This window comes from Lathyrus oleraceus, chromosome 5 (assembly GCF_024323335.1).
Source record: "Lathyrus oleraceus cultivar Zhongwan6 chromosome 5, CAAS_Psat_ZW6_1.0, whole genome shotgun sequence".
Classification (NCBI taxonomy): Eukaryota; Viridiplantae; Streptophyta; class Magnoliopsida; order Fabales; family Fabaceae; genus Lathyrus; species Lathyrus oleraceus.
The window spans coordinates 48,995,647-49,067,735 of NC_066583.1; the positions used below are offsets into that span (position 1 = coordinate 48,995,647).

The following is a 72,089-nucleotide window of genomic DNA, read 5'->3' on the forward strand; positions in this document are numbered from 1 at the left end:
ACTTATTTTCTATTTTTCATGAATTTTCTCTTTTCTCCTTTATTTTAATTGGTTTAAAAATACTTTTCTACATTTTTAAATTCTGAAAAATTTATTACATGCTTCTTATTTTATTCCTAACCTTCCATAATATTCTTGGCCATTTATTTGGTGTTTTGAAGGACTTTATGGATTTTTCATTTTATTTCTATTTTTAAAATTCATTTAAAAATACTTTTGGTGCATTTTTATTTAATTTGATTGCATTTTATATTTGTGTGACCTTTGTGAACTTCTATTGACCTTGGATCATGATGGTTTAGATCATGAGTCTCATCAAACTCAATGGATCTTGGGTGTTGATGGGGTGAAAACCCTAATCCACCAAAATGGATGATTGATTTTGATGATGACTTGATCAAAATTTTGGTTCAATTTGGGTGTGGCTTCTCTTGTCTCATTCTTCTTCATCTTTTTCTTTTTCCCTTTGATCAATTGGATAACTTGTATTCATCTTGTTCATGATGTGCGGATTGGTGCTTGATGAACTTTCATCATTTTAAATCTACCTCCTAATTGATCATGGATCATTTAAGGTACTTTGGATTGATTCATAAGTTTTCCCTAAGTGTCATGAAGTATGGATTGAAGTAATGGACCATCCTCCTAGCCTTTGTGCTTGATCATTCCTTGTTTTCTTGTTGTGTGGCATGACTTTAGGAGAATGATTTGCATATTATTTCTCTAGCATGTATTAACATTAACATTATTATTGACTGGTCTCAGATAGTTGTGACTTCTACATAAGTCCAATTACGATTGCTTAACATAACGCTAAATTTGTCCAGAAAGCAAAGGCATTTTTATAAGTGAGATTGTAATACTCCTCATGGTTTGTGTGAAAATATTGCTCCCTTTTCATTAATGAGAGCTAATGGCATACTTGTTGATTTTATCCAAGTTGGAGTCATTCTCATAATGATGTATGGGTTCATGCTTTCATGTTTATGGGTGAATAGTTGAGTGTTCTCCAAAAAATGACTAAGTCAGCTTTCATTTTTTATTACTAACATCATTTACTAACATTTTATTGTATTAACTTTTACTTCAGTGTCATTTGCTTTATGCTATTTTATTTTATGCCATTTACTTTATACTTTATGTTTAGCATCCCATATCATTTTATTTGTGATTATGTCATTTGTTATTTGTCCATTTGGACTTTTCTTTCATATCCTTGTAAAAGAAACATTAACAAAGAAAAAACCTAAAAACATTTGGTTCCCTTTATCCATGGACTTGAGGTTACTATCCTTAGCATTGTTATGGAGTTATGGACTTATAGCTAGGACCTTGACCTTTGCTTTAGGAGATTGTGATTTGAGACCTTGGGATTCATCTGATACCTTTGATTTTGGACTTCTTTGTGAAGACTTGGCTTGTTTATTCTGGTTTCATCTAATACATGGATTATTATTTGCTTATTTGGCTTGCTTGAGACTTAATCCAAAGGAGGGAATTCTTGCTTGACTTGTGTCACAAAGCTTGCTATCTCTTGGTTAGATCTTTCCTCCATAGTTTTTACTTAATGCTCTAGGATAGTATCTTCTTCTCCTCCCTCTCTTTAATTTTCAAATCTTCTCCCTCTTTTCAAAAATCTTCTTATTTTCTAACTTGCACCATTTTCTTAGCAAACCTTGGCTTTTTGTCAAGTGATTTTAAAACCCTTTTTCCTAATAAATACTAATCCATTTTAAGCATATTTAGACCAATTTCAAAAGACTAAAAAATACATAACTCATTTAAATCATTTTTGTGTCCTTTGTGCACCTTTCCTTTTAAAACTTTTATCAAAGTTTAGACATGAGTCATTTCCATATTTGAGATATAATTATCATATCCCCATAGTATTTATGACAATCCTTTTCCATCTGTGAGAGCTAGTGACATATTTGTTGATCCTTATTCAAGTTGAAGCCCTTCTCATGATGATGCAAAGATCTCATACTTGTGGGTGACTAGTTGAGTATTCTCCTTAAAATGACAAAATGTCTTTCCATTAAAAATGAATCAAAATAAACATTTTGTTATTTTTACCACGAACTACGAGGTTTTGATCCCTCATTGCACTTTGTTGGTACGTAGGCATGAGGCTTCAAAAGTCTTGGCAAACACAAAAATAAAATAAAAAATATTTCTTTCCTCATCTCTCCAATCTTTTGCAAACAACACCTTTTTTTTTCAAACTAAAATGTATATATTTTCAAAGAGGTTCCCACGGAGTACCATGAATGTTTAGGGTGCTAATAATTTCCCTTTGCATAACCAACCCCCGGACCCTTATCTCTTTTATTAGTTTTGTTTTAAAACTTCTTCGGGTTTTGTTCGTACTTTTTCCCTTTTTTTTTGGAAATAATAAAAGCGCGGTGACGACTCTTGCTTTATGAGTTAAGTTAATCAATAGCTTAATCTCAAATTTTTTACCGCTACACTTGGTTCTTGAGAATTTGTAATATTGTTGGTTATAGTGAAAATATCTTGAAAGTATAAGGGGATTGTACTACTCTCAAGTTATGAGAGGAACCAAGATAACTATTGTGTGTCTTTGCTTTTACTTTCTTGTTTTTTTGATCTTATCATTCTACTGCTATCAACTTTGCAACTCTGAGGCAGATTCTGGTTCAGAATCTGATAAAGACTTTCAGAAGCAAAGATAGTGATTCTGATTCAGACTCTGAATTAAGTGTTTAAAATCTGATTAAGATCAATCAGAAACAGAAGAAGAAAAAACATATAGGAGAAAAGCCAACACAATTCAACTCCCTCCCTCTTGTGTTTTTCTCATCTTTAGAGTAACTATTTGAATCTGATGTGTGGCTAGTAAAAGTTGTTAGAGTTAATTATGAGCTTTGTTGTGCTATGAGTATGCCTTGTTGAATGTTGATGGTTGGTTGATGTTGTTTTAATATTGTTGATGAGTATTGTCAAGAAATTGTATGATTTAATTATTATGTTGAGTTATAATAAAAATTGTTGAGTTATGTTAACATGTGTGGTTCTGAGAGGAACCACTGTTGTGGCCTTATATTTGGGATGTTTATGTTGGGATGTTTGGTTCATAGATGAACCGTTGTTGTGGCCTGGTATTTGAGATGTTTTAGGTTCCGAGAGGAACCTGAGACGAGTATGGGAGTTGGAGGTTGATATGAGTATTATATTTGTATTGTTTGTCGCATTTATGTATCATGTATATCGGAGATAGGAGTACGGACTTTGGTCCAGTGAAGAGTCTCAAGTCTAGGATGGAACCTGTGACGAGTCTGATGGTGACGAACTTCAGTTCAGGATGAGTCTCAGGTTCATATGACGAGTTTGATGGTTCAAAGATGGAACCATATTCATAGAGGTGATGGAACCAGTGGTGAGTGGATTAATCAACAACATACCTCTGATATCCAAAAACCTTGGTACCACATGCATCGGAGTATAGGAGATGAGATACATTGCATATATAACCGCATTTGTGATTGATTATATGTGTGGATGATTTATGTGATTCACAAGTGATATTAGGGTGTTATAACGACCATCAATATTTGTTTGGCAATAAGGTTGTATGCACAGTAGGACCAATATCTAACTAAGAACAAGCGATCAGATCGATTCACATTAGCCAAATGACGCATATGTGCTTGAGCCTTAGTGAGAATGAACTGAAACACCCTGAGTAATTGGTCGTGTTGTGCTAGGGAGACTTCCAAAAATGCAATCTGAGTGAACCCGTAAAGATGATAAATTATAGAAGGAGGAGTACAACCATAAAACGTCTCATATAGAGTCATGTGAATCGTAAATTAGTATCGTAAATTAGTATGATGAATTGTACCAAAACTCATCTAATTTCATGTATTAGAATCAGCATTAGGTACTATCACAAGCAAAACAGTATAAATAAGTCTGGAATTGTGATTTACCAAAAGATGGAAGCCCTTATTAATTTTATCACATTACTATTTACCTTTATTTATCAATTTCTCATTTTGAAGGCTTAAAAAAATTTCCTCAATTTTTTTTGTTTTAATCTCTCACTTAACAAAAAGAAAATCTAGAATAGAATTAAAAAATGCAGTAGAACTTGATCGTGGTCCATGCCGAATTGGAAAAATACTTAATATATTTCATGAAAAATCAAAATACATGGTAACCCTTATTTGTCGAACTTTTTAAAAAAAATGTGGTATTCCTCATATTTGAAATATGTGATAAGCTCTCTAAAAATCTAGAATGCTAATCTTTGTTGTTTTTTTTAGTTTAAATATTGGAAGATTATGAAAATTAAAATGTGTGAGGTTTATGAAAATTTTACATAAGTGCCTATTACAAAAAATATATATATTTAATTAAGATTTATACATTGTTTATTTAAAATTTATAAAGTTATTCATTTAAAAAATTATTGTTTATACATGTAGTATTTTCTTTTAGAGAAGAAGTCTTATTATTGGCTTAGACTATTGGACAATAATATGGAATTATTATGGTTACTAATATCCGTTCTAATAACTATTGTAAAAAAAAAGGTAAGAGTGACAGGATAGTACTTCATTATGAAAGATGTCTAATTACTTAATCGTTTATTTCTCAAGTATTATATATTCCTTTATCTATATCATTAGTCTCATCCTTGTCTGAAATTGACCAGTCAAATTCTACTCATCGTGTTTAGTTATCTAATCCTTCTTGTTTTGCTTTCCCACGGTCTTATCAATGTTGTGCATGTCTCCTTTTTTTCCAATCCATGTGATTCATTTTCCTTCCCAGTTTCTTATCCTACTTTAGATTCTCCCACCATGATAGATGACTCTCATGTTGCACTCTTCTAACAAATTCATTTATATGATTGTATATGTTGATGATATACTCATTATAGATGATGACCATGATGGAGTTGTGAGACTTAAACAACATCTAGTGCACCACTTTTTAGTCAAATATCTAGGAAGATTGTAGTATTTTTTTGACATTGAGGTAGCTTGTTGTAAGACAAGAATTTATATTTCCTAAAGAAAGTATGCTTTGGATATCTTAGAAGAAACTTATATGCTAGATTGTAAGTTAGTTTACACTTTTATGGATCCAAATGTCAAACTTCTATCAAATCAAGGAGAGTCCTTTTCAGATCCTAGAAGGTGTATGAGGTTAGTTGAGAAGCTAAATTATTTGACCATGACGAGTTCAGATATCTTATTTGTTGTTAGTATAGTGAGCCAATTTTTTAATTCTCCATGTGATAGTCATTGGGATGTTGTGGTTTGAATCTTGGTTTACATTAAAGATGCTCCAAGAAAAGGTCTTGCTTACAAAGACAGGTAATTCGGATATTATTGCTTACACATATGTTGGTTAGGCTAGATGTCCCTCTAATAGGCGGTCAACATCTGGGTATGGTGTTCTTATTGGTGGAAGTTTAATTTCATGGAAAAGTAGGATGCAAAATGTTGTGGCCATATCCGTTGTTGAAATTGAATATAGAGATATGGAACTTACTATCCAATAGATCATATGGCTCAAATATATTCTTCAAGAGTGGTGTTTTTTTTAAAATATGCATTATGAGTCTCATTTACGATAATCAGGCAGCTTTACATATTGCCTTTAATCCAGTATCTGATAAGCAAATTAAACATATTGAGATTGATTGTCATTTTATTTTTTACTGTTTCGGGTGAGGTTGCCACTTCATTTATCAATTCTAATGATAAATTGGCTTACATTTTTCACAAAAGTTCTTTGAGGACCAAAAATAACTTACATATGTGACAGGTTCGATGCCAACAATATATATGCTCTAGCTTGAGAATGAGTGTTGAGATATGGTTTGGTTTGGTTGAAATATGATATGATTTGTACATAATTATTACGATTGATATGTATTCATTAGGATTGACTGTGTATTGATTTACCTCCCTTAATCAAGGAATTCTCATTGTATTATACTCAATATAAATAGGAAAATATTCTTTTTAGTCCCTTAATTTTACCTCGGGGTCCATGTTGGTCCCTTAAATTTTAAAAGAACCAATATAGTCCCTTATGTCTTCAAATGGTGTCATTTAAGTCCTTTCCGTCCAATTTTTAGAAACAACGTTGCACACATGGCATCCAACTTGGCACCTATTTTCAGACGTGTGGCGTCTGTTCATCATCAAGGTCGTCAAAATTTTATAGAAAAATTCCAAAATTTTACCTTAAGCTAGGAATTAAACAACAACACCTTAGTTAAAATACAATATTGTTTACCACCACACCACTTTTTCCTTAATGATTTAATTTACAAATGAGATATATATTTATATTTCTTATTTTCTAAAACGCTAAATTCATTCATAGTTGACCAACATCTCTAACTACAACTTATCACACTCAAGAGCATAAACACACTAATTATCCTCAAGCTAGCATGAATATGGAAACACATGTATGAAATTTTTGAGCAAATAATGTTAGGTTTGAATTTAGATTCATGTGTATGAAGAAAAAATTATAGGATAGTTTTCATATGGTGCCTAACCATATAATGGTAGTATCTACTTATCTAATGTTGAAGAAGAAAGAGGTTAAATGGCCTAGTGATGTAGTATACTTCTTAGGAACCAATGTGTCCATGGTTTGAATTCAGGTTAAAGTAATTTTTTTGTTGCATTTTGATTATTTTGGTGAAGAGCATATGCCACATCAGCGTCAGTTGTATGCCAAGTGGTCTTCTATTTTGACTTTGACTAATGGAACAAACGAAAAGGACTATTGTGACGTTGTTTGAACAATTAAATGATCAATTTGGAACTTTTTTAAATTGAGGAACCAAAATGGTACCCGAGATAAAGTTAAAGGACCAAAAAGGATATTCTGTCATATAAATAATGTTAAGATGAGAGATAAAGTCTCAAGTCATTTAGTATCGATTTTTTATTCTCAAGTGATATCTTGAAATTGTTGGTATGACATGGAAAAAAAAGGTGGTCTCTCATTGAATGTGAATGTAAAAATGTTTTATCCTGACAATATATGTCAATTGTGTAGGTTAGTCATAGTTCAATCCCGAAAAAGTAAATAGGAGTCCTATTTTTTCACGATTTAACCGTGCCAAATATTTTATGAAGCCCTATTCAACCACGGTTTAAATGTGGAAAATTTTGTACCATGTGTGGTATTTCACCTTGCACATGAATTTGTTAGAACAGCGATCGTTTACTATAAGGAAGGAAAGGTTGATGAAAGTATGAGATTAAAGACGAGAGAAAATAGTGAATTTTATTCCATTTGATTGAGTTATCATACAAATTGTACATTACATTATATATTTTCTCTCAAAATTAACTACTAACTTCTGTAGCTAGTAACCATTCACAAAGTTAGTTGTAACACCTAACAACCAACTTAACAAACTTCTAATTAATCTATGATTTAATTAACTGACAACAACGTGCTTCTTTAATTCATTACTTTATCATTCACTTGATTTTAAACAAAACTAATGCATTCCTTAGAGTAAAAAATTTGTCAGATTTAAATCCTTTCATAACACATCTACAACATGTAGAACAGAATATCAATGTGCAACCTATAATCTTCCTTGATTAACCTACTCCCACAAAAAATGGTATCTAGCCTTTATGTATTTACTCATGCCATACAAAAATGGGTTCTTTGCAAGATTAATGGCTAGATCATTATCAATTTATAGCTTAATTGACTTCCCAACCTCAATCTTCAGCTTCTTGAAAACTTATTTTATCCATAGTATTTTACATGCATCATAGGATCCAATTAAGTTTTGCAATTCACATGATGAAAGTGCTACAATAGGTTGTTTCCTTTAACACCAAGATATTGATGAATCAAGAAACTTAAAGTAGTAGTCAATGGTGTTTCTCCTATTAAATTTATCATCACACTAGTCAGCATTCGAATAACATATGATTTATGTATCAAAAATCTTTGCAGAAATTGGAAACAAAATTTCATAATTTACTGTATCGTTCAACTATCTCAAGATCCTTTTAGCTTCATTCATCTAATATCACCTTGGATCATCCATAAACCTACTCGACAATCCTACATCAAAACAGATATTGAGTTTGTTATTGCAAATATACCTTAGTGAAATCCACCTTCTCTTCATGGCCTTCTTCCTCTAACTTGAGATTAGATTCAATAGACCTTCTTATAGGGATACAATCATTCATCTTAAACCTTTTAATAATCTCACCATCATACTTTATTGGATTCAACATCAACCATCTTGAGGTTTTTAGAAACTCAATTCTTAAGAAATAGGACAAATATATCCAATTTAGTCATCTCAAATTCATACATCATGAGCTTCTTGAACCTTCTAATCTCACTCTTTTTGCTTCTTGTTACTAACATATCATTAATATATAAGCATATCAGAATTATACTTGATGTTATTTCATGCACATGCATATCACACCATACTCGGTTTTACATTTGTTAAAGTTCAAATGCGCTAGAAAGCTATATATTCTTTTCATGCTCTAGGTTCCTGCTTTAATCCATATAAAGATTTATTCAACCTATATATCATGCATTCCTTTCCTTTGAAAACAAACTTTGGTGGTTAGGTAACAAAAATGAGTTCTTCAATAAGCTCATACAAAAATGTTGACTCGACATCTAGGTGGAACATGGATCAACTTCTTGCATTTGTAATAGCTATTACAAGTTTAATTGTTTCAGTTTTAGTTAATGGAGCATAAACTTCTGAATAGTCAAGACTATCTTTTTAAAGAAATCCTCTAGCAACTAACTTTGCTTTGTGTTTTTCAATTGAACACCCATTTTACTTCAATAACTTTTTTATTATATGATAATTTAACTAGCTCTCATGTATTGTTTCTTTTCATGGAAGCCAGCTCTTCTTTCATATTTATTTTTTATGTTTCCTTTGTTAATACTTCATGATTATTGATAGGTTCAGAATTTGTAAACAATTCAATATGCACTAAGTCACCTTCTTTTGTCACCTCATTGTCATTTACCTGTTCTTAATCTAGTAGCCTCTTAGAATATTTTTTGTTCTCTGTGGTCTATCACCAACCTCAAAAATTCAATGTTTTTACTTCTTTATCTGATAAATCATCACTATCATCAATACTACTATTATAATGTTCCTTTATTACTTGCAAGCATTCTACTTATTTGGTGTTGATCATGGTCTAAAGGTCATGTTTTTCGCAAGCGATGACCTCGGGACATGCACATTTGCAAGATCGTATAGTTCAAAAGCATCATTCTTCATAATTATTGAGAACCCATTATATATGATTTGGATAACACTAAATAAATTGTGATTCATACCTGGTACAAACAACATACCCTCAATTATTGTTGATCTTCCATCATTCCTCTTGATCACCATGTTTCCAATGCCTTCATCTTGTAATGATCTACTATCGGTTAGCCCCATCTTACTTTTTATTGTGTTATCGAATTTGACCAATCAATTCTTATGACTTGTTATATGGTTTGAATAACTTGTATCTAGAAACTATGGTTCATCTTAATGTTGATCTTCAGAAACTGCAGCCATGAAAACTACATTTCAATCATCAGAGTTATCTTGTACCATTTTGGATTCATAATAATTGTCTTGAACCTTGTAATTTCCTTTGTTATACCAACAATTTGAGGCATAATTACCCCATTTCTCACAATTGTAGCATTGAATGTGTTTATTGTTCTTGCACTAGTGATTCTTTTTATTTGAATTTGATGTCTCCCCTCCTTTCTTGAAGGATTCAATTTTACCATCAAACTTATTCTTCTGTGAATTGGATCCTGCATCTTTCTTGGACTTCTCTTGATTCTTTTTTCCTTTGTATTTCTCCAAACCAACATTTTTCTTAAATGTTTGAGTTTTCAATTCTTGATCTAATTCTTGCACTCATTTTCTTTCAAGAATCCTTAGTTCATGTGCTTCTAATTATCCTCTAAGATCTTCCATCTTCAAAGTTTTTAACTTGCCATATTATTGAATAGCAACATTATCAAAATGAGGAGTGAGTATTCTCATTACCTTTTTCAATCACCATTTTCTTAGTCATCACTTCCCCACATCTCTTCATAGGGTACATTAGGCCTTGAACCGTTGATGCATAAGCTGCAGTAGTTTCATTTCGTCTATTTGTAGTATTTCATATTAGAAATTGCAACTTCACACTCTTCACATTTTCACCTCCTTCGTAGTCTTTGATCAAAGGATCGCATGTCTATCAGCATAAGAAGTTTTATTAAAATTTACAGCATTTATTGTTGTCTGAGTTGAATACATGACCTTGCAGTCATTTCTCTTTTGATCTTTGTGAAGATTCTTATGTGCTTTTGTTGCATTTGAGGGAGTTCTTAGACTCCATTGGTAACCACCTCAAGAGCAACTTGATAAATGATCGCTCGACTGTGTGAGTCGAGAATGGGATACAAACTGCAAGTGCACAGTTCTATCGCGTAGTTTTAAAAGATATCGATCCCACAGGGACTTATGAATCGATATACCGTTATCTAAAGTTACTACGTAAATCTAAGGTGAAAATGTTTGATTGTTTGGGGAAAAACTAAGAGCTAAACTAATATCTAGATTAAATATCAATAAAACGGATATCGGTATGTAGTTCGTCAAAACTAGGGAATCAAGTCTTTGTCGGTTTCTAGGTTTTTAAAATAAATCGTTTCAGTTAACTTTATTGGTTAAAGGTTTTATCTCAAACTCTCGCTCTGTTGAATAAACCATGGTTTTATATTAATGTTGCTGTCACTTATAATTAAGTCAAAAACCATATTTTGAAAGCAATAAAGTTGCAGAAACTCTTTTTAAGAAAATACTGACCGTTTTAAACACCCTTATCTCAAACTCTCGCTCTGTTGACTTAGGTTATATGATTAAATCCAAGTGCTTAACGCTCGTCCTCACATTCAATCTTTAAAAATACTTTTTGGAAAAGGTCAGAATTTAATTAACTCTAAAACTTGCTCTCGCCCTGATCTAGAATTAATGCCTAACTCACACTGTCCAGTCAAAACCTCAAACTCTCGCTCTGTTGGTTTTAACTTCTTTATGTCCTTTACTTTTTGTAAAAAATCTTGTTATTAAACCTGTAAGTTGAGACCGTAAAAAGATTGATTCTAATTTTAAGTTTAGATAGACCGACTCAGTCTCGACCCCTTATTCTGCTTACTTTACATACCGATACCTAGGCAAATTAGCCAGACATGCTAAATAAATAAGAATTTATATCATGCATAAACAGACTCATTCCAGGCAGGCAATATGAATAAACAATAGAATAAAATATTAAAAATTAAATAACGATTAAAGAACCTGAATGCGTAATACAATGGTCTTGAACACTCCACCACAAGCCGGTAGGATTTGTTCTTGGATTCTTCAATTAAACAGTAAATTAAATCAAGGAAATAAAACTGGAATATAACGTAAGGTTAAATCCGGTATAAAGTTGCACAGTAGTTTCCGGTGTAGAAACTACTACGCGAAAAATATCTAAAAGCTAAAAACGGGGAAGATAAATTGCAAGGGAAAAGAGAAAGTAAAACTTGCAAAAGAAATAAATAAAATGAACAATGCTGGAAAGGAAGAAAAATAAGTAAAGGCGTGAAAAGTAAATTTGGCAGAGCTTCCGCAAAACTGAGCGTGCAAAAACTGTGTGTATGGCAAAGAGAGGAGATGGCTATTTATAATAGCCTTGGTAACTGCCTTGCGTTTCCTACGAGTCTTCAGCATGGCTAAATACACGGCTTGGGAATAGGACACGAAGTCCTCAACGTTACTTCCATTCTTCTGAGAGCGTAACTTGCACCAAAAAGCTAGTGGACTGGTGTGACGCTCGTCACACCATGTGTGACGTCCGTCACAAGGCTACTTCGCGTGACGCTCGTCACAACCCTTGTGACGCCCGTCACAGGGGCAACGTGCGCTTTCTTTTGGGCTGGGCTTGGTCTTGGTTATTTGTTTCCTTTTTATTGCTTTTTACACCTCCTTTTCTTCCCTTTTTCACTTTTGCTTCAAAATGGGTACCTGATGTAAATAGAAAAGAAATACTGCATAATATCTGATAAAATGGGATAAATTAAAGTAAATGATAATATAATCTAATTAAATTAAGTCTTAAAATGTGATATAATTTCGTGTTATCAAACTCCCCCATACTTAAATCTTTGCTTGTCCTCAAGCAAAATTCAGTATAGTAAAAGTTTTAGCCAGATGAAATTTTAAAGCACACATCAATTCGTACTAGGTTGCCAATGGATTTTTGTTTAGGAGGACTTGAGTTTAATCTTGACATCAACAACTACCGTTACAACTTAGATAACCCTACCTTATGCCAATCAGTTCAAGTACCCTATGATAGCTATCCTGGTTCCTTTAGTCTTATTTTACCCGTTTTCATTCTAGCGAAATCACATTAAGCCCTTTATCTTTTCGCGCACATAGTGGAGTAACCGGTTAGTGATTATGATCCGCTTTTAGCTAGAAGTTCTGGTACATAAGTCGGATAACTTCATTATTCAGTCCATTGCAAATTGCGGGGGATCGAACCGTAGTCCGCCCTACCAAGTTCAGTACCAGATTCCTACTGAACCAACTCGTAATGGGTCTTTCGTATTGTGCTTTTGCATGATCTGCAACCTTTAGATTAAATGATCTGGTAAGGATCACCTAATTTAATTAGTGCATTTCTTGATATATTTATGTATCTTAGGTTACTTTGGGGATCATTCACTTATATTCATCGGCTCTCCACGTAGTTTGCTATTAAGATGGTGCTGACTTCTGTATAAACTACTTGGGGTTGCCATAGAACTAAAAGTTCAAGGAATCGGTATAATAGGTACTTATCCTGATCTAACATATTGAGGTTCTCAGAGCGTTGTTATGGTAATGATTTTGTTTTGATTTCACTCAAATTTTATAGAGTATGCGACCTTTATATTTATTGGGTGTGTTAAAATTTTTGTTATGACTCAGGAAATTGAGGGGAATAGATAATAGAAAATTTTCACACTTAGGAACTTAACTTAAAATAAATATATATTATAATAATATTTTTTTTTTTGAATAAAAAAGGGAAATAACAATGAAAGGGAAAATAGCATACTTGTAAAAAAAATGAGAATGGAAAGAATATTGTTCCCCCCCCCCCCCCCCCCCATACTTGAACTAAACATTGTCCTCAATGTTTTAAGGAAATGAGATACAAGATGGGAAGGAAAAAGAAAATAACAACTAAGGCTGCCTTCCGCCTCTGGTTCTGGGACCTGGTGATCTTTGACGTATGTCTAAGCTGTCGAATCTGCTAAACAACTCAGTAAACCGCTGGTCGGTTATGGCATTCCGAGCATCCTGTTGCTGTTGCATTTGACGCATCATCTGCATCATATCTGCATTCTGTGCTTGCATACCATCGATAGCATCCATAATGTCGTCGTTGGTCGCAGGTCGTCTTCGTCGACGACGTTGGGAGGATGGGCCGGCTGCCATACTGGAAGGGTTTAGCGGGACTGATTGTTGTGTTGGCGGATGATCACCTTGTTCCATTTCTTCAAACTCATCTGTTTGCTGGTTTGTTTGTGAAGGCTCGGTGGTTTCAGGAGCGCTAAGGTCGTAGAGGTGGCGGTCCGGGTTTGTGACATCGGTTAGGGTGGTATTGGGTAGCACAACACTTGGGACTGCTTGGTTGTTCACCATAAGATAATAGCCTCCGCCTACTCTGTTTTTAATCAGGCGGCTGGAGCGGCAATAGCTGATATCCATAGACAGGGGAGGTAAGGATTCTAAAGTTTGGAGTTTATCCCCTAGTTTCAGGCCAAGTGCTATGGAGGTTATTAATCCACCAATTATAAAGGGTTGCCGGCCTCTAGCACATAAGGTGCGGATATGATGAAAGAGAAAAGAGGCGGCGTTTACCTTAGTATCCGGTTCGAAAACGCACTGGAGGAAAAATAACTCCTTCGAGTTAACCTTACTGTTGTTGGGTCTTCCAAAAAGTGTGTTTTGCAGGATACGGAGAAAATAACGGATGGTGGGGTTATGGATGTGGGAGAGAAGGAGTTCTTCCCAGTTGTAGGTATCTATACCGGAAATTTTCTTAAAAAGGTCGAAAACTAGAACTGTGTTCCAGTTTGAGGTTGGAGGGATTCTGGCATGGAGCAGACCTTCTGTGGGAAATTGTAGCATGGCACTCAATTCGCGTTGGGTTAGAGAGTACTCGGTGTTAAACATACGGAAGGTTGCCGTACCGGTTAGAAATTCACCTTCACCGGCGGGAGTGGTGTAGTCGTAAGAACTTAGGAATTCTAAGGTTAGGGAAGGGTAGGTGGGTTGGTTATGAGTGCAAAGGAAGGTTAAATCGGCTTTACGGAGCATCCACTCGATACCTTGGAGTAAGCCTAATTGTTGCAAGCAAGTTAAATCGGGGTACCTGGTGGGAGCGACGCCTCGCTGCTGGAAGCGCTCGAATTGCTCTTGCTGATAGTTGTCATCTCCAGATCGGAAGATGATATTTCCGAAATTTTGATTTCCCGCCATTGTGATGAATTTTTGAAGGGATGATTTGGAAAGAAAAAGAAATGTATTTGATATGAGAGAATTGTTTTGTGGTGAATGAAGGAAGTTTTGGTAGGTATTTATAGGAGAAGGAATGGAAGATTGAAAGAAAAAGTGGTTGAAAAGTAATTAAGTGTGGTAAATAAAAAATGAATGGGGAATGTAAAAAAATTAAAGTGTAACGTTCGTCTCCAACGGCTCCTTAACGTTCACTTGTCTGAAGGGTGTTACGCTCGTCACAGGGATGTGACGCTCGTAACAGGCACTAAGCGTGCCGTTCGTCATGGAGTGTGTGACGCTCGTCACACATCCTTTTTGGCAAGGCTTCAGTGGCGCTTCACAGAATTACTTTGGTAGCGTATTTTAATGTTTCATTTTGCTTATGATCATTTTTTAGTATGCAATTTTAATGCATTGTGCATGCTTACTTGCTTTGTATAATAATAATGGGTAACAACAGTAGAGCGTAACAGGCATTGCATAATAAAATTAACTAAACAGCTTCAATAAAAAGGATCATAATGTATTACAGGAAGGGAAAATAATGAAATGAAATAGAAATAAACATGAATTTAAACAACATTAATGAAAAAAAAAAATCTAGCCTAAAACTAAATAACTTAGAAAGAAAAATAACTAAATTCCATCTATCTTCGGATCTCTGGCCGGAGGAGCAAAAGAGTTAACATTATGCCGTAACATACGTAACTGACTTGCCGTGCTGCTCATGTGTTCTAGGACTGCAAGTCTCAAGCTGTGGAAATCTTCCCTGAGGGCGTTTTGTTCTGACATCAAAGCTTCAATGACGGTTTTAATATCTGTTCCTGGCATATGATGTCGGAGATCAGGCATGGCTGATTCTTCGGTCAGGACAGGCTGAGGAGGAGGATCAATATCATAGTAGCCGGATGGAGTCTGAGGGTCAGATTCAGCAAGAGAGATATGGTCAACATAGTGCTCATAGTCATCATAAATCTCATAATCCTGGATGGATTCAGTGGATCCAGCAGGAGTTGGGGTTTCATTCAGGTTATAGAGCCAGTTCCTTTGGTTATGAACACTAGTTCTAGGATCGGGCATGGTGAATAGGCAGAGAACCTGGTTATCAATAATAAGCTCGAACTCATCCGACCCTATGTTTGCTATAAACATAGTGTTGAAGAGGAAAGGTATACTCAGAGTAGTAATGCCACAAAAAGGGTTCAGGTCAAGCATAGGCTGACGTAATCCAATAGCATTACCTATCATAGTTATCAGGCCACCTATTCTAATGGGTGCTCGCTCATCCTGGATAAGATGGTCCAAATTAGCTAACATAAAAGTAGCACCGTTTACTGGACGGTTCTGGGAAGCACAAAATATGATGAAGAGTTCATCACGTGAAACTGAAGTACTATTTGGCTTCTTCCCAAATAAAGTGTGGGTCAGGATCTTATGGAAATAGCGAAAAGCCGGGTTATGTATGTTTCCAGAGAGAAACTCATGTTCTTCGGGCTCATCATTTCCAGTCAGCTTACCCCAAAAGTGTTCAAGCTCTCTATATTCAAAAAGTTCTTCCTGGCTTACAGTGAATGTATCAAAGGAGGTAGGAAAACCCAAAAGGTTGGTGAAGTCTCTAATATTAAATTGGTACTCCATATTGAACATTCTGAACTGGATAAAACCTCTGGTAATTCCTTTTCCATGGCTAGGTAGATAGATTAATGAACTAAGGAATTCTAGTGTGAGTCTCCGGTAGGTGGTGAAATGTCTCAGGATAGGGGAGGTCTCCCATCCTATCTGATTCAGCAAAAACAGGACACTCTGTCTCAGTCCAAGGGCAGTCATAGCCCAATCATCAGCATATAAACTAGGTAGCATCTCTCTAGCGGCTAGTTCTTCAAACCTTCGTTTCTGAGCCATTCCTCTGAACTTGATACCCATACGGTCAAAATGTCCCATCTGGTTAGTGTTAACTAGAGAAAAGAAAACATGAGTTTAAGTCAGGATTTGGCCAAATGCCGAAAGAAGAAAAGAATTATTATTATTATATGGATATATTTTTTTTTCTTTTTGAATAAATCAATAATGAATACTAAATAGAAATTAAAATAATAATTAAGAGAAAAATAGAGAAATGATAATAATAATAGAATAATAAAATAACAGAGTAATTTGTGGGTTGTCTCCCACTAAGCGCTTTGTTTAAATGTCGCAAGCTCGACAAAGAAACTGTTAAATATAGTCTATGAGTCCTGGGGGCGTTTCGTCTAAGTGTAGAATTTGCGAATCTTCGTTGGTTTCCGCATAGTGATAATGTTTCAGACGTTGCCCGTTTACGGTGAACGGTTCTGTAGATTGTCCTTTTATTTCTACCGCTCCACTGGGAAAGATTTTAGTGATATGGAAAGGTCCTGACCATCTGGATCGTAGTTTTCCCGGGAATAATTTTAGTCTGGAGTTAAATAAAAGTACTGCGTCGCCTTGCTTGAAGATTTTCCTTGATATACGCTTGTCATGCCATTGTTTTGTTCTTTCTTTATAGATTTTGGCATTTTCATAGGCGTCTCTTCTGAGTTCCTCTAATTCGTTTATGTCAAGGATTCTTTTTTCACCGGCGGCTTTGTAATTCAGATTTAAATTTCTAATAGCCCAATAGGCTTTATGTTCTAATTCTACCGGGAGGTGACAGGATTTTCCATAAATGAGCTTAAATGGGGTCGTCCCTATGGGAGTTTTATAAGCAGTTCGGTATGCCCATAAAGCTTCTGGTAGTTTCAATGACCAATCTTTCCTTGAAGTGGCGACCGTTTTCTCTAGTATTTGCTTGATTTCTCTGTTAGATACTTCCACTTGTCCACTGGTTTGAGGGTGGTAAGGTGTTGCTATCCTATGTCTCACTCCATATTTAAGTAGTAGTTTTTCGAGTACCTTGGATATAAAGTGTGATCCACCATCACTGACTACTATCCTTGGGATGCCAAATCTCGGAAATATTATATTTTTAAAGAGTCTAGTTACTACTCGGGTGTCATTAGTTGGAGAAGCTATAGCTTCGATCCACTTTGATACGTAGTCAACCGCCACGAGTATGTATTTGTTACCGAAGGAGGATGGAAATGGTCCCATGAAGTCTATCCCCCACACGTCAAAAATCTCTACTTCCAAAATACCTTTTTGTGGCATCTCGTCACGTCTAGATATGTTTCCCGTGCGTTGACATCTGTCACACTCCTTAATAGCCGCATGTACGTCCTTCCATATAGTTGGCCAATAAAAGCCAGCTTGTAGGATTTTAGAGCAGGTCTTGGATGTACTTGTGTGTCCACCATAAGGCGCAGAGTGACAGTGTTGGATTATATTTTCTACCTCTTCTTCGGGTACACATCGACGGAAAATACCATCGGGGCCTCTTTTGAAAAGTAAGGGATCATCCCAGTAATAGTGTTTTATGTCGTGGAAGAATCTTTTCTTCTGCTGGTAAGATAAAGTAGGTGGAACTATTCCGGCAGCTAAATAATTTACTAGATCAGCGTACCATGGTATGACAGATATAGCTAAGGTGGTTTCTACTTGCATGTCGGAGTTGTTCTCTTCCAAAGTAGCTATGAGTTTGTCATACGAGAAATCATCATTAATGGATGTTCTTTCTGGTTCAAGGTTCTCAAGTCTAGAGAGGTGGTCTGCTACTACGTTTTCAGTTCCTTTCTTGTCCTTGATTTCTAAGTCGAATTCTTGTAGTAACAAGATCCATCTTAGGAGTCTAGGTTTAGCATCCTTTTTTGTTAGAAGGTACCTGATAGCAGCGTGATCAGTGTAAACTATTATTTTGGCTCCTACCAAGTAAGAACGAAATTTATCTAGCGCAAATACCACTGCTAGGAGTTCTTTCTCGGTTGTGGCATAATTCATCTGTGCTTCATCCAGGGTTCTGCTAGCGTAATATATAACATGAAGCTTTTTATCCTTTCTTTGTCCTAAAACAGCACCTACAGCATAATCACTGGCATCGCACATTATCTCGAATGGTTCATTCCAGTCTGGTGTCTGCATAATGGGTGCGGAGATCAATGCTTGTTTAAGAGTTTGAAATGCTTTTAAACAGTTATCGTCGAATATGAATTCAGCATCTTTCATCAACAGTCCGGTTAAGGGTTTAGTTATCTTAGAGAAGTCTTTGATGAATCGTCGGTAAAAACCGGCGTGTCCTAAAAAGCTTCGTACTTCTCTCACGGTTCTTGGGGGTTGAAGATTTTCGATTACCTCTATTTTGGCTTTGTCTACTTCAATTCCTCTGTTCGAGATGATGTGTCCTAAAACAATTCCTTCTTGTACCATAAAGTGGCACTTTTCCCAATTAAGTACTAAGTTTACTTTTACACATCGCTCAAGAACTCTTTCCAGGTTTTCAAGGCATTCTTCGAAACTTTGTCCGTATACAGAAAAGTCATCCATAAATACTTCCATGATGTTTTCGAGAAAGTCGGCGAAAATTGCCATCATGCATCTTTGAAAAGTTGCAGGGGCATTACACAGACCAAACGGCATTCGTCTATAAGCGAAGGTACCAAAAGGGCATGTGAATGTTGTCTTTTCTTGGTCATCAGGGTGAATTGGTATTTGAAAGAAGCCTGAATAACCGTCTAAATAACAGAAATGTGAATGTTTAGCTAATCGTTCTAACATTTGGTCAATGAATGGTAAAGGGAAATGATCTTTTCGGGTTGCTTTGTTTAGTTTCCTATAATCAATGCACATTCTCCATCCCGATTCGATTCGTTTAGTTACAGTTTCTCCTTTTTCGTTTTCAATAACGGTTATGCCTCCTTTCTTTGGTACAACGTGTACAGGACTGACCCATTTGCTATCAGATAAAGGATATATAATACCTGCTTCCAATAACTTGGTTATTTCTTTCTTTACTACCTCACTTAGGATCGGATTTAGTCTTCTCTGGTGTTCCCTAGAGGTTTTACCGTCTTCTTCTAACATGATGCGGTGCATACAAATAGAAGGGCTTATTCCTTTAAGATCGGTTATGTGGTATCCTAGTGCGGTTGAATATTTTCTTAAGATATGTAGGAGTTTTTCTGTTTCGAGTCTTCCTAGATCTGCATTGACTATCACAGGTCGTTCAAGTTCTAAGTCTAGGAATTCATATCTCAGATTTTTGGGAAGTGTTTTCAAATCAGGGGTTGGTTTGTTAAGACATTGCGTAGGGTCCGGTGTTATTGCTAAGCATTGTTTAGATTTGTCTTCTAAAAGATAGTCTGATGATTTGTCTTCTCCTGACTCTGCTTCTTTTATGCATTCATCGATGATATCCATGAAGTAACATGTATCTTCTATTGCAGGTGCTTTCAAGAATTGGGAAAGAATGAATTCAATTTTCTCTTCACCTACTTCGAAGGTGAGTCTTCCTCGTTTTACGTCTATGATTGCACCGGCAGTTGCTAAGAATGGTCTTCCTAGTATAATAGGTGTAGTATCATCTTCTCTAATGTCCATAATTGTGAAGTCAGTGGGAATGTAAAACTGACCTATGCGTACGGGAACGTTTTCAAGGATTCCTACAGGATATTTGATGGAACGATCTGCTAATTGCACAGACATTTTGGTCGGTCTTAATTCTCCCATTTCCAGTCTCTTGCATATGGATAAAGGCATAACGCTAATTCCGGCTCCTAAATCGCATAAGGCTTTGTCGATGACAAATTTTCCTATGTGACAGGGTATAGAGAAGCTACCCGGATCCTTGAGTTTAGGGGGCATGTTTTGGATTATAGCGCTACATTCGGCAGGGAGTGTAACGGTTTCGCTATCCTCAAGTTTCCTTTTATTAGAAAGAATTTCTTTTAAGAATTTAGCATATGAGGGCATCTGCGTAATAGCTTCGGTAAACGGAATTGTAACGTTTAATTGTTTAAGGAGATCGACAAATTTTCTAAATTGGCCTACATCTTTGGTTTTAACAAGCCTTTAAGGGTAAGGTATAGGTGGTTTGTAAGGTGGTGGAGGTACATAAGGTTCCTTCTTTTCTAGGGTATCCTTATTACTCTCTTCCTTTTCCTTAGGTTCACTTTCCTCAGTAGATTTCTTAGGGTTTTGGTTTTCTATCCTTGGATCAGACGGTCTTTCCACTTCCGTTCCACTTCTTAATATAATTGCATGAGCTTGGCTTCTCGGATTAGGTTGGGGCTGTCCAGGGAATGTACCAGTTGGTGCAGCAGTAGGTGCTTGTTGTTGAGCTACTTGAGATATTTGTGTTTCTAACATTTTGTTATGGGTAGCCAAGGCATCTACTTTGCTTGCTAGTTGTTTAAGTTGTTCGCCAGTGTGTATGTTCTGGTTTAAGAAATCTTTATTGGTTTGTTGTTGGGAAGCTATAAAGTTTTCCATCATGATTTCCAAGTTGGATTTTCTAGGGGTATTATTGTTAGGATTCGGTTTCTGATATCCCGGAGGTACAGATGGGGTTTGATTCGGAGACTGTCCAGGTGCGTATAAAGCATTATTACTCTTATATGAAAAGTTTGGATGGTTCTTCCAATTTGGGTTATAGGTATTCGAATAGGGGCTTCCTTGAGCATAGTTTACTTGCTCTGTTTGGATTCCAGTCAAGAGTTGACATTCCGCAGGAGTGTGGCCTTGGATTCCACAGACCTCGCAATTCTGAGTTATTGCAACCACGGCGGTTGGAGGTGATACGTTTAAACTTTCAATCTTCTGGACCAAAGCATCCACTTTTGCATTAACGTGATCAAGGTTACTTATCTCGTACATGCCAGTTTTCGGTTGAGGTTTTTCCACTGTTGTTCGTTCGGTTCCCCACTGATAGTGGTTTTGGGCCATGCTCTCGATAAGCTGGTAAGCATCAGCATAAGGTTTGTTCATTAGTGCACCACCTGCAGCGGCGTCTATTGTTAACCTTGTATTGTATAAGAGACCATTATAAAATGTGTGAATTACTAACCAGTCTTCCAAACCATGGTGTGGGCAAAGTCTCATCATGTCTTTGTATCTTTCCCATGCTTCGAAAAGAGACTCGTTGTCTTTCTGTTTAAATCCGTTTATCTGAGCTCTTAACATAGCTGTTTTGCTTGGCGGAATTTATCGGGCAAGAAAAACTTTCTTCAACTCGTTCCATGTGGTGACTGAGTTGGAAGGGAGAGATTGAAGCCATCTTCTAGCGCTATCTCTTAATGAGAAAGGAAAAAGACGAAGTCGAATTGCCTCTGAAGTGACACCATTAGCTTTAACAGTATCAGCGTATTGAACAAATACGGATAAATGAAGGTTTGGATCTTCGGTAAGATTTCCAGAGAATTGGTTCTGTTGCACAGCCTGCAACAACGAAGGTTTAAGTTCAAAGTTGTTTGCTTCGATTGCGGGCGGAGCAATACTTGAATGCGGTTCATCTTGCGATGGAGCGGCGTAATCTCTAAGAGCACGAGCTGGTTCTGCCATCTCGGTTAAAGAGGGGAAAATGTTTTTGATATCAGGAAGGTTTATAGGAGGGAGATTGTTTTCAGCACGATATTCCCGAATTCGTCGTAAGACTCGGAGATATAGTTCGATATCGTTGATTCGTAAATAGAGCGGTTCGCCTTGAGAGCGAGTGCGTGGCATACAAATCAACGAAAGAAAGAATAGAAGGAAAAAAAAAACCTTAGTCTCTACAGCGTAACGGAAGAGTTACGATATCGATTGAATAAAAGTCCCCGGCAATGGCGCCAAAAACTTGATCGCTCGACTGTGTGAGTCGAGAATGGGATACAAACTGCAAGTGCACAGTTCTATCGCGTAGTTTTAAAAGATATCGATCCCACAGGGACTTATGAATCGATATACCGTTATCTAAAGTTACTACGTAAATCTAAGGTGAAAATGTTTGATTGTTTGGGGAAAAACTAAGAGCTAAACTAATATCTAGATTAAATATCAATAAAACGGATATCGGTATGTAGTTCGTCAAAACTAGGGAATCAAGTCTTTGTCGGTTTCTAGGTTTTTAAAATAAATCGTTTCAGTTAACTTTATTGGTTAAAGGTTTTATCTCAAACTCTCGCTCTGTTGAATAAACCATGGTTTTATATTAATGTTGCTGTCACTTATAATTAAGTCAAAAACCATATTTTGAAAGCAATAAAGTTGCAGAAACTCTTTTTAAGAAAATACTGACCGTTTTAAACACCCTTATCTCAAACTCTCGCTCTGTTGACTTAGGTTATATGATTAAATCCAAGTGCTTAACGCTCGTCCTCACATTCAATCTTTAAAAATACTTTTTGGAAAAGGTCAGAATTTAATTAACTCTAAAACTTGCTCTCGCCCTGATCTAGAATTAATGCCTAACTCACACTGTCCAGTCAAAACCTCAAACTCTCGCTCTGTTGGTTTTAACTTCTTTATGTCCTTTACTTTTTGTAAAAAATCTTGTTATTAAACCTGTAAGTTGAGACCGTAAAAAGATTGATTCTAATTTTAAGTTTAGATAGACCGACTCAGTCTCGACCCCTTATTCTGCTTACTTTACATACCGATACCTAGGCAAATTAGCCAGACATGCTAAATAAATAAGAATTTATATCATGCATAAACAGACTCATTCCAGGCAGGCAATATGAATAAACAATAGAATAAAATATTAAAAATTAAATAACGATTAAAGAACCTGAATGCGTAATACAATGGTCTTGAACACTCCACCACAAGCCGGTAGGATTTGTTCTTGGATTCTTCAATTAAACAGTAAATTAAATCAAGGAAATAAAACTGGAATATAACGTAAGGTTAAATCCGGTATAAAGTTGCACAGTAGTTTCCGGTGTAGAAACTACTACGCGAAAAATATCTAAAAGCTAAAAACGGGGAAGATAAATTGCAAGGGAAAAGAGAAAGTAAAACTTGCAAAAGAAATAAATAAAATGAACAATGCTGGAAAGGAAGAAAAATAAGTAAAGGCGTGAAAAGTAAATTTGGTAGAGCTTCCGCAAAACTGAGCGTGCAAAAACTGTGTGTATGGCAAAGAGAGGAGATGGCTATTTATAATAGCCTTGGTAACTGCCTTGCGTTTCCTACGAGTCTTCAGCATGGCTAAATACACGGCTTGGGAATAGGACACGAAGTCCTCAACGTTACTTCCATTCTTCTGAGAGCGTAACTTGCGCCAAAAAGCTAGTGGACTGGTGTGACGCTCGTCACACCATGTGTGACGTCCGTCACAAGGCTACTTCGCGTGACGCTCGTCACAACCCTTGTGACGCCCGTCACAGGGGCAACGTGCGCTTTCTCTTGGGCTGGGCTTGGTCTTGGTTATTTGTTTCCTTTTTATTGCTTTTTACACCTCCTTTTCTTCCCTTTTTCACTTTTGCTTCAAAATGGGTACCTGATGTAAATAGAAAAGAAATACTGCATAATATCTGATAAAATGGGATAAATTAAAGTAAATGATAATATAATCTAATTAAATTAAGTCTTAAAATGTGATATAATTTCGTGTTATCAATAAACAAACAAAGTATTTTTCTGTTGGTGTCATCTATCTCAAATCATGACATCAAGAATTGAAAGTATGTTGGGAAGACTATTACCACCAGTCATCTTTATTTAATTGATAACGACTGTAAATCCAAAATATGCATATTCTACACCTTGAATTGAATTAGTGCTCGTGATACCAACTTATTAGAGCCAAGTGCTTGCTTGCACTACAGGGAAAGAAAAGTTGATGAAAGTATGAAATTAAAGATAAGAGAAAATAGTAAATTTTGTCGATGCGAATGAGTTATCATACATTATTTATAGACTATCTCACAAAACTAACTAAGTTCTATAGCTAATAACCATTCACAAAGTTAGTTGTAATATCCAGCCATAAACTCCAGTAGCTTCTAATTGACCTATGATTCAATAAACTTACGACTGAACTGACTCTTCCAAATAATGTAATTTTAACATAATTGATCTGTGTATGCACAAAGATACATACAGTTTTTTATGATGAAAGTTGTTTTCTAATATATTTTTTATGTTTTATTTGATATATAATGGTTGAGTTTACAGTCGGATGACAAGCAAGTATTTATCATTGTCTGAAACATTCTCTGTTACACCAACTCCGCTGATTTTTTTCTCACGAATTTCTGAAAGATATCAATGAAATGCTTGTTCTCCAGACTGAAGGATTGTTGAAAATGAAATACGGAAATGTACCACAACAGGTTTCGTGGTGTAGTTGGTTATCACGTCAGTCTAACACACTGAAGGTCTCCGGTTCAAGTCCGGGCGAAGCCAAAATCATTTTGATTTTTCATCTTTTATCATCACTGCTGAAACAAAAGTATTAACACAGCCTGGTGTAAACTGTAACGTCAATGAAGTGGACTCCAACATAATACATTATTATTCATGTTAACAATATTAAAAACATTTTATCTCTTTTTCCATGTTCACTTTCTTTATTTTTCACCTATCTAAAAGCTGAGATAATAGTAAAATCAAATCCAATTACATTTGATCCGACTAGGAAACAGATTCAATTAAACCTTACAATTTTCATTCTGCTAATCACTTTAGCATCTGCCCATTAACAATAAAATATATGACGACGGTAAAGTAACAAACTATACATTAGCTTTGTGATTCCTGGATAAAGGAGTAATGCTGTTAGTTTATGCAATTTATTACAATAATAACTGGATACATTTTATGCGAATATTGTTTGTGGTAAATACAAAGCTCATGAAAACATGTTCATTTCGGTATAATACAAAACCAGATGGATGTGTAAACACATAAGCCAAAAGCCCAAACAAGTTTGGTCTAGCAGATGCATAGACACAGCAATCAATTGAAGCTCCACTGAGGAGACTTCTACTGTTTCAACTATGCAACTAAATATACAACCATTTTAAATCCTAAAATGGTGAGGGTGTTGTTTCCTCTTATTCTAGTGAAAGAAACAAATGTGTGTCGTCAAAGAAATTGGTGTTGGATCCATCTCACTTCTGGTTTTGTTCCACCTTTGCTCGAACCTTTTGCTCCAAAACAGATATTTCAGTCTCAAGGCTGAACATTCTGTTCAAAGCATGCATGTTTTCAAGGGTCTCAGTTAGAGTCCGGTCGTCACTCCCATCACACCTTAAATGTTGCATTGGACCATGAAGCATCCTGTTCACAATACCCCGACTCAGATCATCCACAGCTTTCCGCGTCTTCTTTGAGATATCATCTCCCATCTTACCCAAGCATTTTTCAAGCTCAGCAACTCTGATCCTTTCAGCATAGGCCCTCAGTTTTTTAATGGTGGGAACAGTTTCCAGTGAGTCCCTCCAAGCTTCAAATTGGTTTAACTCTTCAGTAATGATCACCTGTGCTTCCATTGCTTTTCTTTGCCGGTCCTCTTTGTTTGCAGCCACAACCTCTTTAAGGTCGTCAACATTGTAAAGTCGCACAGATTCAACCTCCGAGACACACGAACCAACATTCCGAGGAACAGAAATGTCAATGAAAAGGCGATGGCCTCCAACAATTTGACTTGCTGGAGGAAAGTCCTTGACGTCGTCTTTCATGAATAATGGGGTTTCTGATGCTGTACTGGTGAATACTACATCTGCTTCACCGGCACAAGAGAGCATTTCTGAAAGAGGTTTGTAAATTATTTCAATATCCTTCAGTTCTTCGCGTATTGCTGCAACTCTTTCCTCAGTTCTATTGACAACAACCACACTTGGGCAACCTTTTGAAGCCAAATGTTTGATCACTAGCTTTCCCATCTTCCCAGCACCGATAACCAGCATTCTCGCATTATCATAAGAGGATCCGGGTAGCTTCATGTAGGCCAACTCAACAGCAGCTGAGCTCACAGAAACTGCCCCAGCAGCAATATTAGTCTCGGCTCTAACCCTTTTTCCAACAGTTATTGCATGCTTGAATAGACCACTAATGTTTCTTCCAAATCCATTAACTCCTTGCCCAACTTTGACAACTTGCTTAACCTGAGCAAGGATTTGACCTTCTCCCAAAACAAGAGACTCAAGACCCGCTGATACTTGAAAAATATGTTGTGTGGCATCTCTGTTGTAAAGTAAAAACCGGTGCTCACAAAGCTCTGAAACAGGAACGGAACTTGTCTGCAAACAAAAACGTGGATTCTTAAATATTTTGCAATGCACTACAAATACCATTTAGGAGATAAACTTGCTACTTACTTTTGACATCCATTCCATGACCTCTTTGACACCACGGTGTTGGGATAGAGCAACAACATATATCTCCATTCGGTTACATGTACTCAGAACAGCTGCTTCTTCAATATGATTGAGATTGCACAGCTCTGCAATAGCTCTAGGCCATTCTGCTTCCGGTATGGCAAGTTTTTCACGCATTTCCACCGGAGCAGTGTGCACACTGAGCCCAATGACAACAATGCTGCTCCTTTCCTTTGTATACCCTGTTAAAATTAATTGTATATAAATTACTAAAATGTCTCAACTTGCAAGTTTCAGAAAATTAACCATTACTGATCCTCGACCAATGAAAAGCATGTAATCTCGTCTTTCTTTCTTTCCTGTGGTAAATAACCCTCTAGACGTTGCCACAAGTGACAAAAGCTACAAGTTTTGGAAAGATTGATGCGTAATCAATGATGCAACATAAAAGCCCAACTAATAAAGAAATATATCAAATAGAAACAGATCTCCTTTATGAAGTAACAACAACAAGCCTTATCCCATTAAAAGAGATCTGCTATATGGATCAACTTTCGCCATAACTTTCTATCCAGGACCATTCCTCTATCCAAATCGTTAATCTCAATATCTTTCTTAATAACTTTTCTTATAATCTTTCTAGCTCTTCCACTTCCTCTAGTTATTTGACTTCTCTTCATTTGATCTACTCTCTAAATGCCCAAACCACCTAAGCCTATTTTCCACCATCTTCTCTAGCATAGGCGCTACCCCAACACACTCTTTAATATTTTCATTTATAATCTTATCTTGTCTAGTTTTACCACACTTCCAACGCAGCACCCTCATCTCTAGCACCCTCATCTTTGTTACACTTACTTTATTTTCGTGTTGATTCTTACCCGCACATCATTATATCCGTACAACCTCGTCTACAAGGCAAATAGACTCAAAATCTCTAGATGAAACAAGAGAGATAAAACTTAAAATTCAATGCTTAGATATATTCAGCATCTAGAGAAACAATAGAATCATCATCCAAAAGACTATATACTTCCATAGATAAATGTTAGTAGCAGGTAAGAAAATCACCCTTAAAATCAACATTTTCATCAATAATGCAACTCCATGCTGTTGCATTAGCTATTGTTATGTCCAACATAATTCATAGGCTTAGAGATTAGAACAAATAATGCAATTATGAGAGTGAAGCATTGACTTACTATCAGCCGAAGAAGTTTTGAGGAGCTCGAGAGGAGAGAGGGAGCTACTGGTGCCATTATTTTGAGCATCACAACGAATAATTCCTTTATGAATGAAGGTGGTTCTAGGTTTTCCGAGAAGTGATAAATGGATGGGAATGGACGGTGATGATGGCCTTGAAGAAGAAGAGGGAGAGGAAGAAGATTTGAGGAAAAGAGAGTCGAATTTGGGAGCGGAGAAAGTGGTTGAAACGGCCATTGTATAAGAACCCTAACCCTAGAATTGGATTTGAAAGATGGAAAGAGGAGGAGGAAGGGGAAAAGAGAAAAACGGTGTAATAAAATTGACCCTTCCTTCCACAGAGAGACACACACTCGGTGTGATTTGTGAAGATGATGGGTTTTAGAGAGAAAAGAAAATTGTTTGGGATGTGTTTCTGTGAGTTTTGATTGGCCTGTGTAGCGCGCGTTTTATCCACACTCTCACCTATATGGACCCTACTCGAGATTTGAGCTTTTTTTTATAAAACCAGTATTATTATTTAATGTAATTTTTTTTACCATTAATTATTTTTTTAATTATTTTTAATTATTTTAAGTTAGTTATATATATATATATAAAATATTAATATCCTACAAAATTTAAAATGTCAATAAGTTTTATTTAAATAAATTAAATAATATTCAGTTATAATAATTTTAGATTTTAAAACTGATTATATATATATATATATATATATATATATATATATATATATATATATATATATATATATATATATATATATTATATATATATATATATATATATATATATATATATATATATATATATATATATAATAGTATTAATTTTTATAACTTAAAAGAAAAATTGTAACTTTAAAAAACGTTATAATGTTTGTTGAGAACAATAAATGTGAATTAAAAATATTGAAAATAAATGTTGAGGTGGAGGTTTTACGTGATTAGAAAATTGGAGATTGAACATTTTATAAATGAGAAAATCTATACATATATTTCTTTAACAAACTGTTTTAATTGATGGAAATGGAAGAAGTTGAATGGAATAGAATGAAAATGAAATAGAATGGAATGGAATGAAAATGAAATTGAATTTGAATGGAATAGTAACATGTTATATTGTTTGTCTTTAGAAAAATGAATCAAATTGAACTTGATAGAATTCATTTCATTGAATACCATATTTATTTTAATTTTAAAAAATTACTTTTTTTTTTATATTTTTTAATTTTTATTTTATAAAATAGTTTTTCAAAATATTATAATTTTTTTCATATTCATTTTTTTTAAATTGAAAAAACTAATTTGATATTTTATAACATAAACATACATTATTGAAGAACAAAATATAGTTGAAATCGTCATTTTTTAGAAAAATTATATCTTAAAAATAAATTTTATGAAAAACTATTTAAAATAACTTCAAAAACTAAGTGATATTTTGAAACTTTGATTTTTAAGAAAAAATTTCAATAGAATGATGAAATATTTAAAGTAACTTTTTAAAATAACTATTCAAAATTTGAAATTTTTATGAAGAATTTCTTTGTAGATATTTGAATAAATTATTTTAGAAAAAAAAATCAAAACAAGCTGTCTCTATATTAGTAGATTTTTCATTCCATCTAAATTGGAATGTATCAAATGGAAAGGACTAAATCAGAAATACAATTATAATTTTATTCTCCAAATTTTCACTTTCATTAACCATATTAATATTTTTGAGTAAAAAGTAAAAGTGGAAAGAAAAAAGTTATATATATATATATATATATATATTATATATATATATATATATATATATATATATATATATATATATATATATATATATATATATATATATATATATATTATAATGCTTTATCCTCCGTCCAATTTCCAAACATTATAATGAGATTTTTTCTTTTTGTTCCATTAGTTTTAAATTATTTAAAAAGACTTTAAAAAAATTTATGAATATGTGTTGTCACTCACTTTGTGTATTGCTTTTAAAAAAAGGTTTTGGCTTAATGATATTCTCTCTATTCTTTTTAAATGTCATTCTTTTACTTTTTAAACATACCAAGAAAATTAATCATTAGTATTACTTTTCAAATAATAATTCTCATTTTATGTATAATATACTTGATCATTTATTACCTTCATTTTACTTTTTCTCTCTATGTAACAAGTACCTAGGAATAAGTTTGACCAAAAAAAAACAATTAATACTACATTAAATTCAGTAAGTAACAATTAAAAAAAATACTCCCTCCGTTTCTTTTTAAGTGTCGTTTTAGAAGATTTTTTTTGTTCCTATTTAAGTGTCGTTTTGATGTTTTAATGTTACAATTTGTCAATTATTCCCTTACTATTTAAATAACTCAACTTTATATTTTCCATAAATTTTTCTTTCTTAATATATGTAATAACTCACTCCACATTTTCCATAAAATTCTCTTTCTTAATACGTACTCTCATTCCCATACATAACTCCCATTCCTATTCAAAGTATTGGCTGGTCAATAAAAATTAAATTCAAATGATAGCTTCCAATGTTACATAGAAAAATGTATTAGCATTAAATTTTGTCAAAGGAACAAATTTACCAATTGAAGACTTAAAATTCTATAAAAAGGATCAGTAGCATTGTTTAAATTATCAAGTGCAAAACAAAAGAGCTCTGGTGGAAACAACAAAAGACTCCATGGATGTTCAAAAAAAAGAAAGAGTGGAAGACTCATTGGAGCAAGAAGAAGGAGAAATAGTGGAAGACTCTTTTGACAAGATACAAGAACAAGATGACAACGAAGATGAAGTATTATCAAGAGTTGTATTGGATTTTGATTTAAATGAAGAGGCAGATTATGAATTTGATTTGAACAAATTTCCTAAAGAAGAAGAAGAAGAAAACAGAAAAGAATCTTCCCACCATGTTGAGTTTCGACCTGTGATAAAAAAGATGATAAAAAAACTTCTTCCAAAATTTTATTGAAAAATATTTGTGAACTAAGTATGGAGTATCTATTTTAGATTTGGCTTAAGTGCATAAGGTATAGGAGTTGTTATTTAAGAAGTCATTGTTATTGTTTTTTTTATTTACTCCTTGTTATTGCTTAATAAGTATTAATAAGTATGGAGAAGATAAATGAATTGTTATAATACTTATTAAGCAATAACAAGGAGTAAATAAAAAAAACAATAACAATGACTTCTTAAATAACAACTCCTATACCTTATGCACTTAAGCCAAATCTAAAATAGATACTCCATACTTAGTTCACAAATATTTTTCAATAAAATTTTGGAAGAAGTTTTTTTATCATCTTTTTTATCACAGGTCGAAACTCAACATGGTGGGAAGATTCTTTTCTGTTTTCTTCTTCTTCTTCTTCAGGAAATTTGTTCAAATCAAATTCATAATCTGCCTCTTCATTTAAATCAAAATCCAATACAACTCTTGATAATACTTCATCTTCGTTGTCATCTTGTTCTTGTATCTTGTCAAAAGAGTCTTCCACTATTTCTCCTTCTTCTTGCTCCAATGAGTCTTCCACTCTTTCTTTTTTTTGAACATCCATGGAGTCTTTTGTTGTTTCCACCAGAGCTCTTTTGTTTTGCACTTGATAATTTAAACAATGCTACTGATCCTTTTTATAGAATTTTAAGTCTTCAATTGGTAAATTTGTTCCTTTGACAAAATTTAATGCTAATACATTTTTCTATGTAACATTGGAAGCTATCATTTGAATTTAATTTTTATTGACCAGCCAATACTTTGAATAGGAATGGGAGTTATGTATGGGAATGAGAGTACGTATTAAGAAAGAGAATTTTATGGAAAATGTGGAGTGAGTTATTACATATATTAAGAAAGAAAAATTTATGAAAAATATAAAGTTGAGTTATTTAAATAGTAAGGGTATAATTGACAAATTGTAACATTAAAACATCAAAACGACACTTAAATAGGAACAAAAAAAATCTTCTAAAACGACACTTAAAAAGAAACGGAGGGAGTACTTCTTTTTTTTTCGCGATTAACAAAATTTAAAAAAAAAAATTGAAAAATACAAAAAAAAAAAAAAAGATGTAGGACTTCTTAAGAAATTGCTCACGTACTACTTTCTCCCAAGCATGTTCAACAGCAAGGTTTTGATGAGACTTGTTACATTAGTGTTAGCAGAGTCGTCTTAAGTTTTTAGAGGTTTTGTGTAGGTTAATTACAGTTTAACCATGATAAAATAATTGGAGGTTATATTTAACCAAAATTTAGGTACAGTTAATAAAAAAAAATTGAGGTCATGTTCGATAGCCCGCTTGTGTACGCGCTCAAAAACGATCGTGAGTGTTAGTATGATCGGACTTGATATAGGGATGTTAATGGGCCTTAAATCCATTCATCATCTCCGTCTCAGATCTCCGTCACAATGGGATTTTCTCCCCTCATCTCGAGTCTCGCGGATCCATGGATCCCTATGTTCCTCCAAAAGTCCATAAACACAAAAAGAAAATTTATCAAATTAATAATAAAAGAATTTAAAAACTAACTAGATGAAATTAAGAAACTAATAGTCTACTATAAATCTAGTAGTATTGTTTTAATAACATTTAATCAATGCTTAATAAAGTCATGACCACCAAATTTTTAAAGTTAAAAAAAATTAAAATAATCATTTAAATTTTATTTTATTTTATTATTAACATTACAAATATTTAAAAATAATTATAAAGTAAATTATATGAAATAAAAAATAAATATCTATATAAATTTTAAATTAATTAAGGGTATAATGATATTCTAAGCGAAAATGGAAATATTAGACATCTTCTTCTCTAAAGTGTCTTAAGAAGGACTTTGTTTCGTCCTGGCATAAATTTTTTTCATTCTTAGAGACCAAAACTGAAATAATATTTCTAATCGGATAACTCCCACTTTAATAGTATTTTTTTTATTAACATTTTTTTATTATTTTGATTACCAAAATGAATAGAATTAACTCGCATATGCTTATTTTCTTGTTTTTACACCCGTTATCAAAATGAATATAATTAATGTGCATATATTTCTTTTCTATTTATCAGTGGTAATTTTGTGTCGATTATCAAAATCCAAAGAAATTTACTAAAATCGTAAAAAGAAATGCATCATAAAATTTTTCCAAAATATTACTCATTTTAATACTACTAATATAAGAGATCTTGAATCAACAAAGTGTTCAATTTTATGGTTACAAATCATTACCCTTTTTAATCAAAGGATCTTCGTTAGTTTTAACATGCCCTTTTCATAAAATGAGAAATTTAACCAAATTAATCCACTTATTATGGTGTATATGTAACAACGTGGTACTCACAAAGTCATTGAATCTCAAGGAATATACTTAAAATCAAATATCAACAAAAATAGAAAATAAAAAAAAAATCTTTACATAGTTATTAAGAGAAAAAGATAAGGCAATGAGAGGTGGGGTACACTACAAGAATGTGTGATCCATATTACTCTTAGAGATTTCAATCAAGGTCTCATTTTGCCACAATTTCACTTAAAAAGTTTAAACCATAATAGCCATACACAAAATTCTTAAAGATTCTGCTGTTATTGTTACCTTGTGGCCCCAAAAACAAGCAATAGTTGGTAAGATATAATAATCATCATAAGCTTATGAAAATCAAGAATCATTTTCCAAATTTGGAGTGTAAGAGTTTCAAGAATATTGATCCAATCCAACCACTGTTAGAGGCTATCCATGTCTAACATGTGTACATAGTAGAGACAGTCTTGCCTTGATTGATGCAGACAATCTTATAACTTAAGCAAATACTACTCTTAAACAGATGTTTGTTTGTATGAGAAACTGACTAATACTATGTGCTGCTCTTTTTTTTTATATAATCAACTAGTTGATTTGAAATTATGGTTTTTATTTAGTAGTCTTTGACTTGAAATTATGTACTTTCCATTTATGATCTTGCCATAGGGTGAGTTCTAAGATAATTTGTTCAGCTTTCGGATATGCTGCTTATTGTGTGGGTACTTTCCAACTATCCTTACCTGTTTATCACACTTGCCTTGTACTAGTTTATATTCTCTAAGAAAAAAAGGATCAAATAACATAGTAGCTAATTGATTGCAACATATAGATCATATGTCAAATCTTTTATTCATTCCAAAACAACATTTAGAGTGTGATGATGAAATTCTTTTAAGGAAATATAATTTTATGGATAATTTAAAATCTACTATATTAATTCAATTTTTTTCTTTTGAAGAATTGTCAAATAAATAAATTTTGATGAAATATTTTTTTGCAAATTAGTTTTTAAAATGGAATGTTCTCGCTCAATCAATTCACTCTTACAGGTCTTGTATTTGAGGGACTATGAACAAGAATATCTTGATCAGACCTAACCATCATAAAATAAGCTCATTGAAGGTCAAAGAAATCGGCACATCAAATCTTCAACATGTAAATGGCATATAATATTTGAATAAGAAAGGACGAGGACGAGATCATGTGGCAAACACGTGATTAAGCTTACTCCCCTCCGTATATGTTTGGTTTGGCGTTTGCTTTATCAAATTCACATTAAAAATCACGTGCTATTCATAACTTCATAAAATCACATTAAAAATTGCATTGTGATGAGAAAATAGTGGTTGAAAACCTCATCCAAACATATGATTCCTTTATGTTGTATCTCGTAGGAGAACGTGTCCAGTCATGTTTTAAGTAAGTTCCACGAGACCCTCTCGAATCAATAACTGAAGTATTCGTGGTCCTATGAGTTAATTGTTAAGAATAATAAGTCAAGTGTGAGTTGAAGTCCCACATTGGTTATAAATGTGGATACTTAAGCATTTATAAGTGGGAGAACTCATACACCTATCACCTTAAGATTTTGGGTGAATATATGGTGTGTTTCTCACAAAGGTGTTGCTCAAAAAGAAGTCTCACAATGTTCAATGTTCCCTAGTGAAAAACACCATCAACATATGTGTCATACCCCAAAATTTACCTGTTGATATTACAGAGCATTCCTCAAGACCCTCCGATTTGTTATGCAAGGCACTGACATCAAATGGACAAAAGCCCAGCTCACAACAGGCCCAATCCAAAGGCGGCCCAGAATAGCTTGCTCGCTAGGCGAGTAATTCCTTCGCCTAGCGAATACTTCATCATGATACTCGCCCAGCGAAGCATCAGATCCAGAAAAAAGCCCAGAATAGCTTGCTCGCTAGGCGAGTAATTCCTTCGCCTAGCGAAGCTTGCGAAAATCTGAAGTTTTGGACCTCATTTTAAGCCCATTAGGTCACCACCACTACTACTATAAATACCAGCTCCTCAGCCGCGAAAAGAACACACAGACCCAGAGGGAGAAACACGGAAACGCACAAACAAGCGGACGAAGGACGGAAACCCTGGTGCAAAAACCTTGCTAACCTGAAGGCAGCCCATCCGCGCCGAAGCTACCGCCGCCCAACTCAATCCGGCCTCCAAGCAATCAATCCCTTTCACTATCGCAATTGCACACAGGTTTGTGTATCACCGTTGTTTTACGTTTCCAATTGATCTTCTTTACATACATGATGCATTCCGATTAAGGTTTTGATATGTAAATTGATTTCGCATGTGAATCCGAGTATGAATATCCTGTATAATTGTATCTGCTATGCCTGTGATCAAATGCAATAATAGTACAGGTTTTCGGAAGTCGTGCTGCTGCCAAATTCCAAACCCGTGGCCGCTCGCTAGCTCATCGCTAAGCGAGCCTGCAGCGAGCCTTCGCTGAGCCTTCGCTAGGCGAAGCAGAGGCGAACGGGACAGTGGCTGCTTTGTCCCTTTGTTGTCCATTTTATGTTTATCTAATCATGATTCTGTATTATTTGGCTTAAATTCCTGATTGTTGTATTTATTTTATGATGCAATTTCTAATTGTATTTTACCTCAATGCTCTAATCCGTGTGTTGCATGGTGTAAAAGCTAGCATACTTCCAAAGAAATAGCCGGCTAGGCATGCCGCTTTAGGCGTGGACATTCTTGAGGAGATGGCTTTTGGATGACCTAAGTTTAATATGGAGATTCATCTTGAATCACCAAGCTTGATTTTTTTAATGTATTGATTTCATTGATTTACTGTGGACCTAATTACCTAACTGATTATGGCTATTTAATTAATTGTTAAAATCCGGACTTTAAATAAATAATATCGGACCTCTCTTTATTACCCCACGATTACGTAATACGGTCATGTCCCGCGAATGTGGGGATACACTTAGCAACGGCCCTTCGGTTAAATCATCATAAAATAAATCATGGTCCCTCGGATGTTGCCTTCGAAAATACGATTTTGTCCCTCGATGACCCTTCGGTGTAGCCTACGGTTAAATGATGATCGTCCCTTCGAATGCTAAGGTATCCTTACAACTGTTGCCTTCAATGACCTATCGATGACCCTACGATGACCCTTAAACATCCAAAGGATAAAACTACTTACTTCTCAATAGTAAGGACAGTTTTACCCTCATAAGGATAGGAAACGTTCATAACGACCTTAGGAAGGTATAACTCTCAATTACTGGATCATAACCTAAAATATTTTCAACACCTCACACCTTTCAAAATCTCTTTTGGAAAATCACCACTTGGTATACATTCATACTAGAATCATTACCGAGTTATAAACCATTTTCAAAATCAAATGAGATAAATACTTTGTATACATTCATACGAGAATCATTACAAAGTTAAACTCTCTTTTCAAAACATTTTCTAAGCCATTCACAAGCACTTTTTCAGACAAAAATATAAGTGATCCAGTAATTAAGAGCCCATGGATAACCATGGATACAAAGGGTGCTAATACCTTCCCTTTGTATAATGTACCTCCCGAACCCAAAATCTATTGAGGTCTTTCCTGTTCTTTTCCACCTTTCCTTATGGGATAAAAGAAAAGTCGGTGGCGACTCTTGCTATCCGCGACATTGCGATAAAAAGCAAAACACCCCAAGTCAGTTCACCGTATGACAGAACTGGCGACTCTGCTGGGGAATACTTTAAAAAGAGAGGTTACCTTAAAAACAAGATCACTTATTCAATTTGTCTGATTTATTTTTAAGGGATTGCTTGGGTATGTTATGCTTGAGTGAAAGATCCTACACCCGGATCTAGTGTACCTTAGGTAAGTAGCAAGAGATCATCGCGACTGTCCGGCGTATACTGGAATGGTCAAAATGATGGCTACGGTTAATGTGGCACTTTGGATGTCCTGATGTTCCTCATGTTAGTTGAGGAAATATTTGGCATTCGCGTGGTGTCATAAAAGCATTAACCAGACCTTTAGAACCCTAATTGACTCATCCTGGCCATTAGAAAGTAGTGAGATAACTGGCTTCGGTTCCGACTGAAGTTGGTTGAGACTCGATACTACACTCTTTGAGATTGGACTTTAGGGAAGCTTCGGTCAACCACTTGGTGTTGCACTGAAGTGGACTTAAAGGAAGGTCAATGATTGGAGATCCTTCTAGAACCCGGTTACTATTCTAGGACAGGTTGAACCAACCAAACTTCAGTGGGGAGGGTACTTACCTATGGAACTCATGCAAGCCTCAAAACTTAGGAATGATTGGTGTGTGACTTGCTTGTGCTTGTTGTTTACTTAACATCTTAACATCATAACATCATAACATCATGACATCATAACATTGTACTAACCATTTCAAGGACTTAGGGATTTAACTTTGCTCTGTTTTGTATAAACAAAAAAAAAAAAAAAAAAACAAAAAAAAAAAAAAAAAAAAACAAAAAAAAAAAAAAAAAAAAAAAAAAAAAAGTTTCCTTTTTTGGTAGTTTATGCAAAGTTAAATTCCAAAAGTCCTTGAAAACATTTCATACATTGCATAGCATAACATAGCATAACAGATACTCTAAAGGGATCAGTGTTCTCACGGTTTTCCTCCAAACAGAAAAATGGATCTCGAACAAACTGTCAAAGATCTCCATACTCAGAATGCTCAATTCAAGAAGATGATGCTAAGCTTATCCAAGGGGCAGGAGGAACTGAAGGCTCTTCTGGTCGAAAAGAAGAAAGACAAGAAAGCTGTGAGTTTCATTAACCCAGGAAGAAGGCGTAAAGGACAGGCTACGGGAATCAAATTTGGAATCCCGAATGGTCCAGAAGATGAGGCGGAGAATGATTCAGAGGAAGAGGATGCTGATTTCTCCAACCCTGAGGATGATGATGAGAAGTATGAAAATGAACAGTACTCTCCGAGAGATGATAAGTACAAATTGCTGGAAGAGCGCATGCTAGCCATGGAGGGTCAGAAGACGCCCGGTCTGGATTTCGAAAGTTTGGGTCTGGTCTCCGATGTGACCATTCCTCGCAAATTCAAAATCCCCACTTTTACTAAGTACGATGGTGCGTCCTGTCCTCAGATGCATTTAAGGGCTTATGTGAGAAAGATTCAGCCGCATACCACTGATAAGAAACTGTGGATCCACTTCTTCCAAGAAAGTCTGTCTGGCACTCAGTTGGAATGGTATTATCAGCTCGAGAGCTCTGACATCCGCACCTGGACTGATTTAGCAACAGCTTTCTATAAGCAGTACCAGTACAATTCTGAATTAGCGCCTACTCGGCTACAGTTGCAGAATATGACTATGGGATCTAAAGAAAGCTTCAAAGAGTATGCTCAGAAATGGAGAGATTTGGCTGGCAGAGTCAAACCCCCTATGACTGACCGAGAATTAGTAGACCTGTTCATGGGTACCCTGACTGGCCCATTCTACAGCCATCTACTGGGGAGTTCTTCATCAGGTTTCACTGAACTTATACTGACAGGTGAACGGGTGGAGAGCGGCCTTCGAAGTGGAAAGATACAGGCAGCTACCTCTACAAGCAGCAAAAAGTCCTACCAGGGGAAGAACGAATCAAATGCTGTGTACGGTCAAAAGGGTCGTAACAAGAAAAACCGTGACCACGACGTTGGAGCAGTTACGATTGCAGCACCACCATCTCAAAACTTCCAGCCCAAACAGGACAGGCCAAGAAGGCAGTTCACCAGGATCAATATGACCTTGGCACAGGCACTGCAGGGAATGCTAAAGGCAAATTTGATCACCCTCAGAGATCCTCCTACAAATCCCAACACTTCCTCTTCTCGTTATAATCCCAATGCCAGGTGTGCATATCACTCCGATAGCCCCGGGCACGATACAAACGATTGCTGGCCATTGAAGAATAAGATTCAGGATATGATCGAAGCTGGAGAAATTGAGTTTGAGCCTCCGGAGACTCCTAATGTCATCACTGCTCCTATGCCTAACCATGACAAGACTGTTAATGCTGTAGATGACGGTTCTCACATTTCCAATGTGGCGGACTTAATATCTCCCCTCCCGATCATAAAGAAGAATTTATTGCAAGCTGGTTTATTTCCAGGTTGTGCTGAAGATTGCAATCTCTGCATACTCCGGCCCGAGGACTGTTTGAAATTGAAAGATGGTATTCAACGGCTGATGGACGATCGTACAGTTCTCTTCGAAAGGATTCCTAAGGCGGAAAACTCTATTGAAGAAATATCTGTGATTGCTAAGTCCAAAGGTCCAGTGAAAATTACCGCCACCAGGGCGCCTGTGAAGATTACTGCTGAGCCCAGGGTTGCTCCCCTAATCATCACTGCACCTGGCCCGATCCCGTATTCCTCAAGCAAAGCTATTCTGTGGAATTATGGCGGTGATGTTTACGTCCATGGTGTGAGGCAAGTGGATAATGCTGCTAATACTAGTGGCATTGTTGGGACTAGTAAAATTACTCGAAGCGGAAGGATCTTCTCTCCAGAAATCTCACCTCCTATCCTTGAAACTCGAGGAAAGGAACCAGTCAATCCTTCTCAGTCAGAGACACCGGTCGAAGTTACTCCCGAAGATGTTGCCAAACAAGAAATGGAGGAAGTGCTGAAAATCATTCGCAAGAGTGATTTTGATGTTGTAAAACAGTTGGGGCATACCCCGTCTAAGATCTCGATGTTATCCTTGCTATTATCTTCTGAATCTCATGCCAATGCATTGATAAAATTCTTGAAGACCGCTCATGTACCTCAGGAGACATCTGTCGATCAGTTCGAAAATTATGTTGCTCACTTGGCTGTTGACAATGGCCTAGGCTTTTCCGACGCTGATCTGACACCAGCGGGAAAGAATCACAATAAAGCCCTGCATATCTCCATTGAGTGTAGGGGAATCACTTTGTCCCATGGGTTGATCGATAATGGCTCTTCCTTGAATGTGTTGCCGACAGCTGTGCTGGATAAGCTGGATTGTAAAAGCATTGAACTGAAACCTAGTGACATGGTGGTACGTGCTTACGATGGTGCGAAGAGTGTTGTCCATGGCGAAGTAGTCCTCCCTATCAAGATAGGACCTCAGGTCTTCAATACTACCTTCCACGTAATGAACATTCGTCCTGCCTATTCCTGCTTACTGGGACGCCCTTGGATTCATGGGGCAGGTGCTGTAGCTTCGTCTCTCCATCAAAAGTTGAGATATCCGATAGAGGGTAAGATTGTCACAGTGTGTGGAGAAGAAGAGTACATTGTCAGTAGTGTGCATACCTTCAGATACGTCGAGATGGATGGTGAATTCATTGAGACTCCTTGTCAGTCATTTGAAGTAGTTCCTCCGACCGTTCCTGTCCTTAAGCCAACTACCTGTGTACCCAAGGTTATTCGTGCTCCTCCTGCTATGATTTCTCTGAAGGACGCTCAAGCCGTGGTTGAGGATGGTGGTCGTACTGGCTGGGGTCAATTGATCGAAGTACCATACAAGTCTGACAAATTTGGCCTGGGGTTCAGCCCTGACAAGAGTCAAATTAATGCTGTAGAAAATGCTGACAGTGATTGTGACCTGGATAGCTGGATCTACCCAACAATTGGCGACGGACTCAATAATTGGAAGGCTGAAGACACTATCCCGATCTCCTTTAGTCAGGAGTAATTGTTATTGTCCATTTAGTGTTGCAAATCTTTAATTTTTCAATTGAACTTCTTAAAGCATTGTGTCTACGCCCGGGGCACAATAGCTAATTTGTTAAGGGTTTTGTCATTTCATAAGCATATTCATATTCAATAAATCAATGGACTTTTTCGCATTCAAATATTGCGCTCTTTATTTTTCCTGTCGTCTTTCGAACAAGCTATGCTTTCTTACACACACTCACGTAACAAATTGCAGATCCGTATCCACTATGGATCCTATTGATAATAATTCCGCTACTGTTCATTATGACTTTGAAAATCCGATCTACCAAGCCGAAGATGGAAGTGAGGAAGATTGTGAAGTCCCTGGAGAGCTTGCCAGACTATTACTGCAAGAGGAAAGGACTATACAGCCACATGAAGAGTCCCTCGAAATTGTAAATCTGGGTACTGAGGTAGACAGAAAAGAAGTCAAAATAGGAGCAGGATTGGAAACCAGTGTCAAGGAAAGATTGATTCGGATGTTACATGACTATGTAGAGGTTTTCGCTTGGTCTTATGAAGACATGCCCGGGTTGGATACTGATATAGTGGTGCATTGGCTGCCTACGAAGGAAGACTGCCGTCCTGTCAAGCAAAAGGTTCGCCGCATGCGTCCTGAAATGTCCGAGAAAATCAAAGTCGAGGTTATGAAACAGTTCAATGCCGGTTTCCTAGCCGTTACTTCTTATCCTCAATGGGTTGCTAATGTGGTGCCAGTGCCAAAGAAGGATGGTAAGGTACGAATGTGCGTAGATTACAGAGATTTGAATAAAGCAAGTCCCAAGGATGACTTTCCACTCCCGCACATTGATGTTCTGGTAGATAACACCGCTCAACACAAAGTATTCTCATTCATGGATGGATTCTCGGGTTATAATCAGATTAAAATGGCACCTGAGGACATGGAGAAAACTACGTTTGTGACGCAATGGGGCACTTTCTGTTACAAAGTAATGCCATTCGGTCTAAAGAACGCCGGGGCAACGTACCAGCGTGCTATGGTGGTTTTGTTCCATGATATGATTCATCGTGAGATAGAAGTATATGTGGATGACATGATAGCTAGATCTCATACTGAAGAGGAACATCTCGATCATTTATACAAACTGTTTGAGAGGTTGAAGAAATACAAGTTGAGATTGAACCCGAACAAATGCACTTTTGGAGTAAGATCCGGTAAACTCTTGGGCTTTATTGTCAGTGGTAAAGGAATTGAGGTTGACCCGGCTAAAGTGAGAGCTATTCAAGAAATGCCAGTTCCCCGTACGGAGAAAGAGGTCAGAGTTTTGTTGGGACGCTTGAACTACATTGCCCGATTTATCTCCCACTTGACCGCTACCTGTAAACCCATCTTCAAATTGCTGAGGAAGAATCAAGAGATGATATGGAATGACGAATGCCAAGAAGCTTTTGACAAAATCAAGAACTATCTCCAGGAACCTCCAATTCTGATACCACCAGTCGAAGGAAGACCTCTAATCATGTATTTGACCGTGTTAGAAAGTTCAATGGGGTGTGTATTGGGGCAACATGACGAGTCTGGTCGAAAAGAGCACGCCATATACTACCTGAGCAAAAAGTTTACCGACTGTGAAACAAGATACTCACTGCTCGAGAGAACTTTCTGTGCTTTGGCCTGGGCTGCTCGCCGACTAAGACAGTATATGTTGAATCAGACCACTTTGTTGATTTCTAGGATGGATCCCATCAAATACATGTTCGAGAAGCCTGCCCTCTCCGGAAGAATAGCGAGATGGCAGATGATCTTAACAGAGTACGATATCCAGTATACTACCCAGAAAGCAATCAAAGGAAGCGTGCTAGCTGATCATTTGGCTCATCAAGCGGTGGACGATTACCAATCTATGAATTTTGAGTTCCCAGATGAGGATGTCATGCTTGTTACTGATAATGGAAAACCTAAACCAGATGAAGGACCCGAATGGGGATCCCGATGGACTATGGTCTTTGATGGATCTTCTAATGCATTGGGCCATGGTGTTGGGGTTGTACTCATTTCTCCCGAGGGTTACCATACGCCTTTCACGGCTAGACTATGTTTTCATTGTACCAATAATATGGCTGAGTATGAAGCATGTATTTTTGGACTCAAAGCTGCTATAGATTGGCGAATCAAGTTTTTGAGCGTATACGGAGATTCGGCTTTGGTAATCAGTCAGATCAAAGATGAATGGGATACTAAACATCCAAATCTCTTCCCTTATCGAGAGCAGGTAATGACATTAATCCCATACTTTGAAGAGATTACATTTGAACATATTCCACGAGAAGAGAATCAGTTGGCAGACGCATTAGCTACCATGTCATCTATGTTCAGAGTCAAATGGGACGGTGAAACTCCCAGGATTACCATTGAGCGACTAGATGAACCGGCATACTGTTATGAACTTAACACTGAGGGAGTACGGGAAAAACCTTGGTTCCACGAAGTAAAAAGATATTTAGAAGCTCAGGAATACCCTGAAGGGGCATCCATCAATGACAAAAAATTCCTGAGGAAGTTCTCCGCTAAATTCTTTCTGAGTAATGGAGTATTATACAAACGTAATCATGATTCAACTTTGCTTCGCTGTGTGGATAAAAAGGAAGCAGAAAGGATTATGGAAGACATGCATGACGGTATTTTTGGGACTCATTCTAATGGACATACAATGGCCAAGAAGATTCTGAGATCAGGGTATTATTGGTCTACCATGGAAGCTGATTGCCACCATCACTCCAGAACCTGTCATAAGTGCCAGATCTATGCGGATAAAGTACATACACCTCCTGCTCCATTGAATGTGTTGACAGCACCTTGGCCTTTTGCAATGTGGGGCATTGATATGATTGGAGAGATTAAACCTACGGCTTCTAATGGACATCGCTTCATTCTCGTCGCTATTGATTACTTCACAAAGTGGGTAGAGGCAGCCTCATTTGCTTCTGTCACCAAGAATGTGGTGGCACGGTTCATCAAGAATAGCCTTTTTTGTCGATATGGCATCCCTGAAAGAATTATCACTGACAATGGTACTAATTTGAACAACAAGATGATTATTGAACTCTGCACGCAGTTCAAAATTAAACACCATAACTCCTCTCCGTACCGGCCAAAGATGAATGGCGCCGTATAGGCTGCTAATAAGAACATCAAGAAGATCATACAAAAGATGACAGTAACGTACAAAGACTGGCATGAGATGTTACCGTTTGCCCTACATGGTTATCGCACTTCAGTACGCACTTCGACAGGGGCAACTCCTTTATCTTTAGTCTACGGAACGGAAGCTGTTTTGCCAGTGTAAGTTCAGATTCCCTCTCTAAGGATCATGAAAGAGGCGGGTTTAAGCGAGGATGAATGGATTCAGACTCGACTCGATCAGATAAACTTGATTGATGAGAAGAGACTTGCGGCTGTTTGTCACGGGCAGATATATCAGAAGCGCATGACCCAAGCATTTAACAAAAGAGTCAAGAGACAGGTGTATCAAATTGGCAACTTGGTGATCAAGTGTATCATTCTATCACAAGGGGACCCCAGAGGCAAGTGGACTCCCACATACGAAGGGCCATTTGTGGTTAAGAAGGTATTCTCCGGTGGAGCCATGATACTTACTACAATGGATGGCGAAGACTTCCCGCATCCTGTGAACGCGGACATAGTTAAAAAATACTACGCATAACAGAGACCCGCTAGGTCGATGTACCTAGGCAAAAGTAAGGGCATCCCGGCGAACCAAAAGGGTTCGGGCAAAAATTAGGGATAAATATATAAAGACGTATACCCGGCAAGTCGGAAACCTGAAAAGGCGGCTTGGGCAAAAAAGGGTATCCCGGTGGACTGAAAACCTGAAAAGGCGGTCCAGGCAAAAATTAGGGATTAAAGCGTATGACTATGTCCCGTTCTCTGTCAGCTTCAACCAAGTTCAAGGAACTGAACAAGCCAATCACTTCTATCCGCCAGCAGGAGATGAGATGCTCAAAGACATGATGACAGTAGTGGAATTAAAATCAATAGGACTTTCTCGGCATAGCTTTCTCTTTGTGTTCTTGACAATTTCCTCTTACTAGGATTTTTGTCTCCTTGTACACAGATGTAACACCTCAAAATTTGCCCTCCTCTCTTGGGACTAGCATTAACATATTTGCATTTCATTTTAGGTCATTAGGCATTTCATATTGCATAACATGTGGTTACATAGTGCAAGCCATCTTCCCAAGTCTTAATCAGAAGATGAGGAAGTTCAAAGGTGCAAGCCTAGGTTTTGTTGACTGATCATGGGCCATCTGAGGATTGGGCTGTGAATTAGGGTTTTATGATCTCCAAGGGTATTGGTCTTCATCTTGTTTGAATTGATGCATCATCATCATCATGATTGGATGTCATCAGAAGATTGAAGCTCATTCCTTGAGATTAGGGTTTTGACCACTGGTCAACCCTAATCAGTTGTATTGGGCCAGTCAGGGTTTAATCAGGAGATGGGGTTTGTGGATGATATGAGGATCATTCTATGATTATATGGTGCTTATTGAGGCTAGGGTGTCACCCTTGAGCCATTTCAGTTGGAGATTGGGGTTTAAATTGATCTATGCATTGCCAGATTCATCTATCAGATGAAAAGTCAACTGTGGTCAACTGTACATGATCTGATGGATTTGGAGGTGGAGATGAGTTAGACACACTTCATTCATGTTGGAACAAGTGTTAAATGACATTGCAAAGCTTAAAACTGAAGAAAATCAAGTCAGGACAAAAACTGCCAAAAATAGCAAGTGACTTGTAATTGAAGTTTCCAAAAATGGAAAGTTTTTGACCTCAAAAACAGAAGTCCAAGGAAGCTTCAAATGAAAAATTGTTCAACATGACAGATGTAGATCTTGTTCTCACCTTTCCAAAAAGTCCAAGAACTTGAAAATCCGATGTACGGTTTGCGAAATATGGCTCATTGAATTTCAGAAAAGACCGTAATCAGGAGGCCATAACTACCACATACTTTGTCCAAATTGCAAGTTCTTTATATGCACAAACTCCATTTGACATGTACTTTGAGGGTGCATCATTGGATTTGTCCAAAAATGGCCAAGGCAAAAAGTCACTTTTCAACTGGACAGCTGAATTGGACCAGGGGCAAAATCGTCCAAATGTCAAAATAATTGGAATTTTCGAATGGGACTTTTTCCAACACCTCAGGAATGGCATTTTAAGTGTGTTTGAATATTCATTTCATGGTTAATGCACATAGTTTGAGTTTTGGCATGAAAAATGAAATGGTCAAAAATGGATACTTTGCATACACATAGTGAAAATGAGATTTAAGCAACCAATTGGAATGGGAATTGTTTCTACACTTCACATATGGTGTTTTGGACATGTTGGAACCAAGTTTGAGCTGGCATGAGCTGTCTAAAGGAATTGACCATTTTGCCCTCACTTACAAAATAACAATTTCCATTAACCATGTCATTTTGCTAATTATGTGATTAGAGCTACAATTAAGCATCCATATATAATCCAAATCATTTCCTAATCATAACTAACTCTCACAATTACCAAGAACAGATCTAGAAACCTCTCATTCTCTCCATTTTGCTCAAGAACACACCAATCTTCAAATCCAAATTTCTTCCTCAATCTTCAACCAAAACTTGATTTTCTTTTTGCTGTGATCTTGTTTTAACATGTACTAGGACTGTTTTCATGATTCATCATCAATCAAGCCTTGCATCGCAACTGTTCAAGAACACCTCAACAATGGCAAATTCGAATTAAGAGCAGTAGAGGTCGAAGCAATTGGAACTGGACACGTCATTCATCTTCCACAAGGCTCTAGTACAACTGTTTTGAAGAGTTGGAGCTTAAAGCTGCGATTTACGCACTGCCATTGCCGGTATGTCGAAATTTTGAATCTCCCGTTTTGTTCGATTGATAGGTGCTTTGTGTAGTGCATTTCTTGTAGAATCCAATGGTGCTTGTGGTTTATAGAATGATTGAGTGAGTTAAGAGAAATCTCGATTTGAAGTTTTGTGTTCAAACCTTTAATCGTTCGATCCGTCTAGCATAGTTAGATTTAGGTTGATTAGGTTATATATTCATGATCTATGCATCGAGACCTTTCCAACGGTTATTAATTTGTGAGATTTGGTGATGAAATGAGCAAAGTCGAAGCTACCGTTGATGAACACGGTATTGCCGCTCGAAGAAGAAGATGAATTGTTGGATTATGTTTACTGTTTGATCCGTGTTTTCATGTAATTTTTTGAACAACTGGTTTACCGCGGTACTGTTTCGTTAACTACAAGATGCCATTAATAATTCATCCAATTTAATTATATTAATTCAAATAAATCCTTAAAAAATTATAAACACTTTAGAAAATTCATAAAAATTCTAAAAAATATTTAACACCTTAAAAAAATTCAGAAAAAATAGCAAAAAAATCCTAAAATTATGGAAAATTTTTCTATGGCTTTGTTGACTTGTGTAGAATTTTTTTGACCTATTGGTCAAAGTTGTGCATGGCAAAAATATTGTTTGACCTAGGCTTGTTTCACATGTATCCATTTTTGCTACATTCTACCAATTTGCTCATGAAATGCTCATATCATAAAATAAATGGCTGAAAATTTTTGTGGTGGTTCTTGACTCATTGAGGATTATTTATATGTAAATTTCATGAATTTTTGATACCTGGTTAGAGAGCAGCAAATTCTGGAACTTAGGTGTGACAATTTGTGTCACACCTCTTGATGTCAACTTGTTGAATTTAATTGGATGACCTATGCATGTTGGAATTGGCTGAAATTTTGCATGGTGAATTGTTGATATGTTAGGATGTTGTATGAATTTTTGTAGAATTTTTCATTGCATTTTCAATTTAATCTTGATTTTTCATTTCTGGTGATTAAATTTGCAAGTCCATGTGACATAGGTTGGTAGATTGATTGGGAAATCCTCATATTGTATTGTATGGCCATGAAATTTGATATGAATGAACTAGACACATGTTAGGACCTCCCTGTTTTGGTCTCATCCATTTCTTTTTTGTTTTCATTGAGTTATGAATTTTTTAAGTGGATGTATGCCTTGATGGTGTGAATTGAAGCATGAAATGGTGTCTGTTTTTGTTGATTTTCATTGACATGGTTTCATTTGCCCAATTGAGCTCAAATTTGACATGGTAGACCTTGATTGACCCCTGTTTAGGTGTAATTAATTTGAGGATTTTTGGATGTGTTTTGGTATGGATTTGAATGCAATACTTCTGTTTGTATGTTTGATGCTACACTTGAGCCCATTTGGATTGTTTTGTGCATGAATTGAGCATGATGGATGATATAAACATGATACCAATGATGTTTGATCTTGTTTGATGTTAATTTGATGTTGGATGGTGGATACCTTGCTGTTTTAACCTTTTTTCTTGCTTTTGGACCCTAGGCTTGGCCTAGTGGTCTAGTTGCTAATATTTGCTTGATTTTTCAGGATCCAAAAAGCAATGCACATGGAGAATGATCCAAATCCAATTTTGATTGATGTTGTGGATGTTTGTACACTAACATAACATTGTTTTGTAGGTGTTGGAGCTTGGGCTTAAGCCTTGAGCTTGCTTTGTGTTGTATTGTTTAAACTGTTTGATTGTTTGCTGTATAGTTTGTCTGATTGAGTACTGACTGAGTTTGATTGTTTCCAGGTACTTTAGTTGCTCAGTTCCTTGTGAACTATTGCTTTGCTTTGCATAAGCAACTTGCATTGAGGTAGGTCTTCTTGACTTCATGTAGTCTGGAGACCCGGCTGTTACCGGGCCGGGCAAATTGTCTGAAGTCCTCCTTAAGAGGCAATGCTTGTGTATGTTTATTTTCAAGCCAAGCAGGAAAAGCCCTTCAAGTAAGGCAATTGGTGGAAGGTAGGGACAAGCAACCTGTCCCCCACTATTCAGTTGAGTCTTCTCCTTGCTCCCATTACATGGTTGTAGCATCGAGATCAAAAGCCCAAGATCTGTTGTGTCAGAGTCATCGAGTATAGAAGGGTTCCCCTATTCTGGACCCATGCTCATTTGTCAGCTCTCCCTGGTTAGGGATAAGAGCTGTGAGGTCTGATCCTCACTTCACCCATCATCTGCTTCACCTTAGCCTCGTAATGGCGAGGTTAAGAGCAAACACAGCCCGTACAGACGACTTGCTGAGGCAGTCAAACCTGATTGATTGAGCCCCCTTGTTTGGCTATAGTGCGTGTTATGTGGATATCTGATTGACATGCTTGTTTGAGATACCTGTTCTCATTTGATGATATATGATTGTATGCTTGTGTGCTAGCTTCTTTCCTGGTTAGGTTAGTTTGCTTATGCAAGTAGGATAGAAAACCGAACTTAGGGTTAACGATGCATGACAACATTAGGCTCGAGTCTCAGCTCCCTAGTTGTGTGTCTTTCCCCAGTTTCTGGTTAGCAATTTAGTCCCTTTCAGGGGAACTACATCGCCCTGATCCTCGTTCCAGACGAGGTATGTAGGCAGGTGGTCGTGCGAGACCACTCCGGGCAACCTTTTTCTTTTTGCGTGCGTTAACCTGTTATCTGATTGTGTTTGGCTCGGATGCCGACGTAAGCCCAGTGATTGGCAGTCGGGCTCCATGTTTGCCGTTTTGATTGTGTTTGGCTCGGATGCCGACGTAAGCCCAGTGATTGGCAGTCGGGCTCCACGTTTGCCGTTTTGAGTGTGTTTTGGCTCGGATGCCGACGTAAGCCCAGTGATTGGCAGTCGGGCTCCATGTTTGCCGTTTTGATTGTGTTTGGCTCGGATGCCGACGTAAGCCCAGTGATTGGCAGTCGGGCTCCACGTTTGCCGTTTTGAGTGTGTTTTGGTTCGGATGCCGACGTAATTCCATCCAGTGGTTGTCGGGCTCCATGTTTGCCACCCTTGTTTGTTTGTGTTGTTTTGTGTTGTTTGGCGTGCGTAAGCCGAACTACAGAGGCTCTGATTCTTGTTCCAGACAAGATATGTAGGCATAAGGTGCGATACCTTATCGAGCTCCCTTCTCCTAACCCCACCTGCGTTCCCCTGTGTGTGTGTGATGTTTAGCAACCTTTTCTTTATTCTAGGACGTGGATCCCTAGGAGTACCTAGGACGTGAGGGGTGCTAATACCTTCCCCTCGCGTAACCGACTCCCGAACCTTTTCTCTCTGGTCGCGAGACCATGTCTTTCCAGGTTTCTCTGAGCGTTTCCTTTCCCTACCTTGGGATAAATAACGTTTAGTGGCGGCTCTGTGTGTTTTTATTTTTAGGCTCGCCGGTTGATTTTTCGCAGGATGCGACAGCTGGCGACTCTGCTGGGGACTTCTCGATGTAGACCTGTGCTGGTCCATCGTCCCTAAGCGAGTCTCTCCTAGCTTTTTAGGATTGGTTTAGGTTGCTTGTGTGCGCTATTTATTGCATTTATTATACTAACCATTGTTTATATACTTGCATTAAATACGTGCATGCATCATTACTATCATGTTGTTGCCGTCCTCTGTGCAGGTGGTTCCTCTGTTTGGGGTGGGTGTTCTGAGTGGGGCTAAAACCCAGGCCCGAGTATACACCTAGGACTAGTGTGGTCTCACGTTGCCTCTTTCATGTTAAGTCAACATGTGCCTGGCGGCGTGATGTGCCACAAGCCGGACGAGGCTCACTTGATAGTGCTCATCTCTGTGGATATTCCGCTTTGTTTGAGTCACTCCATTTGAGTTGTTGACTCTGGTGACCGATCATTCCCGGATCTTTGGTTTAGACGATTTTAAGAGAGCTACAATGGCACACCCGAAAGGGCAAACCCATTGAGTATCTCCGCCCGATTGTCGAGACCATTATCCGCCTTAGGGTGACTTGTTTAGAACTTACCTGTGAGGGGAGGGTTGTTCTGTCAGATGTTTGTTCAGATAGCCTTCAGATGGTGACTTTTGATCTGTGATTCAGAGACATAATTATAAGTCGGATTTATGGTCATTTATTGCCGTGACGCCGGAGTGCTGTCCGTGACTTATCAGTGGGGATCCGTTTATTTCGGATTCCCCGGGCCGAGATATTTTATCAGTGGGGATCCGTTTATTTCAGGATTCCCCGGGCCGATTCAGATGATTATAGGTGTCTGCTCAGAGATTGTGGTTTGGTGATGATGATGATGTATCAGTTCCGTTTATTTCGGAACCCGTGGGTCAGATTGGTTACATTTCTCCTCAGATGGTTATGACCAGTTCAGAGGTCAGATTCAGTACGGAGGATCAGATGACTTGAAGGATGGCACAATCCATTGCATTCATGCATCAACATCATTCTCACTTTGCATTCATCTGCACTCAAACTCACGTCTAGCCATATGGGGGTATTATGGATTGAGAATCTGGTTGAGAGACATCTTGAATTTCAGAATGTGGATGTCAAAGTATTATCTGTCTCGATGAAACCAGGATCGAAAGACAGAAGCTTCCTCATATGGATGGACGTTGCATTCATGCATATTAACCTGTTTGCTGTTTTGCAGGAATCATTGCTCGTGCTCGTAGAACTGTACCTTTGCACTCGACCCGTCCTCACAGATACTTTACAAGGCGGAATACACCCAGACTCATGGAGCTTCCTAATGCCGATATCCTCGAGCTGAAAGACAAGATGAGCGAACTGATCAACATCATGCAGGGTTTTGCAGTTGGTCAGAAAGCTTTGGTTGACAAAGTTGAAAAGCTCGAGCGGGCTTCAGCTGTTAACAGTGTTGTTAATCTGGATGGTGTCTCCAATCAGGGGCTGGGTGGATCCAGAGACGGTGAAAAAAGAGAAACTGTGGGTATGGTGAACAACGATGCTGGTGGATTTGGTATCGCTACTGGTGGTGGGCCCGGTCTGGGGCATAGTCTGAAGGATAGTTTGTTCCCTCCGTTCTTCGGGTTTGATGATGACAGAGAGGAAGACCGAGAAGCTGACCAATTCTCCATGCACAACGAGCCATTCGGGCAGTACAATACCCAGCCACAAAACAAAGAAATCCAGTTGCTGGCAGAGAAGGTAAGGGCTCTGGAAAGCCATGCTACTCCGGGGTTTGTCAACATGTCCAACATGGGATTGGTGGAGGGAATTGTGATTCCTCAGAAGTTCAAGGCGCCTGCGTTCGATAAATACAACGGTAGTTCTTGCCCGGAAACTCATCTCCAGGCATTTGTTCGCAAAATCTCAGCATACACGGCAGATCAGAAGCTGTGGATGTACTTCTTCCAGGACAGCCTGTCCGGAGGTTCCTTGGAGTGGTACACTAAGTTGAGATCGTCCGATATTAAGAGCTGGCAGGATTTGGGAGATGCTTTCTTTAAGCAATACCAATTTAATGCAGACATGGCTCCGAGCCGTACCCAGCTGCAGGGTATGTCTCAAAAGCATAATGAGGGCTTTAAGGAGTACGCACAAAGGTGGAGAGAACTGGCTGCAAGGGTGCAACCTCCTCTCGTCGATCGTGAGATGTCGGACTTATTCATGGGGACCCTGCAGGGGCCGTTTGCAGAAAGAATGGTGGGATGTCATGTCACCAATTTCTCTGACATCGTGGTGGCGGGGGAAAGGATAGAGAGTTGGTTGAAGCTGGGTAAGATACAGAGTGGTGCGTCTTCTTCTTCCTCCGGTTCGAAGAAACCTTTTGGAAATAATGGTGGGCAGAGGAAGAAGGAAGGAGACACCAGTGCAGTCTATACACAGCGTGGACCCAGTAGGGAACGTTACTTCCAGCATACCGCTGCAGTAACAATTCCTGCTGAGTCTCATTCAGCACAACCGCAACAACAACAACAGCAGCAACAGCAACAAAGACAACAACCCTTTCAGCAGAGACAACAAAGGGCTGGTTATCAGATCCGAGGCAGAGCGCAGGATCGTCAATTTGATAGGCCTCCAGTGAGTTATGCTTTCTTGTTTAAGAAGCTGCAGGATTTGGGCCTTGTGCAGACCAGAACTCTGGCACCTTTGAGACCTGATCAAAGGCCAGCCAGTTATGATGAGAATGCTAAATGTGAATTCCACTCGGGTGCGCCCGGGCACAACATTGAGAACTGTAAAGCTTTTAAGCACACAGTTCAAGACCTGGTGGATTCCAAAGCCATTAATTTTGCTCCATCTCCCAATGTCAATGCCAATCCCATGCCCGCGCATGGTCAAAGGGGGGTGAATGCAATTTCTGAGGAAAGTCGAGTTGGGCTATTTGATGTTGGTCAGCTGAAGACGCCTTTGATTGAGGTCAAAAGGCAGTTGTTGAGGAATGGGGTCTATCCGGGCTGCGGATCTGATTGTGCTGAGTGCACTATTTCTGCAAATGGTTGTGAGCTTCTGAGGAAGCATGTCCAGGGGCTGATGGACGATGGGGAGATTGTGATCGAGAAGTCTGAAGGGAAGAAGGAGGAGGTCTCCACCATAACCATTTTCTATGACCCGGTTGATTTGTCTAACCTGGTGGAGGAGGCTCCAGTTACCATCACGGTACCTGGGCCGATTCCATACGACAAAGAGGATGCCGTGCCATGGCATTATGGGGGAGAGGTATACTGTAACGGTGAGAAAGTTAAAGAGCAATCTGCTAGTGAAACCACCGTGCTAAAGGTGGATAATGCCGGTCCCAGCGGTTTCACTCGCAGCGGTAGGTTGTTTGCTCCCGATGCTTTGAGGAGGGGGGAGGAAGAAAAAGATAAAAAAGAAAAGGCCGAGGCTTTAGCCAGGGCGAAGGGGAAGGCTGCGGCAGATAGTGGTAATACTCCTGTGATGACACCGGCGCCTGCGGGGTCGGATAATAAATTTGATGATGAGGCTGAAGAATTCCTCAGAATAATCAAAAAGTCGGAGTATAAACTGGTTGATCATTTGCAGCAGACTCCTTCTAAGATCTCGATTCTTTCACTGCTGTTGAGCTCAGAGGGTCATAGGGAGGCTTTATTGAAGATATTGAAGAAAGCCTATGTGCCTCAGGAGATCACAAATCAATCAGTTGGAGACGGTTGTATCCAACGTGCATGCTAGCCATGGGTTGGGCTTTACTGATATGGATTTGACCGTAGATGGGAGGAATCATAACCGGGCTTTACACATTGCAATGGAGTGCAAAGGAGCCGTGCTTTCGCATGTGCTGGTTGATACCGGCTCCTCATTAAATGTGTTGCCAAAGAAAGCCCTGGCGAAGCTAAACTGTGATGGGCTGATTTTGACCCCGACTGATCTGATTGTGCGGGCATTTGATGGGTCAAAGCGGGCTGTATTTGGGGAGGTGGAATAGCCAGTGAAGATTGGCCCAGAAGTGTTTAAGTCGACCTTCTATGTTATGGACATCCAGCCAGCTTACAGTTGCTTGTTGGGTCGCCCATGGATTCATGCTGTAGGAGCAGTTACATCGACTTTTCACCAGAAGCTGAAGTATATCTGGGAGGGCCAAGTTGTTACTGTCTGCGGAGAGGAGGACATCTTTGTCAGCCACCTGTCTTCGTTCAAGTATGTTGAGATGGATGGAGAAATATGGGAGACGCCGAGTCAGGCTTTCGAAACCGTCAGGGTGGAGAATGCCCTGTTCGCCAAGCCAGAGGAAGAGAAACCGTCCATCGCTTCCTATAAGCAGGCTGCTGAGGTAGTCAAAAGCGGAGAAGCTCCAGGCTGGGGCAGAGTAATGGAGGTCCCTGAGAAGAAAGACCGTTTTGGGGTTGGATATCAACCAAGCCGAGGCTCCGGGCGAGGAAGAGGGGGTCGTACGTCTGTAACTTTCACGAGTGCCGGAATGCTGGATCCGGACCACATCTGTATGATGGGTGAAGACTCTGACAGCGACTGCGACATGGACCACTGGATAAAGCCGTGCGAACCAGGGATGGAAATCCAGAACTGGAAGGCCGAAGAAATCATCCGGGTCACTCTCCTCGAAGAGTAATATTTTTCCTGTTTTCTTTCTTATTGGCATGCAAACCATGCGTGTTGCCCGACACGTAATGGTTCATTGTAAGGGCCTCCTCATGTCATAAATTTGCAGATTTTGCATCATAAATAAAGGATGTTTTTCAATTAAAAGCGGTGTTCCCTGTTTTTCATTTATTTTTGCAGTTTAAAAATAAAAACAAATAAAAATGGCAATGTTTTCATTTTTCCTTTTTTTAAATTTCTCACACCGGTTCTAAAGCAATGCATGAATCAACATTCATGCAGATGCGATTCCTCTCCGGATCTCATTGGTAACAATCCTGTTACACCCTTGTATGACTTCGACAATCCAATCTATCTCGCTGAAGAAGAAGACGAAGAAGATTGTGAACTGCCAGGGGAATTAGCCAGGTTGTTAAAACAAGAGGAGAAGGTGATTCAGCCGCACGAGGAACAGATTGAGGTTGTGAACTTGGGTACCGACGAGGTCAAAAGAGAGGTGAAAATCGGGGCTGCTTTGGAGGAAAGTGTTAAGGGCAGATTGGTGGTGCTATTGAAAGAGTATGTCGATATCTTTGCCTGGTCTTATCAAGATATGCCAGGGTTGGATACCGATATTGTTGTGCACAAGCTACCGTTGAGAACAGATTGTCCTCCAGTGAAGCAGAAGTTGCGCAGAACTCGACCTGATATGGCGATGAAGATTAAGGAAGAAGTGCAAAAGCAGTGGGATGCTGGTTTCCTTGCTGTCACTAATTATCCGCCATGGGTTGCGAACATCGTGCCAGTCCCGAAGAAGGATGGGAAGGTAAGAATGTGTGTGGACTACCGGGATCTGAATAGAGCTAGTCCGAAAGATGATTTTCCGCTACCTCACATTGACGTGTTGGTAGATAATACTGCTCAATTCTCGGTGTTTTCCTTCATGGATGGCTTTTCTGGCTATAATCAGATCAAGATGTCGCCAGATGATATGGAGAAAACAACGTTCATTACACCGTGGGGTACCTTTTGTTACAAGGTGATGCCATTTGGTCTCAAGAACGCCGGTGCTACTTATCAGAGGGCCATGGTGACTTTGTTTCATGATATGATTCATCATGAAATTGAATGCTATGTTGATGACATGATAGCAAAGTCCCAGACAGAAGAGGGGCATTTGGTAGATTTGGCTAAGTTGTTTGACCGGCTGAGACAATTCAGACTGAGGTTGAATCCGAACAAGTGCACTTTCGGAGTGCGGTCCGGTAAATTGCTGGGGTTCATTGTAAGTGAGAAAGGAATTGAGGTTGATCCTGCAAAAGTAAAAGCAATAAAAGAAATGCCTGAACCGAGAACAGAGAAAGAGGTTCGTGGTTTCTTAGGTAGATTGAACTACATTTCACGGTTCATATCTCATCTAACAGCCACGTGTGAACCAATCTTTAAATTGTTGAGAAAAGACCAAACGGTCAGGTGGAATGATGATTGCCAAGCGGCATTTGAAAAGATCAAAGAGTATTTGCAGGAGCCTCCGATTCTGATGCCTCCTGTGGAGGGAAGACCGTTAATTCTGTACCTGACAGTCCTCGAGGGGTCTATGGGGTGTGTATTGGGGCAGCATGACGAGTCTGGTCGAAAAGAGCATGCCATATACTACCTTAGCAAAAAGTTTACCGACTGTGAAACAAGATATTCACTGCTCGAGAAAACTTGCTGTGCTTTGGTCTGGGCTGCTCGCCGACTAAGGCAGTACATGTTGGTTCATACCACTTTATTGATTTCCAAGATGGATCCGATCAAGTACATTTTTGAGAAGCCAGCATTGACCGGGCGGGTTGCGAGGTGGCAAATGATTTTGACAGAATATGATATACAGTATACCTCTCAGAAAGCGATCAAGGGGAGTGTATTGTCTGATTACCTCGCCCAGCAACCCATTGATGATTATCAACCGATGAAGTTTGAATTCCCTGATGAGGACATCATGTTTCTTAAATCGAAAGATTGCGAGGAACCGATCCCGGAGGAGGGGCCTGACCCTGAATCCGAATGGATTCTGATGTTTGATGGGGCCGTTAACGTGAACGGAAGCGGTGTTGGTGCTGTTTTGGTTACGCCGAAAGGATCCCATATTCCTTTTGCTGCCCGGCTAACATTTGAGTGTACCAACAACGTAGCTGAATATGAAGCTTGCATATTGGGTATTGAGGAGGCTATTGATTTGAGAATCAAGAACCTTGTGATATATGGAGATTCAGCTCTGGTGATAAATCAGGTTAACGGGAAATGGTATACGCATCAATCTCATTTGGTTCCGTATCGAGATTATACGAGGAGATTGTTGACGTTTTTCACCAAGGTGAAGTTGCATCATGTGCCTAGAGAGGAGAATCCTTTGGCAGATGCTTTGGCTACTCTGGCCGCCTTGATTAAGGTGCAGAGGTGGAATCAGTTCCCCCATGTTGAAGTGGGACGTCTGGATAGACCGGCTTATGTGTTTGCTGTTGATACGGCCTCTGATGATGAGAAGCCGTGGTATTATGATATCAAGCGCTATCTAGAGACTCAAGAGTATCCTGAGGGAGCATCGAAGAAAGATAGAAAGACTCTGCGGAGGTTAGCCATGGTGTTCTACCTGAATAAGGATGGGGTTTTGTATAAGCGGAATTTTGATTGGGTCTTGCTCAGATGCGTAGATGATGCAGAAGCAAGCCAATTGATGAAAGAGGTCCATGAGGGATCGTTCGGTACCCATGCCAGTGGGAATGCGATGGTGAAGAAGCTGCTGAGAGCAGGTTATTACTGGATGACAATGGAGGCCCAATGTTTCAATTTCGTGCGGAAGTGTCATAAATGCCAGATTTATGCAGACAAGGTGCACGTGCCTCCAAATCCGTTGAGCTTAATGTCGTCTCCATGGCCGTTTGCTATGTGGGGCATTGATATGATTGGAAAGATTGAGCCTACAGCTTCGAATGGGCACAGGTTCATATTAGTGGCTATTGATTACTTCACCAAGTGGGTAGAAGCAGCCTCTTATACGAATGTGACGAAGCAGGTTGTTGCTAGATTTCTCAAGAGAGACATCATTTGCCGATATGGAGTTCCCGAGAGAATCATTACTGATAATGGTTCTAATTTGAACAATAAGATGATGGCAGAGCTGTGCCGGGAATTCAAGATTGAGCATCACAATTCTTCTCCCTATCGTCCGAAGATGAATGGGGCGGTTGAGGCAGCCAACAAGAATATTAAGAAGATTGTGCAGAAAATGGTGGTAACCTACAAAGATTGGCATGAGATGTTGCCGTTTGCGTTGCATGGGTATCGAACGTCGGTGCGCACATCTACTGGGGCAACTCCTTTCTCATTGGTATATGGGATGGAGGCGGTATTACCTGTGGAGGTTCAGATTCCTTCTTTGAGAGTCCTGATGGACGTGAAATTGCAAGAGGCTGAATGGGTAAGGACCCGGTACGAAGAATTGAGCCTGATAGAGGAAAAGAGGCTAGCAGTCATCTGTCATGGGCAGTTGTATCAGCAAAGGATGAAGCGTGCTTTTGACAAGAAGGTGCGACCTCGGGTATATCACGTGGGTGATATGGTGCTGAAAAGGATCCTTCCTCCTCAAAACGATCGAAGGGGCAAATGGACACCGAATTATGAAGGTCCATTCGTGGTCAAGAAGGTTTTCTCTGGAGGAGCCTTGTTGTTAATGACCATGGATGGTGAAGATTTTCCATCCCCTGTGAATGCGGACGCAGTTAAAAAATACTTCGTATAAAAAGAGACCCGCTGGACGAAAAGAACAAAATAGTCCAGGCAAAAATGGGCATCCCGGCGAACCAAAAAACAGAAAGAAAGGTTCGGGCAAAAATTAGGGATATAAATGAAAAGATGTACACCCGGCAAGTCGAAAACCCGAAAAGGCGACTTGGGCAAAAAGGGGTATCCCGGTGGACTGAAAACCCGTAAGGGCGGTCCAAGCAAAAGAGGGATTGAAACGAACAACTGCGTCCGGCATAATCGTTTGCGCTTTGGTTGAAGCATCATGGATAATACCCGGTGGTGATCAATCAGAATTGTCTTATTCAGAAGGCAGAAAGCAAGGAGAGTCTGAGGACATATGGGGTGTAACCGAGTTGGAACTCGATGAGATCACGGGTTTCACATTGCCATTAGGATAGATTTTTCCTTTTGAGCGCAATTACCTCTTTTCAGGAATTGCTTCCCTTTGTATTGCTCATTTGAGCCACACATTTTTCAATCAATAAAATGCACATTCAGTCAAATAATTTTGTTTTTGTTTTTCATTACCGCTTTGATTACAAAAACATCCGATTATTTTGATAAAGAATCTTGCATTTTAAGACATACAGGTTTCCTTCCAATGCATGTTTATAAGATTGAAAGCTTGAAATCTTATGTGGAAGGTTGAGTGACCCAAGTGTTGAAATCTTGACACACCTGGGGCACGGTTTTATCTGACGATCTGTTTTGCAGGAACTGTTAGGTATTCGTCACTCACTTGCAGGTTGTGAGGCGGAAGCTTTGTAATAAATCCCCAGAGAGTTCGCTCAGGAACGAATGAATATGAAAAATGACGAAGACGTTGAGACGTACGACGATCCTTGATGATAATCAAGAAGACTCTTCAAAGTCGGAAGACATGAAAGTTTGTAGTTCCCCGCAGAGTTCGACCAGGGACGAAGGAAGAATGACGAAGACGTTGAGACGTACGACGATCTTTGGAATTAATCAAGAAAACTCTTCAAAGTCGGAAAATTGAAAAGAATGCATAAATCCCAGGAGTACGTCTCTCGTCGAGCGCGGAGCGACTTGGAATACAAGATGATGGAGCAGAAAAGGTCCAGACGAGTCTGGAAATTCTCAAAAGTGGAAAGCTGATACGAGATTGGGAGGTGGATACCGTGGTTCGACGAGTCGACGGGTGTTCTGTACCAACTTTTCTCATTTCCCAGCTAAGTCCCCAAGCAGAGTTATAGGATTAGCTCCCCAGCAGATTCAAGGTCTGTGAACTTCTCCAGCCGAGTCGGGATGGTTATCCCGGACAGGTTACAACGTTGTTTCCTCAGCAGCCAGGCCAGAAGGTTGCAGTTCCCCGAGTGGAGCGGGTTTCAATGACATATTTCCCTCAGCAGTGTTCATCCTACCAGTGGATTGAACGAGTTCCCGTAGTGGACGGATTTTTGCATCCCCAGCTGAGTTGATTCTACCTATGGATTGCATGGATTGTCCCCAGCGGAGTAGTATGCATTCCCTAGCAGGGTCAGGTGGTTATCTCCAGCAGGTGATGTATTGATGTTTCCCCAGTTGAGCCTGGAGGTTGCTATTCCCCTAGCAGAGTCTCTGTGAGTGTTTCCCCAGCGGAGTCAGCAGGTATCTGTGAGGGTTTTCCCGAAGCGGAATCAGGATTGATATCCCCAGCAAGTCAAGATTGTTGTATCCCCACAGAGTGTTGGTGATGCTTATCCCCAGCAGTTTCTCGAGCGGATTGGGTGCAAAGGAGGTTCTTCCCCAGCAAGGGTTGCCTATTTCCCAGCAGCAGTGTTGTTCCCCAGCAGGGTGGAATTGGAGCGGTAACGAGTTCCTCAGCAGAGTGTCTCATGCTCCCCAGAAGAGTCCCTTGAGGGGGATACCTTTTTATGCATTCATCATGAAAAAATAAGCATAGCATATTGCATAGAAAAATAAATAATCGCGTAGCATTTCCATAATTATGGAGCATTACGCAGAAAAAATCAATCATGCATCATTGCGAGCATAAGCTAGTCTCAAGCCGTGGTTACTGTTTGAGAAGTGGTTTTTGCCAGACAGCGAAGGTGTTACTCCGAGGAGTTTAGCCTCATGATTTGATCAAAGCAAGTTCCCCGGTAGTGCGATACTGGAGGAGGTTTCTGTCGTGCGAGATAGAGGGTGAAGATGTTACTCTGAGGAGTTTAGCATCATGACGTCAGTTCAGCAGTGTTCCCCAGTAGTGCGATATTGGAGGAAATGTTTCCGTCGGACAGAGATGGAAATGATATCAGAAGACGTTACGCGATCAGCGCGATTCCGGGGTTCAAATGGAGAAAAGGAGATGTTGCGACATTTTCTGGAGATCGGGGTTCAAATGGAGAAAAGGAGATGTTGCGACATTTTCTGGAGATCGGGGTTCAAACGGAGAAAAGGAGATACTGAGGTATTTTCTGGGGTTCAAATGGATATTGGAGTTGAAGATTGTATCCGGGATGAGGTCCTTAGGAGCGTCTTCTGTTCATGTGTCACCTTAGACTCGGGTTGAGGCCAATGGAGGTCGTTATAGGTGTCTTCTGAGGAAGAGATACGCATGCTACCTTCTTTATGAAGGTTTACCCTCTGACATGTCGCCCTCAGAGTGGTTTGGTGTTAGTTCCGACGTTGCCAGCGGAATTATCACAAGAGATGGGAGAAAAGGAGATGCTGAGGCATTTTCTGGGGTTCAAATGGAGAAAAGGAAATGTGGATACATTTCCTGGAGACGGGGTTCAAACGGAGAAAAGGAGATGTTGCGACATTTTCTGGAGAACGGGGTTCATTCTGGCGATCGAGAGCTATCGTCAGGCGACTGGGGTTCAAATCGGAGATCGGGGTTCATTATGTTGGCAAAGAGGAGTGCTGAGGCATTTTCTGGGATTCAAATGCAGAGATCTGAGGATCGTTTGCGGTAAAGAAAAATTGCGGGGTTCATCATTTTGGCAAAAGGGAGTGCTGAGGCATTTTCCGGGGTTCAAATGCAGAGATCCGAGGATCGTTTGCGCAGAGAAAATTTTTGGGGTTCAAGAAAAGCAAAAAAAAAGAAGAGAGAATAATAATCCCGAATGGATGTGTGGTATTCAGACCATGGTTATCCCTGCGTTACCATTTATTTTGGTATCCAGGTCGACTTGTTCGAGTTCGTTTCTTCGCCGATGCTGACAGGCGTTGTTAATTATTATCCCATCAGAGTACAAATTGTTCGTCTGTTCTTGGTATTCAATCACTCTTCATCCTGATCATCCGAAAGCCGAGGCTATTTCGTATCGACAGGTTCACAGTGGATTGAATAGGGGCAGCTGTAACACCTCAAAATTTGCCCTCCTCTCTTGGGACTAGCATTAACATATTTGCATTTCATTTTAGGTCATTAGGCATTTCATATTGCATAACATGTGGTTACATAGTGCAAGCCATCTTCCCAAGTCTTAATCAGAAGATGAGGAAGTTCAAAGGTGCAAGCCTAGGTTTTGTTGACTGATCATGGGCCATCTGAGGATTGGGCTGTGAATTAGGGTTTTATGATCTCCAAGGGTATTGGTCTTCATCTTGTTTGAATTGATGCATCATCATCATCATGATTGGATGTCATCAGAAGATTGAAGCTCATTCCTTGAGATTAGGGTTTTGACCACTGGTCAACCCTAATCAGTTGTATTGGGCCAGTCAGGGTTTAATCAGGAGATGGGGTTTGTGGATGATATGAGGATCATTCTATGATTATATGGTGCTTATTGAGGCTAGGGTGTCACCCTTGAGCCATTTCAGTTGGAGATTGGGGTTTAAATTGATCTATGCATTGCCAGATTCATCTATCAGATGAAAAGTCAACTGTGGTCAACTGTACATGATCTGATGGATTTGGAGGTGGAGATGAGTTAGACACACTTCATTCATGTTGGAACAAGTGTTAAATGACATTGCAAAGCTTAAAACTGAAGAAAATCAAGTCAGGACAAAAACTGCCAAAAATAGCAAGTGACTTGTAATTGAAGTTTCCAAAAATGGAAAGTTTTTGACCTCAAAAACAGAAGTCCAAGGAAGCTTCAAATGAAAAATTGTTCAACATGACAGATGTAGATCTTGTTCTCACCTTTCCAAAAAGTCCAAGAACTTGAAAATCCGATGTACGGTTTGCGAAATATGGCTCATTGAATTTCAGAAAAGACCGTAATCAGGAGGCCATAACTACCACATACTTTGTCCAAATTGCAAGTTCTTTATATGCACAAACTCCATTTGACATGTACTTTGAGGGTGCATCATTGGATTTGTCCAAAAATGGCCAAGGCAAAAAGTCACTTTTCAACTGGACAGCTGAATTGGACCAGGGGCAAAATCGTCCAAATGTCAAAATAATTGGAATTTTCGAATGGGACTTTTTCCAACACCTCAGGAATGGCATTTTAAGTGTGTTTGAATATTCATTTCATGGTTAATGCACATAGTTTGAGTTTTGGCATGAAAAATGAAATGGTCAAAAATGGATACTTTGCATACACATAGTGAAAATGAGATTTAAGCAACCAATTGGAATGGGAATTGTTTCTACACTTCACATATGGTGTTTTGGACATGTTGGAACCAAGTTTGAGCTGGCATGAGCTGTCTAAAGGAATTGACCATTTTGCCCTCACTTACAAAATAACAATTTCCATTAACCATGTCATTTTGCTAATTATGTGATTAGAGCTACAATTAAGCATCCATATATAATCCAAATCATTTCCTAATCATAACTAACTCTCACAATTACCAAGAACAGATCTAGAAACCTCTCATTCTCTCCATTTTGCTCAAGAACACACCAATCTTCAAATCCAAATTTCTTCCTCAATCTTCAACCAAAACTTGATTTTCTTTTTGCTGTGATCTTGTTTTAACATGTACTAGGACTGTTTTCATGATTCATCATCAATCAAGCCTTGCATCGCAACTGTTCAAGAACACCTCAACAATGGCAAATTCGAATTAAGAGCAGTAGAGGTCGAAGCAATTGGAACTGGACACGTCATTCATCTTCCACAAGGCTCTAGTACAACTGTTTTGAAGAGTTGGAGCTTAAAGCCGCGATTTACGCACTGCCATTGCCGGTATGTCGAAATTTTGAATCTCCCGTTTTGTTCGATTGATAGGTGCTTTGTGTAGTGCATTTCTTGTAGAATCCAATGGTGCTTGTGGTTTATAGAATGATTGAGTGAGTTAAGAGAAATCTCGATTTGAAGTTTTGTGTTCAAACCTTTAATCGTTCGATCCGTCTAGCATAGTTAGATTTAGGTTGATTAGGTTATATATTCATGATCTATGCATCGAGACCTTTCCAACGGTTATTAATTTGTGAGATTTGGTGATGAAATGAGCAAAGTCGAAGCTACCGTTGATGAACACGGTATTGCCGCTCGAAGAAGAAGATGAATTGTTGGATTATGTTTACTGTTTGATCCGTGTTTTCATGTAATTTTTTGAACAACTGGTTTACCGCGGTACTGTTTCGTTAACTACAAGATGCCATTAATAATTCATCCAATTTAATTATATTAATTCAAATAAATCCTTAAAAAATTATAAACACTTTAGAAAATTCATAAAAATTCTAAAAAATATTTAACACCTTAAAAAAATTCAGAAAAAATAGAAAAAAAATCCTAAAATTATGGAAATTTTTTCTATGGCTTTGTTGACTTGTGTAGAATTTTTTTGACCTATTGGTCAAAGTTGTGCATGGCAAAAATATTGTTTGACCTAGGCTTGTTTCACATGTATCCATTTTTGCTACATTCTACCAATTTGCTCATGAAATGCTCATATCATAAAATAAATGGCTGAAAATTTTTGTGGTGGTTCTTGACTCATTGAGAATTATTTATATGTAAATTTCATGAATTTTTGATACCTGGTTAGAGAGCAGCAAATTCTGGAACTTAGGTGTGACAATTTGTGTCACACCTCTTGATGTCAACTTGTTGAATTTAATTGGATGACCTATGCATGTTGGAATTGGCTGAAATTTTGCATGGTGAATTGTTGATATGTTAGGATGTTGTATGAATTTTTGTAGAATTTTTCATTGCATTTTCAATTTAATCTTGATTTTTCATTTCTGGTGATTAAATTTGCAAGTCCATGTGACATAGGTTGGTAGATTGATTGGGAAATCCTCATATTGTATTGTATGGCCATGAAATTTGATATGAATGAACTAGACACATGTTAGGACCTCCCTGTTTTGGTCTCATCCATTTCTTTTTTGTTTTCATTGAGTTATGAATTTTTGAAGTGGATGTATGCCTTGATGGTGTGAATTGAAGCATGAAATGGTGTCTGTTTTTGTTGATTTTCATTGACATGGTTTCATTTGCCCAATTGAGCTCAAATTTGACATGGTAGACCTTGATTGACCCCTGTTTAGGTGTAATTAATTTGAGGATTTTTGGATGTGTTTTGGTATGGATTTGAATGCAATACTTCTGTTTGTATGTTTGATGCTACACTTGAGCCCATTTGGATTGTTTTGTGCATGAATTGAGCATGATGGATGATATAAACATGATACCAATGATGTTTGATCTTGTTTGATGTTAATTTGATGTTGGATGGTGGATACCTTGCTGTTTTAACCTTTTTTCTTGCTTTTGGACCCTAGGCTTGGCCTAGTGGTCTAGTTGCTAATATTTGCTTGATTTTTCAGGATCCAAAAAGCAATGCACATGGAGAATGATCCAAATCCAATTTGATTGATGTTGTGGATGTTTGTACACTAACATAACATTGTTTTGTAGGTGTTGGAGCTTGGGCTTAAGCCTTGAGCTTGCTTTGTGTTGTATTGTTTAAACTGTTTGATTGTTTGCTGTATAGTTTGTCTGATTGAGTACTGACTGAGTTTGATTGTTTCCAGGTACTTTAGTTGCTCAGTTCCTTGTGAACTATTGCTTTGCTTTGCATAAGCAACTTGCATTGAGGTAGGTCTTCTTGACTTCATGTAGTCTGGAGACCCGGCTGTTACCGAGCCGGGCAAATTGTCTGAAGTCCTCCTTAAGAGGCAATGCTTGTGTATGTTTATTTTCAAGCCAAGCAGGAAAAGCCCTTCAAGTAAGGCAATTGGTGGAAGGTAGGGACAAGCAACCTGTCCCCCACTATTCAGTTGAGTCTTCTCCTTGCTCCCATTACATGGTTGTAGCATCGAGATCAAAAGCCCAAGATCTGTTGTGTCAGAGTCATCGAGTATAGAAGGGTTCCCCTATTCTGGACCCATGCTCATTTGTCAGCTCTCCCTGGTTAGGGATAAGAGCTGTGAGGTCTGATCCTCACTTCACCCATCATCTGCTTCACCTTAGCCTCGTAATGGCGAGGTTAAGAGCAAACACAGCCCGTACAGACGACTTGCTGAGGCAGTCAAACCTGATTGATTGAGCCCCCTTGTTTGGCTATAGTGCGTGTTATGTGGATATCTGATTGACATGCTTGTTTGAGATACCTGTTCTCATTTGATGATATATGATTGTATGCTTGTGTGCTAGCTTCTTTCCTGGTTAGGTTAGTTTGCTTATGCAAGTAGGATAGAAAACCGAACTTAGGGTTAACGATGCATGACAACATTAGGCTCGAGTCTCAGCTCCCTAGTTGTGTGTCTTTCCCCAGTTTCTGGTTAGCAATTTAGTCCCTTTCAGGGGAACTACATCGCCCTGATCCTCGTTCCAGACGAGGTATGTAGGCAGGTGGTCGTGCGAGACCACTCCGGGCAACCTTTTTCTTTTTGCGTGCGTTAACCTGTTATCTGATTGTGTTTGGCTCGGATGCCGACGTAAGCCCAGTGATTGGCAGTCGGGCTCCATGTTTGCCGTTTTGATTGTGTTTGGCTCGGATGCCGACGTAAGCCCAGTGATTGGCAGTCGGGCTCCACGTTTGCCGTTTTGAGTGTGTTTTGGCTCGGATGCCGACGTAAGCCCAGTGATTGGCAGTCGGGCTCCATGTTTGCCGTTTTGATTGTGTTTGGCTCGGATGCCGACGTAAGCCCAGTGATTGGCAGTCGGGCTCCACGTTTGCCGTTTTGAGTGTGTTTTGGTTCGGATGCCGACGTAATTCCATCCAGTGGTTGTCGGGCTCCATGTTTGCCACCCTTGTTTGTTTGTGTTGTTTTGTGTTGTTTGGCGTGCGTAAGCCGAACTACAGAGGCTCTGATTCTTGTTCCAGACAAGATATGTAGGCATAAGGTGCGATACCTTATCGAGCTCCCTTCTCCTAACCCCACCTGCGTTCCCCTGTGTGTGTGTGATGTTTAGCAACCTTTTCTTTATTCTAGGACGTGGATCCCTAGGAGTACCTAGGACGTGAGGGGTGCTAATACCTTCCCCTCGCGTAACCGACTCCCGAACCTTTTCTCTCTGGTCGCGAGACCATGTCTTTCCAGGTTTCTCTGAGCGTTTCCTTTCCCTACCTTGGGATAAATAACGTTTAGTGGCGGCTCTGTGTGTTTTTATTTTTAGGCTCGCCGGTTGATTTTTCGCAGGATGCGACAACAGATTGCCTGTTCATAGGCCCTCTTTCAAAAAATCAATGCAATTTTATTTCACTTTTACTCTTCTGTTTTGTTTGCATAAATGTCCATTGATTTGATTTGAATTAATATATGCATTTGAATATGATCAATGTTTATCAAAATACATGCATGGAATGGCAATAGCAATTACTACCCGAATTTAGGATCAAGGAGAAGGTCTAACCATGCTTCCAATGAATCCGCTACCAATTTTATTCTCACCAGCAAGCTTGTTTTTCCTCAGGAGAAATTGGCATTATTCCCCGGGCAAAGCCAGCTATTTCCCAGAAGAAGTCGATATCATCAGACAGATTGATCCTCTCTTCCATCCCCAGCCAGGCTCTGTTGAATATTTCCACCATCAGACCGAAATCAACAACCCTCTGCCAAGAAAGGGTCATCATTACAAGTATCTCCAATCAGTAGATGGGGATTTATTTTCTCCAGTAGAGTCTCCAAGCAGAACTTCTCATACGCATAACTCATTCATTACATCATTTCACAGCATACGCATGCATATAACATTCGCATTTATTTCTTGGCATAACACGAAACATCTCATGCATCATGACATAGCATGAAGCTAACGTTTCTGTGCAGGTTAATTATCCTCCTGATATAGTCAAGGTAAAAGGTTCATTCAGACATACACCTTTATCAATTATGTACAAAGTTCGGATACCATTCATGGGAACATTCATTCTGACAACACTCCGATATCCTCCTAACGATGGCATCTTTAAGCTCATCCCAGACATTTATTGCAAGTACAACATATACAGATATCATCAGACACAGCCTAACATACGGTTCATTCTGATTCAGCCCAACATATGATTCCTTCAACTATTTCAAGACGGTCTAATGTACGACCCAATTTGACCTTCGTCTCCTCAGATGCTACCTAGTGTACGGTACATTTCTGAAGTGTAGTCTAGTGTACGACTACCCCCTTTTATCATCAGATTCAGCCTAATGGACGGCTCAGTCTGCTCAGATACGGTCTAATGTAAGACCCAATTTGACCTTCGTCTCCTCAGATGCTACCTAGTGTACGGTACATTTCTGAAGTGTAGTCTAGTGTACGACTACCCCCTTTTATCATCAGATTCAGCCTAATGGGCGGCTCAGTCTGCTCAGATACGGTCTAATGTACGACCCAATTTGACCTTCGTCTCCTCAGATGCTACCTAGTGTACGATACATTTCTGAAGTGTAGTCTAGTGTACGACTACCCCCTTTTATCATCAGATTCAGCCTAATGGACGGCTCAGTCTGCTCAGATACGGTCTAATGTACGACCCAATTTGACCTTCGTCTCCTCAGATGCTACCTAGTGTACGGTACATTTCTGAAGTGTAGTCTAGTGTACGACTACCCCCTTTTATCATCAGATTCAGCCTAATGGACGGCTCAGTCTGCTCAGATACGGTCTAATGTACGACCCAATTTGACCTTCGTTTCCTCAGATGCTACCTAGCGTACGGTACATTTCTGAAGTGTAGTCTAGTGTACGACTACCCCCTTTTTTATCATCAGATTCAGCCTAATGGACGGCTCATCCTACAACTCCAATACAGTCTATCATAAGACCCATTTGGATCTTCAACTCAGAGACGATCTAGCGTATGATCCATTCTGATTTTTCATCCTCGGCAAAGTCATCTGCCTAACGAACAGCTCATTCTGATACTCAGATATGGTCCAGTGTATGATCCATTCTGATCCCTTATCCCCAGCAGCATATAGCATACTCCGACTCCCCGGCGAGGTCGACAACATAATGGATGACTCACTATACGGTCTGATGTACGACCCGGTGTGACACCCATGTCTCCAGATATCGTCTAACGTACGACAGAATCTGGAAATCTCCTCATCAAACTTCCTGGATGCCATCTTTAAGCCCATCTCCGTCAAGACTGATGGACAAGCGCAAATTGTTGGGGCATTCTAGTGTCCAATAATCTTTCACCTCCAGACCACGAACGGCACATACCATTCTGACTCTCTCGGTTCAAGAATATTGAACAGGGGCAGCTGTCATACCCCAAAATTTGCCTGTTGATATTACAGAGCATTCCTCAAGACCCTCCGATTTGTTATGCAAGGCACTGACATCAAATGGACAAAAGCCCAGCTCACAACAGGCCCAATCCAAAGGCGGCCCAAAATAGCTTGCTCGCTAGGCGAGCAATCCCTTCGCCTAGCGAATACTTCATCATGATACTCGCCCAGCGAAGCATCAGATCCAGAAAAAAGCCCAGAATAGCTTGCTCGCTAGGCGAGTAATTCCTTCGCCTAGCGAAGCTTGCGAAAATCTGAAGTTTTGGACCTCATTTTAAGCCCATTAGGTCACCACCACTACTACTATAAATACCAGCTCCTCAGCCGCGAAAAGAACACACAGACCCAGAGGGAGAAACACGGAAACGCACAAACAAGCGGACGAAGGACGGAAACCCTGGTGCAAAAACCCTGCTAACCTGAAGGCAGCCCATCCGCGCCGAAGCTACCGCCGCCCAACTCAATCCGGCCTCCAAGCAATCAATCCCTTTCACTATCGCAATTGCACACAGGTTTGCGTATCACCGTTGTTTTACGTTTCCAATTGATCTTCTTTACATACATGATGCATTCCGATTAAGGTTTTGATATGTAAATTGATTTCGCATGTGAATCCGAGTATGAATATCCTGTATAATTGTATCTGCTATGCCTGTGATCAAATGCAAGAATAGTACAGGTTTTCGGAAGTCGTGCTGCTGCCAAATTCCAAACCCGTGGCCGCTCGCTAGCTCATCGCTAAGCGATCCTGCAGCGAGCCTTCGCTGAGCCTTCGCTAGGCGAAGCAGAGGCGAACGGGACAGTGGCTGCTTTGTCCCTTTGTTGTCCATTTTATGTTTATCTAATCATGATTCTGTATTATTTGGCTTAAATTCCTGATTGTTGTATTTATTTTATGATGCAATTTCTAATTGTATTTTACCTCAATGCTCTAATCCGTGTGTTGCATGGTGTAAAAGCTAGCATACTTCCAAAGAAATAGCCGGCTAGGCATGCCGCTTTAGGCGTGGACATTCTTGAGGAGATGGCTTTTGGATGACCTAAGTTTAATATGGAGATTCATCTTGAATCACCAAGCTTGATTTTTTTAATGTATTGATTTCATTGATTTACTGTGGACCTAATTACCTAACTGATTATGGCTATTTAATTAATTGTTAAAATCCGGACTTTAAATAAATAATATCGGACCTCTCTTTATTACCCCACGATTACGTAATACGGTCATGTCCCGCGAATGTGGGGATACACTTAGCAACGGCCCTTCGGTTAAATCATCATAAAATAAATCATGGTCCCTCGGATGTTGCCTTCGAAAATACGATTTTGTCCCTCGATGACCCTTCGGTGTAGCCTACGGTTAAATGATGATCGTCCCTTCGAATGCTAAGGTATCCTTACAACTGTTGCCTTCAATGACCTATCGATGACCCTACGATGACCCTTAAACATCCAAAGGATAAAACTACTTACTTCTCAATAGTAAGGACAGTTTTACCCTCATAAGGATAGGAAACGTTCATAACGACCTTAGGAAGGTATAACTCTCAATTACTGGATCATAACCTAAAATATTTTCAACACCTCACACCTTTCAAAATCTCTTTTGGAAAATCACCACTTGGTATACATTCATACTAGAATCATTACCGAGTTATAAACCATTTTCAAAATCAAATGAGATAAATACTTTGTATACATTCATACGAGAATCATTACAAAGTTAAACTCTCTTTTCAAAACATTTTCTAAGCCATTCACAAGCACTTTTTCAGACAAAAATATAAGTGATCCAGTAATTAAGAGCCCATGGATAACCATGGATACAAAGGGTGCTAATACCTTCCCTTTGTATAATATACCTCCCGAACCCAAAATCTATTGAGGTCTTTCCTGTTCTTTTCCAACTTTCCTTATGGGATAAAAGAAAAGTCGGTGGCGACTCTTGCTATCCGCGACATTGCGATAAAAAGCAAAACACCCCAAGTCAGTTCACCGTATGACAATATGGTATCATAGTCTTTCGTTCGAGAAAGGAGTCAACTTACTTGTATCGAAAGTCAACGGCGTCACAAGGGTAGTGAGTAAGAAACGTTCTGTTGAAGAGTGTCAACAGCGCCACAAAGGTAGTGAGTAAGAAATGATTCGTGCGTATAATAGTTTGTGGAAGTAAGAAAAACTTTCACTTTAAGGGGAGTCTTGTGGACTCACACTTGAGAGGAAGTGTTAAGAATGTAGCAAATGTGAGTAGTGTGGGTAATAGTTCCACATTGGTTGGAACTGTGAAGACTTAAGCGTTTATAAGTAAAAGAACCCATTCACATATCACCTTAAGATTTTTGGTGAATATGCGGTGTCTCTCTCACTTGTGTGGTGCTCTTAGTCCAATACTCATCCTCATTGTAACACCCCAAAATTTGCCCTCCTCATTCATGCATTCATTTAGCATTTCATATTGCATTTCATCATGTCAATCAGAATTAGATCCGAAAAAAACGAAAAAAATAAAGAGAAAAAAAAAACGAAAAAATAAATAAATAAAAAAAATTAAAAAAAAATTAATTAAATAAATAATTAAATAAACAAATAAATAAAAAAAAAATCTTGGACTTGGATCTTTCTCAAAAGCCCACTAAGCTACCAATATTAGCCTATAAATACTAGAGTTTCATTGAAACAAAAGCCACACAGAAGAGGAGAAGAAGGAAGAGAAGCAAAATACTCTGAGGTTTCCTTGGAACAAAACCCTGGAGGAAAAAGAAAGTGAGAGAAGAGTCAACAGAG

The 72,089-nt window shown here is 38.6% G+C and overlaps 2 protein-coding genes, 1 non-coding gene and 1 pseudogene across 3 annotated transcripts; 3 read left to right on the top strand and 1 right to left on the bottom strand.

Moving 5' to 3' along the window:
- The first annotated feature begins 21,581 nt into the window (after window positions 1-21,581).
- LOC127088752 (uncharacterized) lies at window positions 21,582-21,681 on the top strand (annotated as a pseudogene).
- Window positions 21,682-24,821: 3,140 nt separating this feature from the next.
- Window positions 24,822-24,895, top strand: TRNAV-AAC (transfer RNA valine (anticodon AAC)). Its single transcript has one exon. It is a non-coding gene; the product is annotated as a tRNA-Val (tRNA).
- Window positions 24,896-25,251: 356 nt separating this feature from the next.
- Window positions 25,252-28,435, bottom strand: LOC127083413 (glutamyl-tRNA reductase 1, chloroplastic). Its single transcript, XM_051023724.1, has 3 exons — window positions 28,014-28,435; window positions 26,812-27,053; window positions 25,252-26,733 (listed from the first exon to the last, which is right to left on the bottom strand). The coding sequence occupies exons 1-3, from the start codon at window positions 28,249-28,251 to the stop codon at window positions 25,603-25,605; spliced, it is 1,611 nt and encodes a 536-aa protein (XP_050879681.1). The 5' UTR covers window positions 28,252-28,435; the 3' UTR covers window positions 25,252-25,602.
- Window positions 28,436-46,400: 17,965 nt separating this feature from the next.
- Window positions 46,401-54,053, top strand: LOC127086269 (uncharacterized). The gene is made up of 2 exons (XM_051026991.1): window positions 46,401-48,777; window positions 51,537-54,053. Exon 2 carries the CDS (start codon window positions 51,623-51,625, stop codon window positions 54,041-54,043), a length of 2,421 nt encoding a protein of 806 aa, XP_050882948.1. The 5' UTR covers window positions 46,401-48,777; window positions 51,537-51,622; the 3' UTR covers window positions 54,044-54,053.
- Window positions 54,054-72,089: the final 18,036 nt, after the last annotated feature.

What these genes read in the sequence shown, in the direction of transcription:
- LOC127083413 (XM_051023724.1), bottom strand. Translation starts at nt 28,251, where the DNA reads ATGGCCGTTTCAACCACTTTCTCCGCTCCCAAATTCGACTCTCTTTTC. An exon ending in CAAAACTTCTTCGGCTGATA is followed by an intron (nt 27,054 to 28,013) that starts GTAAGTCAATGC and finishes TAATTTTAACAG; the next exon opens with GGTATACAAAGGAAAGGAGC. An exon ending in TCATGGAATGGATGTCAAAA is followed by an intron (nt 26,734 to 26,811) that starts GTAAGTAGCAAG and finishes TTTTGTTTGCAG; the next exon opens with ACAAGTTCCGTTCCTGTTTC.
- LOC127086269 (XM_051026991.1), top strand. Translation starts at nt 51,623, where the DNA reads ATGGAGCTTCCTAATGCCGATATCCTCGAGCTGAAAGACAAGATGAGC.